The sequence below is a fragment of the Symsagittifera roscoffensis genome, chromosome 1 (genome assembly GCF_963678635.1).
Source record: "Symsagittifera roscoffensis chromosome 1, txSymRosc1.1, whole genome shotgun sequence".
Lineage (NCBI taxonomy): Eukaryota > Metazoa > Xenacoelomorpha > Acoela > Convolutidae > Symsagittifera > Symsagittifera roscoffensis.
The window spans coordinates 79461654-79533742 of record NC_087062.1 but is presented as its reverse complement, the minus strand read 5'-3'; the positions used below and the strand labels follow the sequence as shown (position 1 = coordinate 79533742).

General features: G+C 39.1%; 1 long non-coding RNA gene across 1 annotated transcript; it reads left to right on the top strand.

Annotated features, from left to right (window-relative positions):
* Nucleotides 1-38491: 38491 nt before the first annotated feature.
* LOC134857077 (uncharacterized) lies at nt 38492-47573 on the top strand. Its single transcript, XR_010164874.1, has 4 exons — nt 38492-38819; nt 39640-39740; nt 45249-45390; nt 47364-47573. It is a non-coding gene; the product is annotated as an uncharacterized LOC134857077 (long non-coding RNA).
* The last annotated feature ends 24516 nt before the right edge of the window (nt 47574-72089 follow it).

Here is a 72089-nt window from a genome sequence, read left to right as displayed (position 1 = left end):
TGGAAGCGCCGCATATTAAGAAACTGAGACCAGGGATCAACAAGCGGTACAATCTCAGGAGTATGGAGCAGCTAACACTTATTATATTTTCCAAAACATTTTTGGCTCAGAACATCAAACTAGTTAATCGAAAAAATTGTAAGATCGAAAAGTTAGTTTAGGTGAGATTTAAATCTCAGAACGTTAAAGAAAAAAAACTACAAAATTTTCACGTAATAATGCTTAATTTTGATTCGTGGAAACTTTTTTGTTTTGTTTAGAACAACTTAATGGTCTTTTTTCATGTTTTAACATCTGTAAAACATTTTATATCAAATAAGAATTTTAAAACGTTAAGTCAATCGTTTTCGCACGTTTTGTGGATCATTAGGATTAAACTTAATTTTTTACAATTTTAACCTATGATCAAATATCTGGAAAAATGAATAACCTGGCTAAATATCAAAAAAACTGACAGGTCACGACATGGTTAGAACTGTCAAGTGCAATACTGCGGTAGTCCTCGAGGCTGCCAATCATGTGCATCCAAACTTGCAGTTAACCATAGAATAACTTGAAAAAAAACGGTAATTTGGCCTTTAAATGTAAGCGTGGACTCAGGTAAAAAGGTCACAATTGGGTGGTACCAAAAACCACTCTTACCAGCACCATTCTAAATTTTGGAGGCTGTGCATCTTTGCAAAACAAAAGAAACGTTATTGAAGGGACGGTCCAATGGATTTTCAGAAGTACCTCAATCTGGGAAAAATTTTGACAAGATATTGGAAAAAAAATCTGAAACAATGGATTAAAAATCAATATCCGAAAATTACGTTGGGCAGGGTATTGTTTGAAATTCTCTATAAGATCATTGAGGGAAAGCAAAATTTAGAGGTGATGGCATCAGAAGAGAGAAATTATAAATGATTGAAAGACTCACCCCTTTTTTACAATGCAATATCGAGGCAATCCGTCTCAGCTAATTAAAAACATGCTTGCCATCCCTCAAAACTTCCTTTGCTCGTGAACTGAGATCCAAAATAGGATATAACTTTAAATGTAGTGGGTGTAACTCCACCTATGTCGGCCAGACAGTCCAAAGAGGAATACCGAGTAGGGCAACACTTGTAATAACGTAACACGGAGGTAGGCGGTACTGCTGAGCTGAAGTCAGAGATTATAGACCAAACAAACAACACTCAGAAGCTTTTCACACTAGAAGATACTCACACTATTCACGCTAAATGTCAAAAAAGTGACATATCAATACTTCCAAATCGACATTCTATATCAGTTTTATTAACTTGACGATGGACATAGTTCCGAAAACGTTCAAAATCACACCTCAATAAATGCTCTACTTGAATTGATTTGCAAGAGCGCATTTTATACAGTTATTTTGAGATAAGACGGGTTCTTGTTTTAGGTTGATCCATCTGAAATGGATCAAATGTCTACTGTCCAATGAAAGTTAAAAATATTTACTTGAGATTTCAACCCTATATTTAACGGCGTGCATGTCCCAGATATTCATAGACCTGGCCATGGGGGCGTATTAATTTCTATCTAGGTGGGGTGGGGGTATCTTGGTAGTGGACTTTGAGCACTAACGATTCTTATGTTACATGTCAAAAGCGAACCGCTAGTTGGCTTCGAACGATTGAGGTGCGAAAACACAAGAGATAGCGGTCCTGACCCTTGAGCCAAGGGTTATAAGGCTTATGCTTCTTAACCTCATTTGTGACGCGAGTAGTTCGAGTCCCGGCCGTACTGTTTTTTTTTTTCAGTTAGTTTGCAATTGATATGTTTTCTCAAAGAAGTTGAATTGTCGGACTTTTGCTTTGGTAGACCTAATTTTTTTCAACATTTTTGTTTGACTTATGTTTTATTTATCTCTGTGTTGTATCGGGAGTGATGTGAAGCACCGCTTTGCCTCTGTATCTATCTTGTTTTTGAGCTCGTTTAGTCTCAAGTAGCTTATTAAAAGAAATGATTTAAGATGTAGTCAATGTAGACCATGAACTTTTTCTAAAAGGTAAAATTTTGGAAAATCATTCGCTCTCATTCGAAGTTTTCGACGACAATTGTTTTCGATGATTTTCTTTGTTTTTGGCTCAATTGGCGTCTACCCATGTGTTGTCGTCGTCAGGGGTGTTCAAAAACTATTGGGGAACATTGATTGCAATTAATGGGATGCAATTAATTGACCGCGGTATTCTTGTAAGCCATTTATGATACTCTTCATGTAAGGTAACAAATGCAAAAAGTTGAGCGATAACCAAGTTTTGCAAGCAGTTCTCCCGGCAGCCAAAGGTAGCTTGGTTGTGTCTTTTGCTCGCCTACTATTTTTACCCGCCTTTTTAGCTTCAGCGAAAGCTACCTTAAGTGAGATTTTTGGTTTGGAGCACGAAGATGGAACATATAATGATGCATTAGAACGTCGATATGTCTCAGCAAAATGTGAAGTGGCTTCGGTAAATGACATCCAAAAAACTTGGATCGAGCCCATTTTGATAAAGAAATCTCTCTAATGACTTTGAAACTAGAACCTACTGATGTAAAAGTTTTTCAGGGTGCAGCTGGTTCTAACATTGCTTACCAGGATAAGTTCGGATCGCAATGGTCAATTGTCATAGAGTGTAAAAATCCAAGATTTAAATTGTGGAATCAGCAGCTTAGTATTGCAATTGGACTCCGCCTAGGTTCAAAAATTTGTAAAAAAACGTAGGTGCGTTAGCGGAAAAGATGTAACTGAAAACGGTTGGCATGTTCTATCTTGTCTCATAAGAGTAGGAAGATTCTCTAGGCTTTCGAATTTGAATGCCCTTATAGGCATTTCTCGCATCCAGGCACCTTCTTTCTGTATTAGAGCCACGACACCTCCACAGGACAGATCAGAGCGACCAGACGGTTTGACGGTTTGACGCTCGTCCCATAGGCTGTTGGTATGTAACGGTAGTTGACTCCCTAGCCCGTGGTAGAAAAGTTGCAGGCTCGCTTTATAACCCCGGAATGGCCGCGGCCGAGGCGGAAGATCGGAAATCTGTCAAATATAGAGATTTAATTAACGATGGATTCATTTTTCAATCAAATGCTTTTAAAGTTCAGGGTGCCGCTGGTTCTAACATTGAGATTTGTCTGAATAAGCTTTGTAAGAACTTAGTTTTTTTAAGCAGAGATTCTCCCTGGAAAAACAGATTGCGGATGCCGCTTGCTTACTCGGCATAATAAATGACAAAAACAACTTTCGACGATTTTTTTCATTTGTAAGATAATACATTAATATATGTTTTCGTGTCGAGTTGCGTGATCGTTTGAAAAAAAAAAACGTAACCCGTATCGAGTTTAATTTTAAAATTATCAAGACTAATCATCCACTTTTTACCATTATCATTTCCTTGTCTGAAAAATTCCGAATATTTTGACTGGATAAAGTGATGAAGGAACTCCTGACTGTAACTTCGGCTACTATGATGCTTCCAACTTTCTGATTATTTAAGGAAAAAAGTGATAGTAAGGCAAGCAATTAATTGGCAATAGTAAAACGTATTTATAACACATATTATAACAGCATTGTAAGCCTGATGTAGCCTGGAATATCGTTCAGTGTGTGAATGAAATCGACTTTTTCCGGAAAACTTGGAATGTCAGTTATTAGTCTTAGTAGTAGTATTATGAATTTTGTGGTTCACACAAGGGGTTTGGACTCCGTCAGTTTCTCGTTTCATATAACAGTTCTATTTCTGCAATTGTTCGTCGTACAATCGCACTCTAATTTCCAAGTGCACTTGTCGCTCTCATTTTATTGCTCAAATTTTAACCAGAACATTTTTAGAAGTCGTTGTTTCAAGCAAATCCCTTCTCTCAAATCGATTTTTAACTCATTCGCAAGTCAAAAAGTCTGTTGGTACATGAAGTTCTGTTGGCGTTTGGCTTTCCTTGGAAGTCTCAGCTGAAACAAATTGGCGCGCGAGAACTCTGTGTAATATGGTATGTCTAGATTACACGCCTCATAACGTCCAAAAATCAACTTTGAAAGCAACAGCAAGTTGTTTAGCTGAACATACATGGGCAAAGGAATAATCCCTAGTACTTTCAAGTTTTCTTGTTTTCTTTGTATGGGACACTATTAACGCAAATCCATTTTACTGCCCTTTGCTGAATCGTCTCCAATTCAGACATTATGTACTTATTTAAACTAAAACACGGACTTGCGTAAAGAAGCACGGGGATTATCATGGATTTGAATAATTTCAGTTTCGCTACTCGGTTTAAATTCGATATGTTTCTTTCGATCAAAAATTTGTTTGAACTCTTAGTAAACCTCACGTAGGTGCATTTATCAACCTTGAATGGCTTAATATTTTCGACTGTCCAGTTGTATTTTACATCAATTTCATTTTGAAATTCTTCTTTAGCTAATTCTAGGCTGATGAATTTGGGCGAAAAGTAAAAGTGTGACATTTTGGCAAAGAGAAGGCAAGTCATTGATAAAAATTAGGAAAAAACAATGGCCCGAGGATGCTGCCTTGGGACACTCCGCTTGTTACGGGCTTTCGATCTGAGATTTCGCAATTCACTTTGACAGATTGGGACCTGTTTGATAGAAATGTTTTGAAAAGCTTCATCAAGAGGATACCGTGGTCAAAACGGTCGAACGTTTTACAAAAGTACATGAAAACGGTCTCAGTATCACTCGCTTCATATCACTTTTGAAGGCTGTCTGTAAAAAATTTAATAGCTGTAAGACCGTGGATTTATTCTTCCGAAACCCATGTTGTGAACTATGAAAAGTGAATGATAGATGTGAAAACGCTCTAATATTTTTGAAACTATACAAAGAAGGTAGAATGGTCTATAACTTTCAATGTCACTTTTAACGCCTTTTTCATGAAGTGAGCTGATTATAGCTGCTGTCCAGTAGTCTGGAAAACGCCTAGTTTGGAACATTTTAGAAAATAATTGAAAGATAGAATGAGATAGAGATGCTTGAGTTTAAATGAACAGTACTGGCGGTAAATCGTCGGGGCCTTTACTTTTATTCGTGTTCAACGATTGACATATTTCACGTATCTCGAGCTCAGTAAAACAAATTTTGTCAAGGACTGTATTGGAATAGGTTCGGGTGGTTCTGAAAACTTACACGATTCAATGTAAAAAGAAGCGAAAAATTAAAATAATTCTGCCTTTAATGGATCGGTATCGGCGGTCTGATTTTTGGACTTCAGTAAACTTGGTGAGCTTGACTTATGAAAAGCTTTAAAGTTTTTGAAAAGTTTTTTCCGTTGATTGCTCTGACGCAAGAGACTGTTCATAATCGGCTTTCTCTATTTCGGCGTTTGTTTCTGTCAGTTCAATTAAGTGCAAAACTTTTGGATGAGATTTGGTATATTTCTTTCGAGCCGTATGTGAACGTTTAATAATAATCAAAACCGATTGACTTGTCCATGGCAGCGAGGAAGATTTATGTTTAGTGTGCTTTGGAATACATGTTTTATTAAGCGAGGATAACCAGTTATACCAATGATTTACTGTCACACTTAAATTTGACCAACAGTAAGTTCAAAAGGGTTTTCTAGTATTTCGCAATCATCGTTGCAATAACCAATTTTAGATTCTTTAATAAGCTTACGACGCATAAGATCCGATAACTCTGCATTGAAAAAGATTTCGGCCGGATAATGATTTGAAAGTTTTCTCAAAGTATCGTTACTATCTAAGGTATGAAAATCTGTTACATGGATTTTTTTTGCTGATAAAGATCAAATCGGAAGTACCAGTTGGGGCAGTAATAGACTTAATATTTTGATGATCTTCAAGATTCTCTATTTTTTCCAAAAATGACTATTCGGTTTCTTTAATTGATGACATGTTGCACCAAACTTTTGAGTGGTAATTGAAGTCATCATAAATAAACAAATCACAGTTCTTGCGCAATTTTTTTAATGTCTTTAAACAGGTTATTTATTTCATTTGGTTTCAGAGCATATTTTCTATTTAAAGGCGGTGGAAAACAAGAGACAACAAGCAATTTCCAGTCATCTAGCTTAAGGTAGCATGCTACTGCCGCTCCATTGGTATTAAAACTAAAAATTGCAGGTTCTGACATTAACGCCAATTAATGTTCCACCGTGAGATGTTGATTGCAGCGAAGATCTTCTGTTTGATGGAAAACAGTTTTAATTTCCAAGAAAGATCTCGGATTCGCGGATATCATTTAAAAGCTATGTTTCAGACAGGCAAATCATATCAAAGTTCTTCAAAATTATACTGTTTGAAAAAGTTTGTCTTCCTTCTTATTTGAGTAAACTTCTTATATTGTAACATAGTGCTCTTAATTCTTCGGTTTTGTTTGGTAGTCATTCTGTGTAACTTTCTGCGTTGTTTTTCAGGTTTAATATATTGTTTCTGATTTTTATATCCTTTGCTTCGTTTCCGCTTTCTCCGTCTTTTCTTTAACAAGTTTCGTACCCTTTCTTGGTCCTCTTTAGTTACTGATTTTGATTAAAAAACTGAAAATTTGTTTCCTTGGATGATTGATTCGTCATTTTTCAAGATGGTTGCACGCGCAAATAATCTATCTGCCGTAATAACATTTCGAAACTTCACCAAAATTTGTCAGGGTCTTCTATTAATTGCGTTAGATTTTCCGAGTCTGCGGAAAGAGGAAGTTTCTTCTGCAGTTGTTCCAAGAAATTTCTCTGTATCGCTTAATACTTTTTCATCGTGCTCAAAATTAATTGATTTACCAATTTTGCTGTCAGTGCCCATGCTTTTTTCCGGCATACCACTAAATCGCAATTATTGAGATATATCTGAACTAGATTTAAAGACACTAGAATACTAAGCTTCCAGTTGGGGAGGAGAAGGATTGCACATAGACCGAGATTTTATGATCTCCAGTGACTCTTTGATGTCTCAATGCCTTTTGACAGCTCGCCCACATCCACAGTAGACTTTGGACGAATATCAGCACTTAGGCACCCATTGCACAGAAACTTAACATTCGCGCTCCTCTCCATAAATTTGAAGTTATCATGAGAGTATCCCATACACGAGCTATGCGTCCACTTTCCGCAGCCCTCGCACTTCAGCCAGTTCTCCCCCACTGACTTGGAACACATGGTGCAACACTTGACTTTTAGAGGCCAATCTTGACCTCGTCGTAGCACCAGACATTTTATATGAAAAAGACTATCTATTTAATACGTTTTAATAAGTCCTCTAGTACAACAGTCGACTATAGGGAAAAAAGACTGATTGATAGAAAGTCCCCATTACAATTAATTGATTGTCTTTAAAAAACTCAAAAAAATTAATTGCAATTAATTTTTGAACATCCCTGGTCGGCGTAGTGGCCGCTCGTTAAATGCTAAAAGTGTATTTCTTGCTGATGGTTGCGTTTTTCGACTATGGATACGGTACTACTATGATAGAGTGGTCCCTTGAAAATAACCAGGTCCCTTGCGAATAAGACACCTAGAGCTCTCAAATCGTTTAATAATTATGATTACGCCTTTCAGAAAGATATGTCTGTGCCATTCGGTCATATCTGGAAGTTTATCTCGCGACAACTGAAAACATAAAATAAAAGAGGAGAACGACCGAATTAACAATTGCGGGAAAGTTGTCAAATATATACAGTGGGAAATTGCTATTCGCAATTTCCATCGTAGAAAACTAGAGTAGAGCTGTCCTATCTGATATAGGAGACCAAACAAATACGAGAGCAGAGCTAGAATCAACTGGACCAGTGTGAACCTTCAACGGAAAGGCGGACAAGTGAAGTCTCCCAATGGTCCAGATCCAAAACTACTTTCTTGAGTCAAAACGTATTTCCCTTGATTGGAACTCATCGTTAGAAGACTTCTTGAGTTATATTCGATTATATTTGTGCTAGAGTCATTAATTAGTTTAATTACTCTGTTTCTCAAGCGTGCTGCTATGTGAGTACCAAATTTAGTTTTCTCGAGTGTGTTTTATCATTGTTATGTTGAGGTAAGGCGAGTTTTAGGTTGATCCATCTGAAATGGATCAAAGTTCCACTGTCTAATAAAAAGTAACTTAACGGATTGCTCCGACCCTGTTTTTAACGGCGTTCGTGTTTTTTGGGTATCTCGAGACCTAAGTATGGGGACGTTCTTTTTTTCTAGAGTGGGGGGGGGTATTTTGGTAGTAGCCTTTAAGCTGTAATGGGTTCTAGTCTCATGTCGCAAGTGAACCAAATTGGCTCCGACCGTTTTGAGGTAGAAAAACACAAGAGATAGTGTCCCTGACTTTTGAGCCAATGGTTATAGGGCCTATTTTTCTTAAGCCTCATATGTGACCGAAGTAGGCGACTGTTACATAGTGTTTTTATGGCGCTCCTGGGTGTTTTTACGACATCATGACTACAGAGTCGAACCCACTTGACACAGCTCCGGGCTGCATGCCCACTCTAGAGTACCGGTGGTACGGTTCAGCGGGAACGTGTAAACCTTCCGGTTGTACCGTGATAGCTTTTTAAGAAAACTTGAGAAAACTTCCTGGTACGCTCTCCGAACGAGGCTTAGCTAACCGAGTAAGGGGGGGTACCTAGGGGGACAAAAACACGAGCAAAAATACAAAAAGCGAAACAAAAACAAGAAAAAAGTATAGAAAAGGAACAAAAACCATAAAACAAAAATGACAGTGACTTTGATACCAGATTAGTTGGATCAAACCTTTATATTAATTAAATAGCATACCCATACTGTTTTATAAGACCGATCGTTACGATCAATCTAGCAATCTAAACCAGTGACTTCAATAAGGTGCCCAAGTGGGGGGGCGTTGTTAAGGGTTTTCAGATAGCTTGCAACCTATACGGACCACTAGGAGACTTGACTGGAAGAGGTGACCAGCCGAGTGGGAAAGTGGTTTACAAGGACAGAGCCGGACCACTAGGAGACTTGACTGGAAGAGGTGACCAGCCGAGTGGGAAAGTGGTTCACAAGGACTGACCTGAACCGCTAGGAGAATTGACTGGAAGAAGTGACCAGCCAAGTGGGAAGGTGGTGCTGGTGTCAAAAGCAGTGCACGTCAAGGGGACAACCAGCACGGGATCGCTACAACAAGAAGAGGACGCACAGGGGTGTTCTCAAGTTGGGCAAACGGGTATCGTTAAAAACCACATTACATTATAGGAAATAAGTGTAAAATTGGATAAGCGGAGGCCCATTGTTTTGAGGGAGTTTTTGCACGAGCAGGCCTGGAAACAGGTCTACGGTTTTTTCTCGAGAGGTTTAGCACCCGGCGCTTAAGGGATTTTTCGACTTAAGAGGGGGCTAAAGAAGGGGAAGGTTAGAAGGAGGGCTGGTTAGGTTAGAGGTTGGCGGTTGTAAATTGTAAAAAGGGGACATATTAGAGTAACTAATTGTTCGGCATCGTCGATTTAGTTACATTAGATACTTACACGCGTTGGTTATAAGAAGCGGATATCCAAGGTTAACATCGAGGTAAGGTAGGTACCCTGGTCGAATCGGTAGGGGGGAATGGACATAGACAGGTTTTGTGATACCCCATAAGATCGCTAGCAGGGGGGAGAAAAACGCGTGGCAATCGGGTACCAGACATTTTTTCGTACAAAGGTTGATATTAGTCAGCTTTGAATTTTAGGTGGATTCATCTCTCTGTTCTTATAATTTTTCGTATTTGAAATTTTACGTTTTGGTGAAAATTTGTTGTTGGTATTTGAACGAACAGGTGATCACAAGATACCTGCGAAGAAGTTGTGGTTTCAAATAGCCTGAAACAACGAAAGGGAGATAAATACAGGGGGTTCAGTATTTGGATTTTGGCCATTAAGTTAGGGATTTTGGGAAAATTTTTACTAGAGCTCAAGTGGTGGTACACGGTACAGTGGTTCAAGACACCCACAACGAAGAAGAAGAGATCCTACTATCCAGACACTTAGTGACAAGTCTTGGGACAGTACCGAAGAAGTCTTGGGACATTGCAGTCTGGGGACGGTCTTGGAGCAGTACAGTCTTGGGACAGTCTTGGGACAGTGCAGTCTTGGGACAGTCTTGGGACGGTGCAGTCTTGGGACAGTCTTGGGCCAGAGCAGTCTTGGTACGACACGGTCTTGGGACAGTGGTCTTGGGACAGTGGTCTTGGGACAGTGGTCTTGGGACAGTGGTCTTGGGACAGTGGTCTTGGGACAGTGGTCTTGGGACAGTGGTCTTGGGACAGTGGTCTTGGGACATTGGTTTTGGGACACTGGTCTTGGGACAGTGGTCTTGGGACAGTGGTCTTGGGACAGTGGTCTTGGGACAGTGGTCTTGGGACAGTGGTTTTGGGACACTGGTCTTGGGACAGTGGTCTTGGGACAGTGGTTTTGGGACAGTGGTCTTGGGACAGTAGTCTTGGGACAGTAGTCTTGGGACACCAGTCTTGGGACACTAGTCTTGGGACAGTAGTCTTGGGACAGTAGTCTTGGGACAGTAGTCTTGGGACAGTAGTCTTGGGACAGTAGTCTTAGGGCAATGGTCTTGGGACAGTAGTCTTGGGACAGTGGTCTTGGGACACTAGTCTTGGGACAGTAGTCTTAGGGCAAGGGTCTTGGGACAGTAGACTTGGGACAGTGGTATTGGGGCACTAGTCTTGGGACAGTAGTCTTAGGGCAAGGGTCTTGGGACAGTAGTCTTGGGACAGGGGTCTTGGGACACTAGTCTTGGCACAGTAGTTTTGGGACAGTCGTCTCAGAGCAAGGGACTTGGGACAGTGGTCTTGGGACACTAACAAAAAGTACTGGGACATCACTGGATAGTCTTGGGACAGTAGAGAGAAAGCTTGGGAAAGCACGAAGAACTGGAGTGACAGTACTAAAGGGTCTTGTGACAGGTCGAATTATTTGAATCAAAAGCAATAGGACTAATTAGAACACGATAGTAGACTTTTAACAAAATCTTAGAAGGAACAGTAAAGTAGTTTTTCTTTTTATTTAGCAATTTTTTTTTAAAGTTTTTTTTAGAATAGGATTTTGTAAATACCAATATTGTACATACGATCAATTGTAAATTGAAATCATGAGACGGAGCAGGGTACCGGTGGCTGAAAAAAGATCTACTGAATCAAAGACAAAATATAACTCGTCGCTACGTAAAACGACATCAATGGGCCCAAAGATAACAAAGAAGAACTTTTCAGTTAGCATGGTCAACACGAGGAGTAATACAGAGAACAGAACAAAAGAGGGCATGGAAGGGAAACAAGCAGAACCCGCCATCGAGATTGACCTAGAGACACCGGACCAGAGTGTGGATGAGGTGGAAAAGAAGACGACAGTGTCAACACCGATGCCAAATGCAGAAGAACCAAATCCAAAGTCCATGGAGTTCTCACCGATAGACAATGTGGAAGACACAACAGGAAACACGCCAGAAACGGTGAAGGACGAGTCTCAAGCAAAAAGAACATCTTTTACTGAAAGATTGGCGATAATGGTTGGAATGAAGTCGAGAGACGCAGCAGCGGAAGAACCGAAAGCCGAGAAAGGCAAAACATTCGGAACAGTTTCCACGAAAACGACAGACACCGACCAAAACGAAGACCAGATCAGACAGGAACAGCAGCAAACAACAGGGCAGCAGCTGACCATGAAACAACTACTCTTGAGCTAGGCGATTTGATGGCAAAGCTAGATCTGAAACTAAGAAACTAAGCACAGCGAAGAGGATAGAGATGTGATAAGGAAGGAAATAAGAAACAACAAACATGAGTACCTGGACAGCTATTTCAATCTAGCGAGAGCGACAGAAGAAAGACTTCAGCAGATGTCGGAGAAGGTAGATACCACTGATGAAGAGCGAGACAAGAACATCAGAAAAGACATGCAAGAAATGAAGCACCGATATGACGCAGTGAATAGCTAGTTGGGGAGTTTGGAAACGAGAATGGATACGATGAGTAGTGACCAGGCTGAAAGTTCATGTGCAATACAGGCAAAATTAGTTGCCATCTTGAGGAACTCAACGTCACAGGACAGGCCAACGCGGGGGAGCCAAAGCGATTATGAAAAGTGGAACTGCAAACACAACGAGTGGTCCAGGGGACTCCACGACTCACAACAACGTGGGACCGGATGTCATGACATGGGCAAGCACCTGGGAAATGATGAACAGGACACTAGAAGCCTTCGCCACAAGGAACACAGACTCGAGTGACAGAGGAAGCAACAAATCCAGGAAAACTTTCAAAAAACCGAAAGAATTCAAGGATGATTCAGATGGATGCATTGACACTTGGGTAGAAGTCATGAGGTTGCACTTGGAACAAGACAACTTGAACGATGAGAGGCAAGCATGCACAGCGATACTCAGCAACTTGGAAGGCACATCATTGAAATGCGTAGTTGCAAAGAAGGAAGAGGAACGCGACACTGCGGATAAAATCTTCGAGATATTGTTAAATCGATTCGGGTCAGGCATGAAGGGTCATCAAGCGATGATGCGATTTGAAAAGAGAAGGCAAAGGGACGATGAATCGATAGACAGGTTCCTAGATGATCTTGAGAGCTTGAGACGAAGGAGTGACCCGGAAGAGTCCACCAATAGAAGGAACTTTAGCATCGCCTCAAAGTTCATTGATGGGGTAAAGAGTGATGACTTGAGAACAATGTTAGCAACATACTATACATTGTCGAAAGATAGTGCACCGACCCCAGAAGAAATGAGACAGAAGTCAAGAGAGTACATGCTAATGAAACCCAAAAAATACTCGTATTCAGATAACAGGAATACGCAAGGGGGAAGTCAACCACAAAGTTCGTCATGGTACAAGCCCAGAGATGACATGGACAAACGTAGATCATACGCAAACTGCGGGTCAGCTGATCATCACGTGGCGGATTGCACAACATACAAGCAGGGCATGAAGAGTTTGGGATATTCACCCGACGAGGAAGATATGAGCCAGATGGAGGAACACGAGTTCTATAGTGGCTTGATCATCAAAATAGGTGCAAGAAGCTTCTTCTGCAACCAAGAGGGGCACTTCAGGATGGACTGTCCGTTGTTCTGGGAGGCAGTCAAGAACCAGGGTCACCCCAAATACAATTTGGCACTAGCAGCGGTGCAGAACCAGAGAAATGGACAATGTGAATTTGAAACGAAAAACTTAGAAACACCAAGTGCGGAACTGCCAACGAAAACAGTGAAAGCTGTAACGCAAGTTAATAGCGCAATAGAAGCCACGGCCAGGAACGCCCTAGAGATAAATTACGAGAAAGCGGCGGCGGAAGCTATCAATAAAGTGAAACAGGACCTGGCGGCGAAAGAAATAGAACAACGACTAAAGCAAGAGATTGAAAGACAGAAATTGAACGAGGCAGTAGGTTGCTCGCAGACAATACCAGAGGCTGTAGCGGGGTCGACAAAAAGTGGAAACTGCAACACTGTAAAAATGGTGAAAGGGAAGCCATTTGGAATAACGAAGATCGTAGCCAGAATAATGTCGATAATCACCGTGGGCGGCCATGAGGTAACGAGAAACTTGAGCGAACCCAGCGACCAGACAATAATGCATATTGATGTGTACGCAGATTACTTGAGTGGTATAAGCCCACAAACGACTTCTAGAGCATTGAGGGCACTACTCACAAGAGGGGGTAGCAAGTCAGTCCGAGTTGATAACAGGTACACAGAAGCTTATGGTCCGCATGAGGTGATGCTAAATATAGATGGGATCAACATCTAAACGAAAACAATGATAACATGTGATGAAGATCTAGTAGGGCAGATCTACGTAGGAAAAGAAGAGTTGAAGGTGAGATCGATTGGACACTGCGCCATGCTTGAGGAGGATGCAATACACATCGGGACAGAGGCAGATGTATCAGCACATGTGCTCAACATAAGTGGCAAGAAGACTCAGTTACGTGGGTTACTTGATACGGGAGCGGTCTTGAGTGTTATACCAATCAAAACTTGGGAACGAATGGGCTCCAACAAAAATGATTTGATAGACTCAGACGGTTGTCGGCTGCAAGCAAAGGGGCGCTGCGGGTGCTGGGCAGAACGCCAATAATAGACCTAAATCTGGGGGAACGCAACCTGTGGATGAGCTTTCTTGTGGTAGAGAACCTAGATGAGTCTGACCAATTCATTTTAATCAGAGACTTCATCAGGATCTTCGATGTAACGATTGATCTAAACAACGCAATGTTCAGGATACGGAACCCGGATAGGAGGTACGCAATTAAACCGGTAAATTTAATAATAGCGAATGAGAACAAAGCCCTGGTATTCTTGAGTAGGAGGGTGAGGCTAAACGCGAACGAAGCGGCGATCGTAAGCTTGCGAATGAAAAATTACAATGAACTAAGTGACAACAAGCAAGTATGCATAGTCCCAAATCCAAATAGTCAGAGTGCTGCTGTTTTAGGAAGATCCTTCTCGATAACGAAGAGCGGTCTCTGCGTCAGTGTCTTGTTGAATACTCTTGACATACCAATCACGATACAGAGGGGGAGGAAGCTGGGACATGCTTTACCCGTAAAAACTCGATATGAAATGACTGAAAAACAAAAACAAAATGAAGTTGTTGATTTTCCCAATCATAGGGACAAAATTTGTATCATGAGACGATTGAAGAAAATAAAAGGTTCATCAGGTCTTGTGAAGTCACTTAAGTCAGAGACAGAATATGGGCTATCGAGCTGTTCGAATTTTCTGGAACGGCCCACACTAGATGAAATGCAGAGTGATAAACCGGTCCTACCGGAAATTGAACATTTAAGAGGCAAGATAACGGACGAACAGCTCGAAGCCATCAAGGACGTATTAGAGCGGAACGAGGAAGTTTTTTCGAGACATAAGGCAGACATCGGGTGTTGTAATTTTGTTGAGCATGAAATAAAACTTGAGGAGAATGCGGTACCGCACAGGGAGGGGGCGAGGCGCATGACCCCACAAAAATCGGCTGCGTGTAGAAAAGAGATCGAAACGCTACTAGAGTATGATATGATAGAACCATCCAAATCACCGTGGACGTGTGTAGTAGTGATGGCCAAATTGAAAGGCGACCAATTGAGGTTTTGTTGTGACTTTCGATACCTGAACTCCGTCACGGTGAAGGATGCCTATCCCATACCTAGGATTGATGAGAGCCTCTCGAAGTTAGGTGATGCAAAGTTTTTTACGAATCTTGATTTAGGTTCGGACTTCTGGCAGGTACCGCTCAGGAAGCAGGACAGGGACAAGACAGGGTTCGCCTGCGAGTTGGGTCTGTTTCAATGGAAACGGATGCCGTTTGGTCTTTGCAATGCCACCGCCACATTTCAGCGGTTGATGGCACACGAGCTGATAGGTGTGACGAAGAAGTAAGGCAATCTGGTAATGTGCTATGTGGATGACGTGGTAATAGCGACGCCCACACTAGAAGACCGCATTGAGAGACTTGACGAGGTGTTTGCGTGTATGAAGAGGTCGGGGCTAAAGTGTAAACCATCAAAGTGCAAGATACTCAAGGATTCGATAAAATACTTGGGCAGGATGGTGGACCGGCACGGCATCAGACCAGATCCAGATGCAGTAGAAGCAGTTCTAACTTGGAAATCGCCAAAAACGGAGACTTCATCAAAGGCTATGCAGACAAGGTATACCCGATGCAACAGTTAATGAGACACAAGGGCAAGAAGTTCACGTGGAACAATGCAGCAGAAGAGTCATTCCAGAGAATAAAGAAAGAGTTGTGCGAGGCACCAGTACTAGGGATGCCAACAGAGAAAGGGATGGACGTGCTGGACACGGATGCGTCGGTAGTAATGATTTCTGGAATTCTCCATCAGGAACAAGAATGGAACGGGAAAACAGTCTTGAGACCAATAGCGTATGGGAGCAAAGTCTTAAGTGACACGGAAATGAAGTACGGGGCACCGAAAGCAGAGATGTTCGCGGTGGTTACCTTTGTCGAGAAATATAGAGCATACCTAGGCAGCGAACCATTCAAGCTGCGAGTCGACAACAGGGCACTAAGCTGGCTGAAGACGTATTCAATGGACCAAAGTTACATTGGGAGTTGGATAGTTCACCTGGATGGGTACAACATGATAATTGAGCATAGAACACGAGACAAACATCAAAACGCTGACAGCTTGAGTAAGAAGACGGAGTTCTACGAGAGACAAGAACAGAGGTAGGCAGATAGAACTGAAATCAAGGATGGCTTCTCCTTCATGGATAAGGAAACGTACGACAGTCTTCCAACTCACGAGATGGCCAGACAAATCAGGCAAACCAATAGAATTTCACACCGAATTACCAAAAGAACCTCCGGAGAAAACAATCTTGAAGAAGAAACGAGGGATGCCGATAGGAATAATACTCAAGTCAAATATTGTGAGGGAGACGCTCAAGGCAAAAGGCTATGATCTCAACCAGGTAGAAACTGGAGATGCACAAATAGATGATGACTTAATGAGGTTACTCGAGAAACTAGCTGATGATAAACCTGTGATCCAAGAAAAGGGTAAGGAGGAACCGGAGGTCACAATACTGCGAAGGAGCGAGATAGTTAGAGATAAAAACACCTCAAAGGTGACTAACCCTGATGGGAAAGAAGTAGTGCAGTCACTGGTTGAAAAAATCCCTGACGACATACTTGAACAGACTCGGGTTAGGAAAAAGAAAGTGGCGTTCAAGGAAGAAGATGAATACCTGGGACTAGGTCAAGAATCCGGGGTAGGAAAAAGACTCGGGTTAGGAAAAAGAAAGTGGCGTTCAAGGAAGAAGATGAATACCTGGGACTAGGTCAAGACAATCAGGATAGTCTATGCATGATATTGACGGAAGAGAAGGTTAGACACCGTGACAGGTAATTACAAACAGATCCATCCTCAGGAACGTACAATTTGGACGTACAAGAAGTACGAGGGGTGAAGAACTTGAAAAAATTGCAGTTTCGAGAAAACCATTCAGGGAACTATCATGCAACTCAAATTTCAGAACAGATCTGGTGCCAGAAGATGATATGAAGATCGTGAAGAGGATAATATGTGTGAAGCTGAATGATGACATCCACAACCCTGGGGAGATGAATGGACAGATCATGGCACTAAAGGAACATGTCAATGCGATAACATAGGCTGTCGGACCTGATAAGAACCCAAAAGAATGACAAGCTGACAAGTAACCTCTCCAAATGGATCCGGACGGTGTCCAAGGAGAAAGGGGAACTCGAAGAAGACAGCTACAAGATCTTGAGCCAGTTCTACAAAGAAAAGAAAGATTTACTCTATCACACAGCTGACGGGGTGGTAGCGTGCAAGAGAAAAGATGAGGAGAAGATATTACACAAGCACAACCTCATCATATTACCACAATTGTATCAGACAGAGGTGTTATTCAGATCGCACGACCAGATGGGGCACCAGGGGATAGACATGGTGCAACAAAGAATACTTCACAGGTTTTTTTGGTCAGGATTGAAGAAAGCTTGCGAGAGATGGGTGAATGCATGCCTGGCATGCCTGCAAGTAAAAGACCCAAGGAAGATGAAATTCCTACTCAAGTCGGTTGAAAGCTCAGAATTTAATGAAGTGGTGCAGATAGACCATCAAAAGATCTGCATGACGGAGTCGGGGTATAACCAGATACTGGTTATAATAGGCCACTTCACAAAGTTGGCAGAAGCGGTGCCGTGCCAAACAGCCTCGGCAGAGGAGACTTGTGACCACCTGATAAATCATTGGATATCGAGGTATGGTTGTCCAATTACTTTTCAGTCAGACAACGGCAAGGCCTTTGTGGGGGATTTGTCCAAAAAATTAATGAAGAGGTCACACATTGCTCAAGCACACTCAACGAATTACCATCCTCAGACCAACGTGCTGGTAGAGAGATAGAATAGAACGTTGGTGAACATGCTGAGGGTATACTGCTCAAGATACATGACGGACTGGGATAAATATCTGCCGCAAGTCGTAAGGGCGTACAACAGTACGCAACACTCAACATCAGGCATCAGTCCTTTCATGATATTGACGGGCAGGGAGAGAGCAATGCCCCTGACATTCTTTTACCCGGAATACGAAGGAAAGAGGACGTCGCCTCAAGCTTACGTGAAAGAAGCGATCAGGAGACAGCAGGAACTAAACGAGCTATGCAGGAGGAACACTGCGCAAGCACAAATGAGACAGCGCAAGAAATATGATGAAACGATATTACAGGCGAAGCCATATGAGGTGGGCCAGTACGTGTGGGTCTTCCAGAATGTCATACCGCCCAAGGGGACAAAGAAGCTACTCAAGAAATGGAGAGAACCATTCATGATAACGGAAGTACATCAACAAGGACGGTTCTACCGCTTGACAACTGGGCGAGCAGCACATTATGAAAATCTGAAGCCTCATGTCCCATCCCCAGAGGACTGGTGTATACCAAAAGACATGGAGGGAATCGAGTACCTACTGGTGGAGCCAGCATGTGAAGTGAACGAAAGAGGCACCAGAGAGAAAAATGATGGCAATGAGAACTTGAGTTTGGATGACAATGAAAAAATAGAAGCGGACTCTGAAGCGGAATCTTTTGTGGAAGAAGACTGGAACGATCCGGAGCAAGGTGAGGTGCCGAATTGGACAGAACCAGACTTATCAATACCAGCGGGGACAAGGAGTGGCAATCGCAAACGGACAGGCATAAGGTACAACAGGTACGGGGACGATTTCCTGATTGATAGGAAACAGCCCGATGACCTAAGCAAAGAGCTACTAGGTGTGGGCGAACTGGCGGCTGATGATGAATGGCAAATCATCAATGATAAGGAACACTACCCACAGGAAGACTAATTGACACCAGAGCGGGAGACGGATTTGGAACAGAGCGAGATAGAGAGGAGGGAGAATACGAACCTGAGGATATTAGAATGGATGCGCGATGTCAAGAACGGAAGCGACGAAGGACAAAGCATACAACAAGTTGACACATCAGCGGGAAAGCACACGAAAACGGAAAATCCTCTCTTCGGCTGGACAGCAACAGACAGGCCGCTCGACATTCCGCCAGATAATTCAGACCCTGCATCATCGACGGGGACGTCGATAAATATTTTTGTCCGGGGAGTGGGGGTAGGAATTACCAACACCAAAAATTTAATGATAAAGAAGATCAGGGAAGTGAGAGAAACGAGCGGACTGGAACTGGATGGGGAGGAGGCTGAGCCTACCATAGGACGGAATTTCAAAACGAAGTTTGAAATACCAAACGAATACTCGGAAAACATCCTGATAACGGATAGTGACTTCGTTCTGTCAGACAGGACTAGCGCAATCTGTATCACGGCGGACATGAAATTCAAATCAAGACTGGAGGCCGACTTCAAGAGAGAGTACCAGAACGTGGAGTTTCTGCTTAGACAGAGACCGGGGCTGGGAGGAATGGCTGCGCTTCCACCATCAGTAGCACAAGTCCCAGGCAAATACCTTTGCTTCCTAGTGACTAGGGTCAATGACAGGAACACGATCGATCCTGAACACGTTATGTTGGCACTAACAAGACTACGAGACTTCATGATTGAAAGAAGGATATCGGAGGTCTCAATGCCGGTCTATGACCCAAACAGGGGCAAGTTGAGCCCAAGGGAATTATACGCTATCCTAGACGTGGTCTTCGCGGAAACGGAGATAATGGTACATCTGCACAAGAAATACTACTTGAGCATCGCCTGAGTCGGGTACATGTGGGTCTCGAGTTGGGTATGAAGGGATTTCAAGTTGGGTATTGGGGCACGGCACAGGTAAAAGGATCTTAAAGCTGATTGGCATGACAATTAAATTTTAAATGATTGATGGTGCTAAAGCATAAAATGAATCTGCATGTTTTTAGAAAAATTCCAATTGAACTATTTGAGTAGAACGAAAAGGAAAAGGTTTTAACTATAGTGGTAGTGGGGTTTTAGCTTAGGAACATAGCATGTTAGTCTAAAGATCAAGTGTTATTTTCAGATTGATTTGGTAAAGTCAAATTGACTACCCAACTACACTCAATTGAAAGAAAAGAAGTTCTTGAACGAACACACAAGTTGAACAACGCTTCAAGAATTTAATTCTAAAGTTCTCAAGTTGGTACGCTAATACTCAAGTTAGTAAGGTAGTTCTCAATTTGGTGAGGTAGTTCTCAAATTGCAAGGTAATTCACAAGTTGGTTAATACTCAAGATCATCTAGAAATTATAGAAATGGCAGATCAATTCTGGAAGTCCATGCCATCGGCTCTGAAAAGTCCCACGCTGGATGAGCTATACAGACGCCTGAGGGATCTGGATTACACCCAAGTGGATGAGAGAATGGCGGTGATGCTGAACGCCATCCTCCAATTGGAAGAGCAGGGCGAATGCCGGGAGTCTGCAACAGAAGCGGTTCTAATCGTCGGCTACACCACTGATGGAATATCCAACCAAGAGCAATCGAGATGCCTGTCCTGGAATGTGGATGGAGGAACAAGGGGATTCGACTTGGCAAGGAACCCTGGCTTGGGCAACAACACTACACCGAGTATGGCGCAGGGGAGTTCCCACTACCGATCAGACCATCAGCAAGATCTACGGGCCAGAGCACGAGTAAGATGCCATCGATGACGCTAGCGCAACAAACGGGGGAAGCGTCTCCGGACCTCAGTACTATGAAGAGAGAACTTGAGAGGAGTCAGCGGGAGAGGAACAAAGCGAACCTCGGCCGGGATCAAGCGAAGCTTGAGAGAGATCAGGCAAAACTGGAGAGAGATCAAGCGGTCATCGAAAAAGACCAAGCGCGGAGGGTACTTGATATGCTGAAAGCCGAGCATCTACAAGAACAAAGAGTGCGAGAGAATGCCGCGAATTGTGAGCAGCTGAAGTCGGAACTTGAGAGAATCCAGCAACGACAACGCGAGCTCGAGATGCAGAAGGGGGCCAGGCCCAAGAAGCGAATGGTTACCGGCTCAAGATCAGAGTCGCGTATGGAGGTGGACGAAGCTCCCAGATCGAAGGGAAGATTTAACCTTGACCGCGCGGCTCAGGAGCATATGAATGAGGGGTTGGAGGTATGGATACCAACTGAGTCAAAGTCCTCCCTGCGTGGCCTAGAGACACAAACGATACGTCCATTGATGGACGTCGCACTGCCTGGGTATACCCCAAGTTCAACCCCGAGTGGTAGTCAGGTGAGCGGAAGCTCGTCACGTCTGAAAGAATTGAACGAGAGGCTACAGCTAAGGAATCGTGAGAGTCTAGCAAGAGTGGAGCTACCCCCGACGTGGAGGGAGCAACCTATCAGGAGTGTGGTAATCTCAAGCTACAAGAAGAACACAGAAGGCAGATACCACAGGCACAATCGCATGGATTGGAACACGGCACAAAGAGTCACGAGGGATTGCTTCCATGACGCGGCTTGGGTGGAATACCTCACGCAGCCACGTGTGCCAGAGGGGGCGGTCCACCTGATCGTAGGGGACAGCCTGCTGCGGGTGCTGAACCGGATTCATTCACATTGGCAAACGGGGATCTTGATTTCGCTTGAGCTGCGACGCCACAGATGTTGACAACACTTGAGATGCTAGGGATGGCAAAGGTGTACACGGTGACTCTAATGATCGGGACGAATGACGTGTCCAGGGGGGAGTCCAGGAAGGTAATGAGGCTACATGACAAGATGAGCTCCATCCTTGAGGAATTGAGCAACGTCATCAACACCTCAGAGTTCGATAGTATCCTCGGTGGTAGTGGTGGAGAGCAAGAGGGTGGAGAGACCAGCGGAGACCAGTAGGTCGAGATATGTGGAGAAGGTAAAAGAGCTGGACTTGGAAGATCTGGAGTGCAGGCAAGAGTTGGCGGAAGCTTTGGGTCTTGAGCGAGTGTCACATGAAGACGCATTCCTCAAGAGCGAAAATAATGGAGACGGCGGATCTGACTGGGATTCCCATAAAATGGGTCTTGGGACCCATCAATTACAGGCCTCTCAAGTTGCTGGGAAGTCCGGGACTGATAGTGGAGCCCCCCAAACATCGAACGAGCATTGCCAGAATTAAGTTGGCAACTCCAGCACAGTTGAGGTTGGTGGACAAACTGTTGGACCCAAGGGAAATGGAACTGCCGGACGCCGCTTATGAAGGTACGAGGTTGGCAGACGATCCTAGATACGGAAAACCCTGTGGGAACACCCAATTTGCCAAGACCTTGGCAGTTTACGGCAGAGCAGATCCAGCCGCTACGAGGGTGGTCATCATAGCGGGATCGGACTTCGAGGGAACGTCTCCCAAGTTGTTCTGGCCGGAGACTTTGATATACTCACTGCCGGGAACGGAGCTGAACCGAATGTTAACCTTGGTGGTAGCAATAAAATCGGAGATGCCTTGCGAGCCCGAGCTACTACTATTTGCGGGAATGAATGACCACCTGCATGCGATGGGGTTTCTTGAGCAGCTCAAGGGTGATGAACCGGCGCCGAAGAGAATCTGGGAAGCTATCCAGACGTTAATTGCAGCGATGAATGAGGTACAGGAGAACGTTACCTCACGATTTGGTTCCAAGACAAGAGTGGTGTTCACGACGTCCCCGGGTACGCGAGCATGCCTCCCGCTCTGCAATTTGTATATGCGGTCTTGATGTTAGCAGCCGAGGGGAATGGGTGACGTATCCTGATGGCAGCTCCCAATCGAGAGTTGGAACCGACAAACTTGAGGCTTCGCAAGTCAGAACTGGCGGCGGCGTGGGCGGATGTGTCCCACGCGTTGAGGGGCTTCTACGAGTTGGCAGATATCCTCATTGTATTGGACGAGGTCCTCTTGCTGGAGATATCAAACTTCGCCAGGCAACTCAAGCTCAGTCCGGTTATAGGGGACGATCATCCAATAATAACTCACCTGACGGCCAGCCTGTGGTTTCGAAGCATGGGATTGACTATCACAAGCTCCACCAGTAAGTCTAGAGGACCGAGCAATGAAAGGAAGAACGTAGCCGCAACGGAGAAGCAACTGGAGTCGATGGTGTATCGACTGACACAAGAAAGAGGCAGGTGGCCATTCCTGACACCAAGGTTGGAAAACGCTACGGAGAAGACGAGGGAGAATGCTCCACCTCTTGTGAAGCAAATCTGGGATTTTCTTGAGGAGCAGCTGGAAGTGGCCGAGAAAAAAGAAATGACGGTGACCAGGTTTGTCAGAGCTGCCAACGAGGTCACAATTGGAGGATTCTGGAGGGAGCACGCAAAGGGTGAGCTGAAGACGAGGAGGGATCACGAGATTCTTGAGTTCTTGAGTCCTTGTTGGGGAAAGGAGTTCATGGCTGGAGTGTTTAGTTCAAAGGAGACTATCTTTGGAGCCTTTGTACAAAAAATCTTGAACATGCCCATCAGCTTGTTGTTGGCACTGTACCTGGTTTACCCGAGGTGTACCTGGTTTACCTGGTGTACTTGGTTTACCTATTCAATATGGGTCCAGTGTACATGTTCAGTCGGGGTGTGAAAACACTCCGGATTGACGGATATTTGGCACTGGTGCTCCTGACCCATGTGGAACTGGTGTCATTTAATCGACTAATGAAATATGGGGAGCCCCTGTCGATGGTAAAAACCCACTCGAGCATTGACACCTATTCATATAAGTGTGCTGCCGGGCTGAAGACGCTGCTAGTGCAGTACCTCCTGATGCAGAACCGACACCTGGCTGGTGAAGAGAAGAACCCAAAGACGCAAGATGAATGGAGGAAAGTGAATGAGGGCATGCCTCTCTTGACATACTTGTGCCTGGCAATGAGATCGGACCCCATGAGGATAATCCGGGGGCTGGAGGAGGTCGTGACCTGCATTTATGGACCAGCCGTGACATACGCGTTTCCAGATCCTCTGGTGACAGCTTATCGCTACTCCGTGACACACTTGAGCCTCATAAGTATACTGGATGGGACGACACTCAACTGGTGTCAGCAAGAGGTGCTGAGTGCACAAATGAGCAACACGGTGCTCTTCGGAAAAGTGAAGGATCCAGAGTTGATGGTGTACAGTTTCCGATGACAACTGCAGTGTATGATCGGAGGTAAACGCGAAGGCCCCATCGGAACTTACCCCAAGTTCTGGAACCTAAATCTACTGACGGCGAGTGGACAAGAGGTCTTGAGAATTCCCGCATGGAAGAAGAGCTTCGAGTTGGTGGAAAGGGAGCTAGAGGCAATACTGGAGAAGGAAGTCCTGCCAACAAGCATTCCAGAGTTCCCAACGGTAAGGAGGATGTCCCTGGGAATGAACAGTTCCCTGGTAGTCCCGTCCTTGTTCGCGAGAGCAGCGGTGGAAGGGCAGCAGAGGGAATTCACCGATGGCTGGGATCCCCTTTTCATCGGCTTCACTGCAGCAGTCTATTTTCACACTTGTGATATAAAAATAAACTCATGGACGACTCAAGCGAAGAAGATGAGAGGCTCGATGCCCCCGAAATTCGAGGTGCGAGAAGTCTTGAGAACACTTGAGCGGGCGGGTTTGGAGAACATGTTGCCGGTGTGGGACGATGGCAGGATGATCGTGGAAGAAGGACACATTGCACTAAAGGACGAGATGAAGTTTGCCACGAGAAGATACCGGGCACCTTACGGACTGGAGCAAGTGGAGATGAGACAGGAGGGGAAGGAGCTGGATGCAGTAGGCCCGTTCTATGTGGCTCCGACGGAATAATAGAAACCGGATCCGACGACACCATCACCCCTGTCGGTGGGCACCCCTGGAGATAAAAGAAGCGGCCCTGTAGAAGATCGGTTCAGGAAGATTCTTGAGAGAAGAAGAGTCGAATCAGGAGAGGAAAGTATGGTCGAGACTCTCAGCGAGACAGGAGAGGATATGGAAGTGGGAAACACGACGGAGCCAAAGCCATCAGAGGAGGAATTCACCACTCAAGAACTGTTGAAGGATCTGAGCGGAGAAAATTGGGCAGACACTGCCACGCCACCTCTGACCTCATCTCCCCGCAAGGATCTAGAGTTGCCTCTGACGAGCGAGACTTCTAATATGGGAATGATTTTACTGAGCGCAGAAGGAAGGGAGAAGAATACCTTCGAGAGAAACAGGGATATGTTCCTAGGCACTCTGGATGGGGACGCTTGGCGAGAATTCTTGAGCGATTTCAATCGAGAAGTGAATTGCGAGATCACACTGGATGATTTCAAAGAAGAACTGTGTGACACAGTGGTGAAGTTCGGAGAGCCTCTCCTGATGGGGACGGGTCTGGAGGAGAAAGCTAGAAGAGAACTGCTGAGCAAGATGGTCGAGTTGAGAAAGGCATCACGAAAGACCAAAGAAGACGAATGTAAAGACAGCTCTACTCTGAGACAAAAACTGTCAATAAAATAATTGAAAGTGAAGGGGGGATAAGGTCGAAACTAGTAATATAATTAAAAGTACTAATATCCTTAAGGCTCGAGCAGGGGGAGGCAAGAGTTGGAAGGGTTGGATGGAGACAAAGAAGTCGAATCAGTGATGATAACGGCAACGCGCCCAAGTAAAGACGTGAGGTCTCGCAAGAGGAAGAGAGAGGTAGAGGAATTGGGTAGTCCTTCGGCGGATGCGGTCTCGGAGAAAAACTTGAGAGAGACGGCCCCCATGGTTCTAGCACGATGGAAGACAGCGGCCTACAAGAGTAGCTACGAACCAAGGAAACTGCTCGAGGTAGAAAGAGAGATGGAGGTTCCCACCAACTCGACAACGGAAGAAGACTTCAAGCCTCAGAGGACAAAGATGAAACGAGATTCGACGAGCGGGCAGACATGGGAAGTGGACGTCGGCAAAGAATGGGTCTCAAATGAACATCAGGCCACTGGGAAGCAAGTGACTAGCGATCCTCTTGAGAAGAATAAAACGAGGAACACCTCCCGACCGTGGTGGGTGGCCCTGGAAACATTGAAGGAATTGGAAGACTGCCTAAAGAAGCTCGACAGTGGAGTGTCACGCAAACGACGCAACTGGGCTACCCAGCAGAAGGCTGATATTAACAAATTGGAATTGGGGAGCCAGCTGCGGAGAACTTGGCAGAACTTGTTGAGGGATTATTTTGAAGAAGCGATGAATACATCCTCATCGGCGTCGCCATTGATGGCAAATCCCTTTGTTAGAACAGCAGGACAATTGATGTTCGCGTGGAGCCTGGTGGGAATAGAGTTGGAAACGCTGACCTCGCACGACAAGTTGAAGTTGGGTGGAAAAAGTCTAGAAATATATCAGACATTGATGCAACACGTGGCTAGGGATAACTCAGGCTTGAGCCTGGCAAGTAGGAGAGACGCTACTTGTTTCTTGAGGTAGATAATGTCGGTGATGACTGACAGCACCATCCTAGCATGCCAGCAAAGAGCAACTGGGAGCAAAGCAATGGAAAGGAGAGTCTCAGCAGTCATCTTGAACGTATACCAGAGTACTGGGATAGAAAAGGAGGATGGTTCCAGGCAGTCTCTAGAGAGCCACAGGAAGTTAGACGAGATACGGAGACTCTACAACAAGAAATTCGAGGAGAAACACGACGTGCACCGTAACTTGGCCTCGTCAGGAGAGTACTTGAAACCCAATAAGAAGGGAGAGTACCAGTATGTGTCTAGAGTGATGGGGATGGCGTACAACCCTTTCCTGGACTCGGAAGCCGGAGGCGCTCACAGAAACTACGAGGTGGCGGAGCTGCTAAAGTTCTGGACAGAGAAGATAGTGGAGATAGACACTGTAGAGAGAGAGAGACCCAGCTTAGGTTTGATTCCCGAGAAGACACCAGAGGTGATAAGTGTGCCGCGCTCAAGTAAAATAGTCGAACTGAAGATGGGTAACGGGAATGGCATGTTGGTCACGAATCTGGGAGTGGTGTGGAAATTGCTGAGGCCCTCCTGGTGTCCACATCCCCATGCGAGCCTGATCGAGGAAGTCACGGAGCGAGTGAGATTAGCACCAGCGGAGGACGAAGATCTGGCGACATTGAGCATAGTGCACAGACTGATCCTGCCTCAGGTGAAGGAGTCAAGTGAAACGACGAGTAGACTAGGGTCGGTGAAAAAAATGGAGCCGGGCAGTTGTCTTGATTCGACGTGTGGAAATGGCGAGCACACCTGTGATGGACGGTCATGCGTCAGGATACAGTCCTTCCAGAAAGAAGATCTAGTCACCTGGTTTGAAGACATTACCAAAAGGGAGAAGAGTGAAATACAGATCATGGCTGAGTGTTACGCGAGTACCACGGTGAACCTAGCAACAGCTCTGGGATTCTTCTCGAGAATGTGCAGTCTCCAGTCACTGGAGAGGCTAGAGTCAGAACACCACTTGGAGTCATGGCCCGGAGTGTTGCAGGTAACCCAGAAACACATCAAGAGCTGGAAGGTTGGACTTGAAGCGGAAATGGGATTTCCCATGAGCGAAGCCTATGGTCTGCCTCTAAATGCGAAATCCTTAGTGGGGTCAGTGATGGCCAACCTATGTGGCAGCCACCATCCATTGCACATGGCGATGGTGGAGGTATCTAGCCACAGGGTATTGATAGACAAATCCTTCTCAGTGCCCAAGTGCGTAAGACTGGCTCGGATGTCGCATCACTCACACAGGCTGTTGAGGAAAAACCGAGGGACAGTGCCGAAAGAACAGAGGGACGACTTGAGTGAAATCTGGGGGGAAGACATTTTGGGTTTGGAAGGTGAAAACACAAGTGACCACGAGAGACAAAACGTGATCGGAAAACCTATGGGTGGTGCTCCAAACCTGGAAGAGAACGACGCGATACACGAGAAAATGATGGAACTTGAGCCTCTCCTAGAAGCCTCGGGAGAACGCAATCTTGAGAGCATCGACCTCACACATGGGGAATGTCCATGCCACTGTCTGGCACAAACAGTGTGGTACCCGGATCACGCGAATCTCTGCCTGATCTGGGATGTGGAGGAAATCAGGTCGTTGGGACTGCCCGATCATCAGCAGAAGGTGGCCATCTTGGTGGTGAGCACGATGCTGGCCCTACGATGGATTGAAGAAAATGTAACAAAGTTTCGGGAATCGAAGACGCCAACGGCGGAGTCGATTTACGCGATAGATTACAGCAGGAGACTTGAGTTGTTTGAGACTGCATGCAAGGTATTCGCCATACCAATGGAAGTCAGACACGTATGGAGCCGCTTAAGGCTCTTTCCTTGGTTTCGAGCGACGTTGACGTCCTGGTTTTACATGGTAACGAAGGATCATATGAGGAAATATCAAAAAGAATATCGACAGTTCCAGGCCGAAATAGGACCGGAGGCCTTCAGGAGACCTCTGCTGACCCATCGAAATACGATCACGACGGGGTGGAAAAGAGTTGGTAGAGTATCCAGAAACAACATCAAGGCGAGGGAGTCGATACTAGAGGAAGACTTGGCGAAGAACGTGAGCCTGAGTCTTCACAATTCCTTCTGTTTGAACCGATAGTCGAGGGTGAAGAGTTTGCCCATTCAAGCGAAGAGATTGCAAGAGCGAAGGGAATGGATGCGATCCTATGAACAGCTGAAGGCTTGGGAGGAGATCGTGATTAGCTCCGATGATGAAGAAGCACTGTTGAAGCAGATCACGGTGTCAAATACATGTACACTCGGGTTTCTGGGGATTCACTGACAGACGGCAGCACGCGATGAACGCATCGATTTTGAGTCCGGTGAGTATGTGCCAGTCGGTCCTATCTGGAAGTTTGACCTTGAGGAACACGAAAATACGTGATTTTGGAGTGAAGTTTTGTTTTTAAAAAATTCGAATGGAGCCTGTCATGCTCAGTTTTCTCGCGATAACTGAAAACATAAAATGAAAGAGGAGAACGACCGAATTAACAAATGCGGGAAAGTTGTCAAATATAAACAGTGGGAAATTGCTATTAGAGTAGAGCTGTCCTATCTGATTTAGGAGACCAAACAAATACGAGAGCAGAGCTAGAATCAACTGGACCAGTGTGAACTTTCAACGGAAAGGCGGAAAAGTGAAGTCTCCCAATGGTCCAGATCCAAAACTACTTTCTTGAGTCAAAACTTAATTTCCTTGATTGGAACTCATCGTTAGAAGACTTCTTGAGTTATATTCGATTATATTTATGCTAGAGTCATTAATTAGTTTAATTACTCTGTTTCTCAAGCGTGCTGCTATGTGAGTACCAAATTTAGTTTTCTCGAGTGTGTTTTATGATTGTTATGTTGAGGTAAGGCGAGTTTTAGGTTGATCCATCTGAAATGGATCAAAGTTCCACTGTCTAATAAAAAGTAACTTAACGGATTGTTCCGACCCTGTTTTTAACGGCGTTCGTGTATTTTGGGTATCTCGAGACCTAAGTATGGGGACGTTCTTATTTTCTAGAGTGGGGGGGTATTTTGGTAGTAGCCTTTAAGCTGTAACGGGTTGTAGTCTCATGTCGCAAGTAAACCGAATTGGCTCCGACCGTTTCGAGGTAGAAAAACACAAGAGATAGTGTCCCTGACTCTTGAGCCAATGGTTATAGGGCCTATTTTTCTTAAGCCTCATATGTGACCGAAGTAGGCGACTGTTACAGTCGCAGTTTGTTTTCAAACAAATTTCGTGTTTTGTTACCTCTTAAAACCTACCCCTCAACATTTTAAGGTTGAAAATTTAAAAAAAAAGCGCCAATAGTGGGTTTTGATGTCAAATAAGTGAAGCCAATTATATGGTTGTTGAACCGTAAAATAAAGTAAAGCGAGCAAATTTCAATATATTTGTTGTTGTTGTTGTTGTTGTTGTTGTTGTTGTTGTTGTGAATTTTCAGTAGGATACTGATAGGATGATATCCCCAAAGTTCTCAAAATTTTGTCCAGTTATTTCGGCACATGTTGCAGTCACAGAAGAGGACCCATGTGCACTTGTTTTGTTCTGAGAATTGATCGTCGAAAAACTTCCACATCATCTGTATCAATCTTCGCTTTAAGCCTCGCATTTCTCGAAATTCAATTTTCTGATTTAGTCGGTTTATTAGACGGCACGTCCTGAATGTAAACTCTCCTCTAGCTTTTTCAGTTCTGGTCTTGTTTAGGTTGAACATTTCTTTCGTTCTTCCTGGATTTTCAAATTTTGCTGGGAGCTTAATGTGATTGTTTTCTTCATGCATGAATTTCGCCATCATCAGTAACTCGTTCAGCTGGAGAAACAATGCCAGAGGCAGGATGTTTAACAATCTCAGCTGCTCTGTATAGTCAGAATCGTTTCCCGTGATCCATTTTAAGACTTTCTTTTGGAACTTTTCTAATCTCCCTAAGTCGCTTCTTGAGATATTGCAAATAATTAGACCATACGTTAGAACAGGAAGTATTAAGGATTTGTACGGACCACGTTTTATGCGCATTTTGACTTTGAATTCTAAGTTTCTGCGGATGCAATAGAACGTTTTATTCGCTTTCGACATTCTTGAGTCAAAATGGGATGTCCATGTTAAATGTTTGGACACATGTATTCCTAGATCCTTTATCACATTTGAGCTTTCCACTGCTGTTTCACAAAGAATGAATTCGTGTTGATTTCCTCTAAGTTCGACTTTAAAACATTTGTCCAGTGCCAGACTCATCTTGTTTTTGTCTACCCAGTTTTCAACGCTTTTTAGGTCCTGCTGGATGTCTTTTGTGTCTACATTCACTGCTTTTAGTTTTAGGTCGTCTGCAAAGATAAATGGGTCACTAAATTTCAATACTTCAGGAAGATCATTTATGAAGATACAGAAGAATAATGGACCAATCAACGAGCCTTGTGGTACGCCACTTGTAATTTCTAAAGTTTCTGATGAGAAATTGTCAGCACGAACAAATTGTTTCCTGTTGCTGAGATAGTCTGCGATTATTTTAAGGAAACAGCCTGCAACTCCAATGTTGCTCATTTTCTTTAGTAGTTCATTATGTGGGACTTTGTCGAATGCCTTAGAGAAGTTGGTATAGAATGCGATCACATGGTTTTCAGCGTTCTTGTCAATTGCTTTGTAGATTTCTTTCAAGAAAGATAAGATTAGGAGTGACATCGGCCGGTAGTTTTCCATTAGTCGTTTGTCACCTTTCTTGTAAATAAGCGACACAGCCGCAACTTTCCATTTACGTGGTATTTTCCTTACCCTCTTGATGTTTTTAAAAACGCAATGCAAAATTGTGGTCATTTCTCTGGCCGTTCGCTGGAAGAAAATTGGTGGGAATCCAACTGGGCCCCGCGATTTTGTTATGTCCATCTCTGTTATAATTTGGTTTAAATATGTTTTTGATATACTGAAGTTACTCAATATCGTGTTTTCGCACATCATGTCACTGAGGTTGAAGCTTGATTTGGGCAAAAAGACAGAGTGAAAATATTCATTCAAAAAGTTCACTTTTTCTTTGGCTTTAGAAACAGCTATTTCGTCCTTGATCATAGTCTTTGGGAGAGTTTCTGATTTTTTCAGACTCTTAAAGTGTTTGAAAATTAAATGTGTGTTACGAGTGGACATCAAATTTTCCTGATAGTTTACTCTATCTTCCTCTACTGCTTCTTCCACCATTTTGTCTAGAGATAGAATGAGATTTCTGCGGTTTCAATTTGTAGGTTTCAATTTGTATATTCTAGTTTGTGTTCGCAGTTTGTTCATGAGGTTTGAGGTACTTGGCGTAACCCATGGCGGAAGTGAAGTGATTGGCGACGTCTCGTTCTTCTAGGCACATGTTGGTTTACCAAATTTTCCAAATAGTCGTAAAATTCCTCGCACATTCTATTGATGTTTGTGTGACATACTGGTGAGAAAGGCTCACTTAGTATTGATTTCTTGATTTCGTTATAGTCCACGCTACCGAAGCTTCGAAAGTTATCAATAGCGACTTTAACCTCGTGGTGAGGACATTCAATTAGAATGCTGATTGCTTTTTGGTCGGAGCAATTGTAAATTTTTGAGAAATTTTCGTCAGGAGTCGCATGAATGTGACAGTTTTTGAAAAATGTAATGTCTAGGGTGTTTTTGCCACAAGTTGGAAAATCTTTTGCCTGCTCGAACTGATGTTGCTCGATTAGTTCAATTATTGAGTTTTCTTCATTTTCCGTGCTACTATAGTCAATCTAGTTTGCATTTGGAAAATTTACATCTCCGCAAATAATTGTTGCAGTTGATTGATTTGATTTCTCGATTTCCTTTAAAATTTGTGCGAAATTGCCTAGACAATAGCGATATTTGCTGCTCGAAGGTGGATTGTAAAAGCACTAGACAATAATTCGCTTATCGTTTATTTGGATGCTGCAAGTTAAACAACATTCAGGTTGCTTATTTGGCAATAATTTAGATGAAAATGTTTGTTTCACTGCCATTAGTACTCCACCGTGCAAATTTTCATCTTTGGCTGTTTGTCGTTCTGATCTATAAATACTGTATTCATTTAGCATTAATTCAGATGATGCAATGTTTTCATTTAACCAAGTCTCGCAGAGACATATTTTGTCATAGTTTGATGTTGCTATAGCATTTGCAAACTTCATTCGTCGTTCGAGATTTATGAGACTTCTTACATTCATTTGCAGGATGTTGAGAAAGCCTAGTCAAGCATCATCTGCTTGTTCTGCTTCTATCATCTCTTTTTTCCCATCATTGAACAGCTCGAAATTCCTGATTTTGATTTTCTCCTTTGGAACTCCTTCGTCTAGAAGTTCTCTTCGTCTTTTTAAGCATAGGTTTTCCTTCCTCGCATCTTCTTTCGATAATGCTGGCATAAGATAAATTTCCTCATCTCGCAGCTCATCTCTTTTTTCGAAGCTCTTTGCCAGCACCAATCGTGCTTCATGTTCCGTTGACAGAGTTATTAATAAGGTTCTTGACTTGATGCGCTCTTTGCTGAATTTCCCTAGCCTTTTTATTTCTTCAATTTGTGGTTTAACTCCTAACTTTTTTAGTACCTCATGTACTTTTTCGGTTGTGGGGACAAAGTTTTCGCCTTTTGATTTCTCGGGATCTTCTCTGATCCCCTGTATACGGAAGCTCTTATTGATATCATGATGTATTTCTTGTTTTACTTCTTTTACAGCTCCTGGTTGAGCTTTCATATCTTTAACAGGTTTCACACTGAGTACATCTGCATAGCTTTTTTCCAGTTTTTTGCATGTGGTTTTTGTAGCGTTTTCGACTTTTTCATCAACGAATGCCGTCAGCCTTTTTTCCATATTTTCAAGACGTGCTTGTATTCCCTCACTCTCTTTTTCAAATTTTCTCGTTCATTTGCATCATGGTCCTACACTTTATGAAGTTATCTCTTTCGTTATTAGTTACACATGTGTCGCATAGAAGCATTGCGTTTAAACCCAAGTCTTTTATGCCATTGATGGCGGTGTTAGTAAGACAAGTGCAGGTGCACTCAAGATGCATTTGAGCATTGCAAGATACACAACTGAAACATTTGGCCCTGGCATTTATGGGTTTTTTGCACGTTTTGCAATTTTTAGTCAAATTGGTGGATACAGAGAGAAGGAGAAAATGGGATAGAGAAAATTTATTTACAATTTGATCCAAGCCTGGACAATTAAGCCCAGTCCCGTCACGAATTGAAATTTAAACTCACAATTTATTTCTGTTCTCGTTTCCTTCGTGCTCCATTTCAAGTGCGGTTTCTTGATGCAGTTCTCTGTATCCTTCAAGTAGATCTTTGTCCTCTTGTTTAGAATTCGAAATTATGTCTGTTGTAACTTGAACAACTGGTATCGGAAGTTTCTTTAGATCTTCAAGAATATAGGGTGCAACCGTCTCTCTGACAATAGACAAGGCCTTCAATTCGAGGATGCGAGTTAATTAGGGGTTTGATTTCTGATACTAGTTGATTGGCAGTAAGGGGAGTCCTTGGATTGAATGGATGTTTTGAAATCGAATTGTTTATTACGTCGTGCCAGATAATTACAGACTCGTTTCTATTAATTTCGTCTCTCAAGATGTTTCGTACGATTTTAATCGATTGATACGATTTTATTCGATTGATTTTAGTCGATTGATTAGCCTAATTGTTGTGATAAACTTTTTAAATAGATTTCTTTGTTCAAATTTACCGCTTGTGTGTTTTCATATCATATGCGCGCTGGGCTTTCCTCTTCTGGTTATCTTACCAAATCTCGCCGTCCGAGCCGTAGGCGAGTGAAGTTTCCCTGGCGTAACTAGACGCAAGAAGGAGTGAGCTGGTGAATCGACCTCCAAATCTACGTCAGGTTGTACCACTCCTTTCTTTTTTTTTCTCTTTTTTTTTCTCTTTTTTTTCATCGCATTTGCCTCAGAAATTTTAAACCCTAAGTGAAAGTATTCATAAATTACCCCAAAGAGCTTCCTTTCTCGCCCCAGTTGTCTGTGTTTCAGGTTGATGCCGCGATTCCAGGCAAGACGCATCCCTGAGTTCTCACAGATACTAGTTATCGGGACTTGAATGACCAAATATATCAAACCAGCTCTAGTAAAATCAACAATTCACTCCTACCGCGGCGCAACGCTTCATGATCTGTTTGAAACAGTTTTACAATACAGACCAAAGCGCCTAAATACAGTAACAATAGTTGCTGGATACAATGACAACAGGCTGCATCCACAAGAATTAGAACAGCAGTGGAAAAACTTGATTAACCTCTTCACTAACAAGTTTCAGCCCAAGACACTGATCATCCCCAAAACAATTCAGAATTGTAAAAATTCCAAAGCAAACCGCAAAATTTATATTCATAATCATGTGCTGTTTAATTTGATAAACAGATTTGTACACCCCCATACACTTATTGTTTCGCCTAACCTCAACCTAAATCTAACCCCTCAAATGTTCTGCCGTGATGGCATCCATTTCTCGTTCTACGGTAATGATTTCTTTACAAATTTTCTAGCAAATTTAATCTATAAATTCTCTCGCTTACTTGACACCGCCGTCCTTCCTAAAATGGCTACTCAAACACACTGCCTTATTTGTAAAAGCAGCCTGCGAGGCGGAGGTGTTTGACGCTTCACATGCCCAGGCTACATGCATGTAAAATGCAGCGGCCTAGCCCGCAGCAGTGATCACTATGACGATTTCAGTTGTCATTGCTGCACCTCCCAATTTCATTCAGCTAACGACAAGCATGAATGCAATCCCCCAACCCTAGCTACAACATCGCCCCCCCAAATGCACCCTCACCCTTCACCTGCCCCACACTCACAAAACTCAGGAGAATCTTCCACTATAGAACCCAAAACAATACAAGACCCATGGTCAAACCCCTGTCCAGAACTCATAGAAACCACTAGGAAAATATACACCGAAGTGGTCCACTGGAAACCGGTCTTTATGATCTTGTCAAAAAATAAACGTGATATAACTTCATTGAAACCCCAAATAGAACTTTGAACAGCCTAATAGAAAACAACGAAAATACCATCGCAATGCACGCAGCAATGATTTTTCCACACTTATTACTGTGCAAAAAAAAGTCCGAAATTGACAATAGCAAAGCGACTTAAGCAATGGCAAGATGGAGACCTGGATGGACTATATAACGAAGGAAAGGCGCTGCAAATGCGCTTGTTGAAAGGAAGTAGAAGAAAAACTGAAACTGAAGCGCAACAGTTCAACAAACTAATGAATACTGGAAAAATATCAAGCGCTATTGCAAAACTAACAGACACATCTAAAGGCGTTCTTTCGCTCGACGAGATTGTCAAAGGTAAGACAGTTGAACAGACTCTCGTAGAGAAACACCCACCATCTGAACCAATTAATGAGAACTATATTACACCAGTCTCAAACAAAACAATTCCTTTCCTTCCATCGATATTTGATCAGATAAACGATCAACATATCAAGAAGGCAGCCATGAGAACTCACGGATCGCATGGACCATCTGGCCTCGATGCGAATGAATGGAGACGTATTCTAACACACTTCGGGCAACAATCAGTTGAAATTTCGAAATCAATTGCTAAAATTGCCAAAAAATTGGCCACAGAAGAACTAAATCCAGAACTAATGGAACCATATAACACATGCAGATTAATACCCTTAGATAAGAATCCAGGGGTAAGACCCATAGGCATAGGAGAATTTATGCGTAGGATAATGGGGCGAACAATAAATAAATGCTTAAAAAACGCTCGGTTCAAACTACCAACTCTGCCTAGGACAAAAATGTGGCATTGAATATGCGATCCACACGCTAAGAGATCAATACAGCAAAACTTCCGCCGATGCTGTTTTACTGATAGATGCCGAAAACGCTTTCAACTCGCTGAACCGAAAGCTGGCATTAAAAAACATCGAAAATACCTGCCCTTCCCTTTTAACAGCGATTAAGAACTCCTACTCCAATCCATCTAAACTATTCGTTAACAAAAAAAAACAATCTACTCTCAAGAAGGGACAACCCAGGGGGATCCACTAGCAATGGCCATGTACGTTCTAGCCATAATACCCCTCATAAAACTTTTATCAGTAGACGATATAACCCAGAAATGGTACGCAGACGACGGAAACGCAGTCGGTAAATTAAGCAATCTACGAACCGTCCTCGACAAAATTGTATCACTGGGTAAATTTTTTGGCTACCACGTGAAAGCATCCAAATGCCAACTAATTGTCAAAGATGAAAAAATCGGTGAAGCTCAGAAAATCTTGGCAAATACAGGAATCACTATAAAAGCAGGAGCCCGAGTGCTTGGTTCAGTTATAGGAACAGAATCTGAATGTAAAAAGTTCCTCGAATTTCAAAAGAATGTGCAATTCAAAATTTTGAATAAACTAACGAAAATTGCTAAAACCTCCCCTCAAAACATTTATGCCTGCTATACTAAAGGAGTTCAAGAAAAGCTTTCATTTCTTGCCAGGACAACGCCTAACACCATGGAAAACTTAGAAATTTGTGAAAATATTATCAAAGAACAATTATTACCTAACCTAGTCGGTAAAAACACTTTAAACCCCCAGTTCCGTGAGATATCTTCCTTACCCCGTAAATTGGGCGGACTTAACATCAAGCTGCCATCCGATCATGAAAGCTACCTAGAATGGTCTAAGGAAACATTACTGGTACTGGAATCTCAAGATCCTATTACAGCAGTAACACAGCAAGAAAAAATATGTTCAAAAATCAAAAAATTGAAAACTGATAGAACAAATCAAAAAAAAGCAAACCTCATTAACTCCTTAAATGAAACAGATAAATACGCAATCGACCTGGCCTCTGAAAAGGGAGCCTCTAACTGGCTCAATGCTCTACCACTGAGCAGATACAACTTCAACCTGAATAAATCAGAGTTCAGAGATGGTATTTGCTTAAGATACGGATGGGAACCAACCAAAACCCCACTCACATGTGCATGTGGTGGTGATTTTAACTTGACACATGCGCTTCACTGTGCAAAGGGTGGTTACACACACATAAGACACAATGAAATCAGAGACACATTCGCCAACCTCATGAACGAGGTTTGCCATGACGTCGAGATTGAGCCGAAACTTCAGCCGTTGCAAGGCGAAAGCTTTGTCAACAATTCAACTACAACTGAAGATGAGGCACGACTTGACATTAAGGAAACGGACTCTGGGGTTCACGATTCAGCCGCGCTTTCTTTGATGTGAAAATTTTCAACCCCCATGCCAAAACATCGCGAAAACTGCATAAGGATGCATACAAATACCACGAAACGCTGAAGAACTCCAAATATCAGCAAAGAATTTTAAACGTAGAGCAGAGTAGCTTCTGCCCGCTAATTTTTGGATGCACCAGTGGCGCTGCTCCAACAGCCACGCGGACGATGCAGCAATTGGCCGAAAAACTAAGTGAAAGAAGACAAGAAAGCTATCCAGAATCTAAAAACTACATAAGAACCAAAATAAGCTTCGCGCTCCTGAGGAGCTCTATACTTTGTATAAGGGGGTGCAGATCGCTACGCAAAGTTCAATTTATCGACAACTCCATAAGCGCTATTGTAGAGGAAGGACGGCTAAGATAAATTAACATTATGACGATGCATTTTATGCTGATTTATGACTTCATTGCTGATATATATGCATTTTTATGTCGCTGGTATGGCCCTATCCAGCTTGTGCACTTACCGTAACTAAACGGAAGGGACACTTTGAAATTTAGTGTTTTTATAAAAAAAATTTTATTCGATTTCGATTTGGGATGAAACGTTACTCCCTTGTAATGGATGACGTCTTCTTGCAGTTCCTCGTTTCCTCCTACTGATGCCCAATCTTCAAGTGCCAGATGCAATGAGCTCGCTCCAATAATCACAACCATGAAAAAGGGGTCACCACGGCTACCCCGCAAATCATTTAACCTGAAACTATTTAATAAAACAATAGTGAATATTTAGTGAATAGTGAATATTTAATATAAACAATAGTGATTACAATTTTCAATCTGAAAAGTTTCTGGCTGAACATATTTTGCAAGATTTTTGAAATGAATAATTTATACACAAATTAGTTTTAAAATTATAACATGCGAAATGCATGCGGGACCTGTCTATCATAGTTGCTTTTTCGAGGGACCACTCTATCATAGTAGTACCTTGATCCTTTTTTCCAAATTTATTTTTAAGTTAATTCTCTCTCATTTTCTAATCGCAATTCAACAGAACGAAATTTCCACTGTGCCGCTTAATTTCAGTCAATTTATGTCTCGCGTATATGGCGATCCAAAGCTAATCCAGAAACGTTTTTTACCTCAAATTTTTTGCCAGCTTCACGAAGTAGATTCTCTGTACCCTCAAATAATGGTTGATAGCACGTTAGCTGAACTTACGAGTTTTACTTTGTGGAATGAACATATTCACGACGATTTGGATTCGCATGCAAGATGTTTTAGTGCGGAGCTGTTCCTTTCACTAAGCTTCTCAGGGGTTCTATCGATGGATAATCTTGATAACGAACTTAACACACCAGGTATTGAAATTTGAAGCGTTTGGTTGTGTGAAATAAATTGGTTTTAGATTTTTTATCAGGCTTGGGTTAATTTATTTTTTTTTGCATTGAGCTACTGTCCTTCATCGATATTGAAAATAAGATACCCCAAGTTGTTGTTCCCGGTTATAGAGCCATCATAGGCACAACATGAATATCTGAAGTTTGCTGAAACGCATGTTTGAGATTAACTGACAGTTATCTTTGCAAATAGGTTGCAGATCTACTAAAAGAAGACGGAAAAAGGAGAACCCACCGTTTTTCAAAATTGTCGTATTGATATTGCTTGCTCAGCTTGCCCTCAAAATGTTCAAAAGTGAAAGTTATGCTCTAAAGAGTCTAGTTACTATAATCAAAAGACTTAGCGATGATTCGGAAAAAGTTGATGAAGATTATCTCAAGAAGCGAGAATACAGTTTAGTCAAGATGATTTATAAATGGGTAAAGTGAAGTAATTTCCGGTCCTTTTTTTTTAATGGTATTTATTGGTGTCCTAAATATGTATTATTCTGAAAGTTAGTTCTGTATAAATTATGCGTTTCACTCAAACCATGCGAAATGTAATTATTTTGAAATTTTTCATTCAACTTGATGGGCTACGCATTTTTTTTAAACCGACGTTTTAATTACGTTTCGATTAGTAAATTTCTTATTTAGGTTATATGACATTCTCTTCAAAGTTATCTTGTACAAAAATGCGTATTTTCTCCCCTTAAATCGAGTATTTATGGGGCGAGGGATGGTGCAGTTGATCCTAAATCTGTATTAGAGAACAAAGATAACAATCAATGAATGTTTACAGCTCGACCGCCCTTGCAGCTTGGACTTCGCTGAATTGTATCTTCTGGCAATACTGAAGAAGTACAAAATTGCTACGAAGACAAACTATGCGACGTATTTCAGGCAAGTAATAATTGCATTTGGCCCTTAAATTATCGTTAAATATAGTAATCATTTTAAAACAACAGAACAGATGCTATTAGATACTGAAGAATCTTCGATGCTCTTTTTGTTATTCAAGACTCTTTGTTCATATGTCTTGAATTATCTTTGTTTACTTGTCAATTGTTATATCATCCAAAAATTGTATCTTTACACTCCAATAACTTATTAATTATGATTGGAATTTACCGCATTTTTCAGTAAATCACGTGAAAGATTATTCACATCATGAATAAGTGTGATGCAGCAAAATTTAAACTGTGTGAAGCTAGTGTAAAGATTGCATGAATAATTAACACAAGGGCGTAAAGATTTTTTGCTATTTTATGTCGAATGTTATCTTTTTCAGTGAGTCGTGAAATTTTCCTTTTAACAGAGCCAAGAATGTTCTATACGAGATAACTTTTTCCAAATCTCAAATTTCCGTATGTAGTATCGGAGGGCAATTTTCAGGATTTTAAAAGCAAATCTTATATCCGCGTAATTAACGTGCGTCACGCTGCCCGTATTTTTTGGTCCGACCAACCACTTCACGAAGGAATTATGGCTTAGTGTTTTTTTTTCGACGAATTTCGATTACCTGAACGTAAGCTTGTAAACAATTAATTGTAGTTAAATATGAAGCCAAACCCTATTGGTTGTGATTCGGATTTCCAAAATATTTCAAAAAATTAGTCGGACTGTCAAGAAAAACTGGTCGGCATTTTTGGCTGTTCCAACTGATTTAGAGCAACATTGGCCTGAAAATTAGTTTTCAGACTAATTTTGATTTTCAGGCCGATTTCCCTTTTGTCATTTTATGACCGGGTTTTTTTTATAGCGCCTCCTCTCATCTCCCCATCTCACCCCCTCCAAATTCAAAAAATACATTTATTTTTGCAAAGATAACTATGGTTCAGAAAATTTCGTGCCACTTGCACAGCAACCAGCTATTCTTGTTTACTCTTACGATTAGCAAGCGTTATCAAATCGGAATGTATACTTTTATCGGGCTAGCAACTAGTTGAAGAAAATTGGTTGAATCACTCGACATGCTCAATGCTCTTTGTTAACGGGCTAAAAACAGCAACAAGAACAATTACAAAAGGGGCCCTTCCGTTTAGTTACGGTAAGTGCACAAGCTGGATAGGGCCATACCAGCGATATAAAAATGCATATATATCAGCAATGAAGTCATAAATCAGCATTAAATGCATCGTCGTAATGTTAATTTATCTTAGCCGTCCTTCCTCTACAATAGCGCTTATGGAGTTGTCGATAAATTGAACTTTGCGTAGCGATCTGCACCCCCTTATACAAAGTATAGAGCTCCTCAGGAGCGCGAAGCTTATTTTAGTTCTTATGTAGTTTATAGATTCTGGGTAGCTTTCTTGTCTTTTTTCACTTAGTTTTTCGGCCAATCGCTGCATCGTCCGTGTGGCTATTGGAGCAGCGCCACCGGTGCATCCAAAAATTAGCGGACAGAAGCTACTCTGCTCTACGTTTAAAATTCTTTGCTGATATTTGGAGTTCTTCAGCGTTTCGTGGTATTTGTATGCATCCTTATGCAGTTTTCGCGATGTTTTGGCGTGGGGGTTGAAAATTTTCACATCAAAGAAAGCGCGGCTAAATCGTGAACCCCAGAGTCCGTTTGCCTTAATGTCAAGTCGTGCCTCATCTTCAGTTGTAGTTGAATTGTTGACAAAGCTTTCGCCTTGCAACGGCTGAAGTTTCGGCTCAATCTCGACGTCATGGCAAACCTCGTTCATGAGGTTGGCGAATGTGTCTCTAATTTCATTGTGTCTTATGTGTGTGTAACCACCCTTTGCACAGTGAAGCGCATGTGTCAAGTTAAAATCAGCACCACATGCACATGTGAGTGGGGTTTTGGTTGGTTCCCATCCGTATCTTAAGTAAATACCATCTCTGAACTCTGATTTATTCAGGTTGAAGTTGTATCTGCTCAGTGGTACAGCATTGAGCCAGTTAGAGGCTCCCTTTTCAGAGGCCAGGTCGATTGCGTATTTATCTGTTTCATTTAAGGAGTTAATGAGGTTTGTTTTTTTTTCGATTCGTTCTATCAGTTTTCAATTTTTTGATTTTCGTACATATTTTTTCTTGCTGTGTTACTGCTGTAATAGGGTCTTGAGATTCCAGTACTATTGATGTTTCCCTAGACCATTCTAGGTAGCTTTCATGATCGGATGGCAGCTTGATGTTAAGTCCGCCCATTTTAAGGGGTAAGGAAGATATCTCACGGAACTGGGGGTTTAAAGTGTCTTTACCGACTAGGTTAGGTAATAATTGTTCTTTGATAATATTTTCACATATTTCTAAGTTTTCCATAGTGTTAGGCGTTGTCCTGGCAAGAAATGAAAGCTTTTCTTGAACTCCCTTAATATAGCAGGCATAAACGTTTTTCGAGGGGAGGTTTTAGCGATTTTCGTTAGTTTTTTCAAAATTTTGATTTGCTCATTCTGTTGAAATTCGAGGAACTTTTTACATCAGATTCTGTTCCTATAACAACCAAGCACTCGGGCTCCTGCCTTTGTAGTGATTCCTGCGTTTGCGAAGATTTTCTGAGCTTCACCGAGTTTTTCATCCTTGACAATGAGTTGGCATTTGGATGCTTTCACGTGGTAGCCGAAAAATTTACCCAGTGATACAATTTTATCGAGGACGGAACAATGCTGTTGTTGGCAACGCAAATGGGGCAACAAGAACAATGCTGTTTATTGACATGCTCTCCAGATGACATGCTCAATTTCTTGAAAATTCAAATTTAACTTTTGGGTGGGTACTAGCTACTATAGGGTATTTTCAGGGGGACTTCAAATTTTTAAAAGTGTTTTTACGAAATCAGTTTTTTTTTCGGTTCAACTGGTGTCTGTTCAAAGATTGTCTGCCTTGTTTCCACTTCGTAAGTTTTGTTCAGTTGCTAATTTGAATTTCAAATGTCTTGCTTGGCATGTTTGTCTAGAATTCCTGTTTGATAAAAAAAGATATTATGAAAGTGTATGTGTTTGAGTTTTGTCATTGTAATTTTTTGAAAGGATTTGGAAAATTTTTTGGAGAACTTTTTGCAAAAAGTATAGTTTCAAAAATCCTTCTACCGATTTTCAAAAAAGTTGTCTTTATAGAAAGACCGCCTACTGCGTTATGTGCCTGCATACTCCCCTGGTCTCTTTCTGCTTTACCCTTTTGTCCACAGCCTTCGAAAAAGTCCGTGGGCGGAATATTTGACCGATGCTTTTAATTTTTTTTCATTTTCTTAAACTAACTTAACAAAACTGAGATTTTGATTTAAATGAATAGAACGGATTTAGAGAGCTCCACATCATAAGCGGTTATGCTCAAACGTTTTTACAGATAAAAATACGGCCCTCGTAATAGTCAAATTTTTGATTTTTCTGACAGTTTTTATCTTTTAAATTTTCTCGGAAACTTACCACTCAAATCTGAGTTTATGGCTTCAATGGAGATAATGGATAATGGGAAAAGGTTATCGTCATCGCAAAATCACTTTTCTGATTTGTTAAGCGTTTTTTTTCTATATTTCAAGAAATTTAAATACCCTCTCGTATCTATGATTTTAGGTTCAGTTTAAAAAAATGGGGCATAGGAAGCTCCTTTGCATACTCGACTCGGCTTTTGTATGAGAAATTTTATGTCTTCTAAAAAATTCCAAAATCTCAAAAATTTTCTTTCTCACTTTAGAGAAACAACCAAGGGTTTGTGCAAAGTCCAATTTTTGAAATGATGCATTTCGTCCCGCATCAGATCAACGAATTCAAAAAATGTCAAACACGTTCCTCTAATTTAAGCTGAGCCCTATATGTCCTTCATCAAGACATATGAAAATTTTGGTTCACCTAATTTTTTCAACATTTTTCATTTTTTTTCGACTTGTTTTTTTTTAAATAATTGTGTTGTACTGCTAGTGGCGCGAAGCTACGCTTCGTCTCTGTGTACTACTATGTTATTATTATCACGGTTTTTTCAAGGCTACTCTATACGGTGGCGAAGACAGTTATTCTTAACCTGGAGGCCTGTGTTCAAGCTGTAAGAGGTGTAACTGGGTTCTAGGATTTTTTCAAAGATTGGTAGTTTTGTTCATAGGTGTGACCTCGTGAAGTCTGCGTTGCGTCTTTGTGAACAGTGGGCAGATTTATGTAGTTTAATGTCCCAATTATTTCAAAATGCTAGATTTGCAGTTTTGTCCTCTTTCACGAAAGAACATGATCATTGAAAAATTGGTTAAACTAATTTCGGTTTAAGTGGGTCGGCCTAATTGAGTCTAATCTAATAGAAAAGAGTTTTGTCAATGTGCGGTTAGCAAGCGTTATCTAACTGTAATATACACTTTTTTCGGGTTAACAACTTGTTTAACAGAATCACTTGTATCTTGGTTTATTGAATTCAAACTTCTATGCGTTCCCGGCCAACTTGGCCTGGTGGCAACGAATATGCCTGGAACGGAAAAGGTCTTGGGTTCGGCTCTGACCAGGACTTGATTTTTTTTCAAATGGGATATATTCTGTTTCAAATAAAATTGTCGGCCAATTATTTGTCTGCTTATCTGTGTCGGCTTAGTTGTCACGTCTTGAAAACGCATTTTTTTGCTGCGCGCATTTTTTTTGATGTTGCGTTTAGGTTTGATTTACACCTAAAGGTTGTACTTTTAGTTGACTTGACTTCGTAATCCCTTCTTTGTTTTTGTTGCGCAGCTTCAAAAAAAATTCCTCGGCCCAAATTATTTCAGCCTGTTTTGTATCGGCTCAATGCCCTACTGGCTATGCCCACTTCGTTTAAGAAAAAAATAATGGCTTTCAAACAAATTGAACCTATTACCTGTGACCGTTTTTTGCAAGCTTCACGCAAAAGTTACCGTGCCAATGATCTGAGATGAAAAATTCAACTGAAAGAGCCGGTTGCGACAATGGTTCCTGCAGAAGCGGCGGCCCCTTAATTTTTTGTACGAGACATGTTATCTCCTTGGGAAAATTGATATCTTAAATTGTTTGACTTTTCTGTGTCGAGAAAAGCCGGTTTTAAATTCTTGTAATTTAGTCTAATTTCCAGCGAATACAGAGAGCTAGTAGTGCTTTTCTCGCTCAAAATTAGACAATAATTTTTGTTCAAGTTGCGAAAAAAAATTATTTTTTCTTCGGGAAAACTAGTTTTGCAAGCTTCATTTATGCTTCCTTGGCAATGAAAAATTTCTGATTTTTTTCACCTGTGTTATATTCATTTATCAAAGAAAACTGCGTCGATTGTGTCCAATATAATAAAATTCTAAGCGTTCTTATATATGTCTCATTGTTCCTCGTATATAAGTGACACTAATTTGGAAAAAAAAACTTTTGTATTTAGTTTTTTAAATGTGGTCGGAACATTCTTTGCTACTTGCACTGTAACCGGTAACCTGTAGCAATTGATTAGAATAGTCTATATAGTCTATAGGTGAGTTTCATTTACTTCGTTGTTTAGATATTTGGAACAGCTGTGTGATTTGTACATGAGCAACTTGGAGACACTGGCAAGTGAAAGTAAAAGGAACCAAAAGCGACTAGGATGCGTTCTTTTGAAACCATCGCTGGTTGGGGCAGTGTTGACTCTTCTAGTTCTGAGAGTAAGCGTTATAGTCACCTAAATTGTCCCTGGGGACATTTCACGATCGTTAGAGCAACAACTGCAATTTTTCTCCATAAAGGGATTTGGTACCGATAGCTGTTATTTTGAGGTGAGACGTGCCAAAAAACTCATTATTGTTTGCTGAAAACCTCGCATAAGGTGCACTTTTGTCAGATTTTTTTCCGAAAGCGTGCATGTGACGCAGAAATGCTTCAAAACTCATCTCGCGACCTCGTCAATATATTGACTGTTTTTCTGTTGAGTTTTTAAGTAAAGAACAAAATTTTGTCCATTTAAATAGGTCTTGATGATTTTTTGTTTGATTGTTTGTTTGGTTTTTAGAAAAAAGTCTTAAAATTTGTTCACGTTATGTTTTGGTTTTTCGCGGTTTTTTAAGTCCACCTAATTTCGTTTGTGAAGGCAATCTCAATAGTTGACTTTAATTTTCTGAATTCTCGGCGGAATAAAACATTACCTATTGATCCTGTTTTGTCTAAATGGGAAAACGCAATGAAACAAGTTCCAGTCATAGGGTATTTGAAATTCAATGAGCTTCATCGAGATTTAATTGTTCTTCTAATTTCGATATTTGAAAAATATTCATAACTTCTGAATAAATTTTTTTTTGGTTCCATTTATGTTTTAAACGGTCTGTTGGCTATGCTTATGTAATGAATTCGAGTTTCGAAGAAAGTAACGTAGTCTTAGTGCTCGGATGTTTTTTTTTCGTCAGAATAATTTCATTTTTCCAACTAATCATTTTCGTCGTGAATTTTTAAAAATCATCCGAAAAGTTCTGATGTATCAAGCTCAAATTCACCTGCGTTGGCCAATTTGGGATAATTTAAACGCCATATAATGCGCAAGCGACTATTTATTTTCGCCGAGAAATTGTTTCTGCATTAATTTTGTTAACTTAATGCCGTTTAATAAATCTTTCGGACTTTGCTTAGTGTTGGGAAGATTTCCAAAAAAAATTAAGAAAAAAGTATTTAAAAATTGTCATTTTTTGTGAAAGTTTTTTGTTGATTTTTTTTTAAAACATAGACGTTAAGTGGCAGTATAATTTTTCAAGGCCTACATCATATGAGCAGTGTTTTGGCTTACTTTTGGATGCGTTTTTTATTTCATTCTCATTGAATTAGTTTTATGTTAGATTTGAAATAAGTTCTCTTAAGTTAACTTTTGGCTTTTTGGTTTTAAACTTCTTTTGAATTTCAATACGAATTTTTTTGCTAAACTCGCCAATGACGAAAGTACAAATTGCGTGAAAGTACCAAAAACGGGATTGAGTTGTAGGTTTGAAAGTGAATTGTAATTTGTAAGAGTCGATGAGCGTAGTTCAATTTCTTTTGTAAGTGCTGATTATTTTTTTAAAGAAAAGTTTTATAATTTGTTCTGGGTCAGTCACTTTTTCGCTTTATGATTTTTTGTTCCTAAGTTCTTGTTCTTTTTACGCGTTAAAAAGAAGGCTAACTCCACTATCGAACAGCAAAAGTGTAGAGGCCACAAAAAACATGATCAACTTCTTGTGTCAAAAGTATAATTTAATTTTCAGATTTCCCAGCGGAATATAAAATTTACCTATTTCCTATCAGAAAGGTGTCAATCACAAAATTATTTTAGAAATTCAAAGAGCTTCATGGTCATCTGTTTTTTTAATTTCTAAAGTTTCGTATTTTTTCAAAAAACAAGTCAGTTTTTTACTGTTTAATTGCATTCATTAACTATTCTCCAACTGTCTGTTGGCTGTTTAGATAGCCCAGCAGATAGTTGTTCATCTTTTAAGAGCACCAAGTTGATATGTATATTTTTTCAAAGATCAAAAGTTTTTTGGTTTCCTTGAATGGATTTTTCTAACTTTATGTGGATTCTGTCTTTACTTCAAAAAACAGATTCGGTTTTCTCCACTGGATTATGTCAAAAATATGTTAAACATAAAGCTTTTCATTTATTGAACATATGTTTTAGGAATTCTTCATGGACACATCAATAGACATGGACGAGATGTACAGATGTCTAAAAGAGGTGTCTGATTGCTCTTTAACAGAAATAGCTAAACTTGCCAAACATTTCATCAATACTTGTTTTGTTGACATTGAAAGTGATGATGGTTCGAGTTAATGGTTTACAGAATTAATTTTTTTTACTTGAACTCAGAAATTATATATTTGGAATTTAGTGTTTTCAGCTATGAAAAAATTGAGGTAAAGGTTAGATTTTTCTAGCGTTGCGAACTAAGACACTTATTTGAGATACTTGGTTTGCTTATCTACCTTAGCAAGTTTCTTGTAATCGGGATCTAGACTTTTTCCTGTAAACAACATTTCTTACGCAACACTAAGATATTGTGAAGTTGCATTGTTTTCAGCACTAGCAACTTCGAGATTTTTGTCCAATTGGTCTAGAGGTAATGTCAGCAACTTTCATCGTAGATGCAAGTGTTTTTGGTTTACTTTTGTATTATGTAAATTTAATACCCCTTCGTTGTTTATTTTCCTTGTTTTCTTATTTTTACCTAAAAGCTTTGTTCGGCCTAAATAGTTTCGGCTTACTATTGGCTTAGTTACCCTACTTTATTGCTATTAAAAAGCAAGAAATGATAGTTGTTTTTTGAAAATTTCAGGTTGTTTTTGTTGTAAGAACGAAATTTGCTCTAACTTCTTACATCTTTTTTTTCCGGCTCAATGGCTTCTACCCACCTGATGTCTGCTTAGGTGTTGTTCGGTAAATAGTAGAAGCCTATTTATTATTGGGTGTGTTAGACAGTTTTTTCCAAAAAATCGGTTTTGTTTTTTCCGTCTCAATTTCTATTCGCTAGCTATCAATGCTTCTCTTGCGTTTTATCACAAATGATGGGAAGCTCCGCAAGTTATTGCAAATTAATTGGTGTTCTTAGCTTGATCGAACAGAGACTGTTTCTATAGGAAAAATTGATATGGAAGTTTTATAAGCAGTCCTTGAGTTTTATGTAAATTTTGTTTTTCCAGAACTAACCGGAATAAAATAAAAAGTGATTGTCAGTTTAATAGTTTCGAAAACGGACTTAAATTTTCTGAATTCTTGACGGATTAAAAAGTTAAGTAATGATCCAGTTTTTTATACGTTGGATATTTTTTTTAAATGCCGCTCATGTACAGTTTTAGAAATTCAAAAAGCTGTAATTTGATATATTTTCGTTCTTTGAATCTTTCAATCTACTGTTTTGGCGTTTTTGCCCAGCATATGATGTTATATTTATCGTTTTCTCTGCAACTATTGAAAATACAAGTTGAAATGTTGACAACTTCAGCCAGTCAATTATAATTTATTACGGCTCTTCTTGTTTTTGAAACGTTGCCATACACAGCATGAGGACCCCAAGTTGTTCTGTAGAAAGCCAGTGATATTTTACTGTTTCGCTAAGCAGAGATTCTCGGTTTAGCGCAAAAAGATAAAAACAAACATTTTACTTGACCGGGTTGACCTAACTTTTCTTTTTAAGTGCTGTTCAAATTTATTTTCTGAAGGGCTTATCGGGCTCAGCAAAAAATCGAAGAACGTAAAAAACATCGATGTCTTTCCGTTTCAAAATTTCGGAAACGGAGTTTTTAGCGGAATAAAAGAATATCCTACAAACTAATTTTTCTCAATAGGGTAAGTTTTCTAAAAAAAAATACTATCTTCAAATTGATTTAAGGCAATAATTTTTCTCTAAAACCAGGTCGTTAAAAATTTTTCGTTTTTTTCCCGGTTTTCTTGGGTTCAATGACAACCATCCCCTGGTTGATGGTCATGTTTGTTTCTCGCTTTACGAGAATGAAATAGATACTAATTCAATGCCTGAGTAATACTGATCTACATTTATTGTATTTTTTTTTCAGTAATGATTTTGACAAATTCTTTTAGACAGATTTTAAAAACTCAATGTGTTTCAAATCACTGCATGTGAATTAAATATTCTTGTAGCCTCAGTTTATCATTTTAAATGGGGTTTATTGCCTGGAAAGACTAAACATCGGCAAAAAAAACAATACATAACAATTTTACTAATTTTTTTGATAGTGATAGAAGCTATACAAGAATTGCAGCTGGATTTCGAATTGAACAAAATATGTTCTTTGGAGGCCTTTTTGTTGGCTTGGAGCTATTTACAATGTGAAGTGATGCAATTAGCGTCTAGCACCGTATTGACAAGTTCAAATAGCGTGCCTGAATTTCATTTTGACCGGTTTTGGAGTTTGAATAAATCACCGCTAAGGATTTAAACAAACAAAACTTATCGAGCGTTAATTGTCCCAAATGAGTCATTTTGGCCATTTTCAAACTCAGACAAAATAACCACAGGTTTAAACATTCTGATTTTGATCGCAAAGTTTCAATAGTTTTCAGACGCGAAAAAAAACTTTTTTCTGCTTTCCGCCCTTATTTGAAACTACGCAACAATATGCTTCAGAATTTAGGATCAAAAATACAGAGCAGCAAAAAAAAGTTCATACGCTTTTACACTAGTGAATTTTTATGAGCATTAGTATTATAGTACGGCAATTCTTTTCTCTTCTAACCTAAATCGCAAATAATGTTGCCATTTTTGGTGGCACCTTTACGGCTTTTTGATATCATGAGTTTTGACATTCGAATACTAATAAGTTGGCACAGTTGATCCATTTTTACCTTTGCGATCAGCTTAGTGTATTATTAGGAACCTTCTTTTGTTTCAAACCTAACTCGCAAATAAAAGTGTTCAGTAAAAGTGTTCACTTGTATGGCAATTTCATTGTAGCATTGGAAATTACATAGCATCTGTTCTCTGCTTTGTTTGTGGCTGCTTCGGTGCGTCTGTGACTGAGCATAGGTTTTTGGCGCGTCTATTGCTGAGTGGTTATTTTGTGGGACTTAATTTCTAGGTCGCAGAATCGAATCTCAGAGGTAGCCGATTTTTTTTTCTAATTTTTATTATAAACCTTTATAAAGCTGCTTTTTGTGGTGTTCTAGCAAGGGCTTACAAAATGAAACTTTTTTTTGTGATTAGTGTATGCCGATTGTTAAGCGATCTTGGCCAAGAGGCCAGGGAGTGAGACTCCGATTTTCTGGTTGCAGGTTCGTAGCCAACACATAGCAAACATTTAATAATTCGAGGTTTTTTTTTTTTAATTTTCTTATTAATTTTTATAAAACTGTTTTTTGTTGTTTTCTTGCTAGTGTTTGCAAAGCGCAGCTTCGCATCTGGATAAATAGTTGCAGCCGATACTTTTCTGATGAAGATGTCTTATATTTTGTCATTTGTAGGGTGCTATTGATTTTTATAGGTTTGACTTCGAGGCGATTTAAAAGCCTTTGATGTTCAAAGCTTTCTAGCGCATTAATTTGCGACATTATTGTTGTTTTCTGCTCATTGGTTGACTAAGTTTTTCGGCTGAAATACTAACAAATTTTGGCAGTTTGATGATTGTTTGGAGCTCAATAAAGATTATCATTAACAAAAGTAAAGATAGCGCAAAACTTTTCTGCCGACTTCCGGTTTCACAAGGTGATGTGTTTTTGGAAGAAAAAACGCAACTCAGGTTGATTTTATCAAAAACTTATTCAAAATTGTCTTGAGTTTACGCAGTTTAAACATGATTACTCGTGAGGAATATAGATTGGGTCAACAAGTTCTTGACGCGGGTTTTTTCGGTTCAAAAACTTGTGTGGCATATTAAACGATTCAATTTCTCATCAATTCTTTGAGTCTGCATTTTCCACTTTTGTCCCAAACGAACCTAGTTCGAGCAAGTCTGCATTTTAAATGATCGATATTCGAAATTTGTTTTTAACTTTCATATGATATTTGCTGTTTTTTTCTATGTTTTAGTTTTCTTCTTCTATTTTTTGGCGTATGTAATATCGGCTTAGGCTTTATAATCCTGCGATAATTGAAAAAGAGTTAATTTGTATCTGTGTGTTTTGATGAAGGTATTTGAATGTTTGGTTTTGAATTCTTGAATTTTTTTGATGATATATATATACTTATTCAGATCAAGTTGTGCTGGCATTGTTAGATCTTTTTGAAGTTTCGTTTAAATTTGTTTGTCGGTCTATTATGTTGCAGCCTAGTTTTTTTTGGCTTTTTTTGCACAGAAGAATTTTCCTTCAGAGTCAAGTTGTTTTTGCAAAAAAAAAGTAAGTCGATTCAAGTTCTTTCCGTAACTTCTAAATTAAATGGATCAAATTTTTTGTAACATCCAGTTAAATTTTTTGGTCGCTTAAAACGTTTGCTTGTCTTTACACTCGCGAGCTTGCGAGCGTTAGTGTATTTATACAAACCTTCTTTGTTTTCTAAGCTAACTTGCAATTTAAAGTATTAAATAAAAGTGTACACTTATTTGATGGCATTTTTGCTATTAATCACGGTATTTTGCGCTGGAGATTTCATAGCATCGGTTCCCTGCGTTATATGCGGCTAGTGTTTGTGATTTTGTAAGCGTCCGTTGCTGAGTGGTTAGTGTGTGAGACTCATTTTATTTAGTTTGCAGATCGAGAGCGTAGCTTCGCTTCTGTAATAAAAGTTGCAGCCAATGCGTTGTCGGCAAAAGCGCTTTATATTTTGTCATTTGTAGGTTAAAGATAGACTTTTATGCGTTTGTCCTCGGGTTGAGGCAATGGAAAAACTCAAGGTTCGAAGCTTTCTGGCGCATACATTTGTGACAAAAATTTTGTTTCCTGCTGAGCAGGCTTCTTTCTAAGTTGAAAGACGCATGCTCTCTACGCTCCTATTTGAAATTGAAAAGATGCTTTTTAAAATTGAAATGCAATCGTTAATAAACTTTAAAAAATTTTGGTGGAGGCTTTTTTGTTTCAGTTTTTATTGTTCGTGTATTTATTTGTTTCGTTCTGTTGAAACTTATTTTTTTTCTCTCTGATAGCTTGCTATGTTATGTTTGTGATGAACCGCAGGAGTTGCAAAGCTTTTTTTTTTCTCGGACTAAAAATAATTGTAAGTTTTATATACACTAAGAGTTTTTTGCTAAAAAATGGATAATTTTTCCAAAATCAAATAGCACAATCTATGCAAAAAACCCTTAAAGAAAAATTTAGATGTTATTGTTCTCTAAATAGAGTTTTTTCTGATGCATGTTTGTTGTTCAAATATTATTGTTCAATATGATGCATATTGTTGATTATCTGTACAGCATGTTTCATCAATATTACAATTTTTAAAAAATTTGTAGTGCTTCATAGCTTTCTTCCAATGAGATTTTTGAAAATGATTACTTCTCTTTTCTAGGGTTTTTCAGAAAAACACCTGAAACTTAAATTGCTTTGGTTAAGTTGTTTACATTTTGAAAGTTTTTTAAGCTTGTAATTTGAGAGTCTTTCAACAGATTTTTGGTAGTTATTATAAGCCTCGGTGGTTATTATAAAACAAAAAAAATGTCACCAAAAATGTTTCAGAAGAAACAAAAATGTTTCAAAAATGTTTCAAAATCTGATCACATAATTCCATGCAATTTTGTGCTCCAAACGGAACTATTTTTTTTTATTTAGTCAGTTTTTGGGAAAACTGAAATTTAAGTTGCTAAATCCTAAATTTCTAATATAAGACGTAACAGTTTTGAGAAAAAAGTTTAATTGTTGGTTCTTTGTTGAAAATGAAGCCTCGGTAGTTATTATTTTCTCCGAATAATTAGAAAGACGATAATTTCAAACCATGAAACAGTTGTCAAAATTCGACAATCTATTTTGTTGAAAAACCATTCCTAAAACCCATTTAATCTTTTTTGGCGATACTGCGTAAGAAAATAATTCTTGCCAGTTTTTGTTTGTTGAATTCACTTTAAAGTGATCGAAATATAATTTTTCTTCCAATTTGCTTGTAATGGTTTCAATTTACGGTAAAAAAAAAAATTTCTGTTTCTGCTGTTAGTTTTTCCTGAATCCTGAAAAAAACTTGATGTCGCCTGATTTTTTGATACTCTCAAGTTTCGTTTTTTTTTTTAGTTTTGGCAATTTGACAAAATAGGGTATCAATAACAAAAGGAAAGCTAGCGCAAAAAAATCTGCGGTTTCAAAAATTGCGTTTTGGAAAGTTGATGTATTTTTGGAATCACTAAAAGAATCAAAAAACGCAAGCTTAGGTTTGTCTTATTAAAAAAGTTATTCAATATTTTCTTTGGTTCTAAGCAGATTTAAAATGAAGTATAAAGACTGTGTCAAGAAAACTTTTACCCGTTTTTTTTCGGGTCAAAAGCTTTTCTAGCAAAATCAACTATTCATTTTATTTATCATCAAATTTTTCTGAGTCTCCTTTTGTCCCAAACTAACATAGCTCGAGCATGTCTGCATTTTAATTGACCGACATTCGAAATTTGTTTCAACTTGCAACCTAAAATTTGTTTTCTTAAATTTTTTTCTTAATTATTTTAATTTATGTAATATCGGTTTAGTCTTCATAATGCATCTTTTGATGATCGAGAAAACGTTTTTAGGCGTGTGTTTTGAGAAAGGGTTTTGAATTTTTTTTGAAATCTTGAGTTTTTGACAATTTTTTAGCTCAAATATAGATGGCTTTTTCAGATCTTCCAAAGTTTTGTTACACTCCTTATTATTCCAACCATTGATTGAAGATGGGGAGGAAATTTGTATTCTTGTTTTTATAGTGTTTTTTTTTGTTTTCCAGGCAAAAACAGGTACCAAAATTAATCGTCAAAATGGTTTGATTGATATAGCTCATTAAAGTTTTTTCAGTCTTGTTTTGAACTGCATTAAAAAATTTTTAAGAAATTGTTCCAGTGCCGAGCGAGCAGTGTCAATTGAGCAGGTTATTATGGAAAGATAAGGCATAAAACTCTTGTTTATTTTCCAGTAAAAATAAGTTTTGAAGTGTTTTAGTGTAATTTTTGTACTGAAAATTTCAAAATTTTCAAAAATTTCTGCAAAACGAAAATGAAAAAAAATTATTGGATATTTTTTGTATTTGTTTTTTAATCATTTTTTTGATAAAAATTGTTGCCCGATTCGCCTGTTTTACTGTGACTGTCAAATATGCCTATTTTTTAGTTTTTCATTATATCATTTCATCACACCGAGCCCAAAATAACACAAATTTGAAAAAAAAACGCCTGAAAAATTTTACGTTTTGTTTTTCAGAACATGATGGGAAGAAATATGAAGAGCTTTCAGGGAGAAAAAAAATTTCCAAAAAAAGTTTTAAAAATTGTGCAAGAGAGTTGGAACAAAGTTTAGAAAACTTTTAAATTTTTTTTATTTATTGTGGTCGGAACATTCTCTACTAGTTGCACAGCCACCCGCTATCCTTGTTTAACATAATAATATTTTTTTCGGCATGTTCATCTCAAAATCAAAATTATACAAGACAAATCGAGAAACATATTCTCAAAATTTGGTAGATCTAGTTTTTTGATTTTCTTTACGGTTTCTTTATACTTAGCAACTTCTGTCTGCTTTTGTGTCGGCTGTATTGTATTGATATGCTTCACTTGTGTTGTTTCCCTTCGCGCTGCCTCTGTGCATGAGTTTTGCTTTTAATATTGAAACATTTCTGGAAATTATAAATTTTCGCTTTGTTACAGGAAACCAGTACCGCTTGATTATATTGCGGCCAGGTTCAAGCAACTCTGGCTCCAACAGATTCAATTGAACCGTGGCTAATTTAATTTGCACTTTGATTTTGATGTCCAAATCAAAAAGTTCGGAAGTTCACTCGCACACATACACTTGGTAGCAATCTAACCAATTAAATTGTTATGCGGGTAGTCTTCCGTTAGACCAGATTGAGAGCAATTAAAACCATTGAACCCACTCTTTATTCTCAAATACAACTAGGCATCCCATTATAACCAGATATCCCATTCATAAATAGGACATCCTTTTCAGAAGTGATACTCATTTGCAAAGTGGGATGCAAGGAAGCTTCACGATAGATGCACTTTGAGTCTCCAGCTGAGCATCCAAAATCGATCCGGAACTGCTACTTTGATAACTTCCTCTGAAAAAGTGACTTGCCGATAGCTTTTTTGTGATTGCTGTAAAGATAGATTGTGAACTTGTGATTTTTCATAGTGAGGGTATGAAAGTGACACTAATGTGTTTTTTGAAGCAGCTAATAGCTTTTCCAGCTTTTTGTTTTCGACCCTCGTCTAATCGCTTTTGCGCCACTTAGATCGATAATTCCTCTCCAAATGGCCCACAAACTCCCCGCCACCCATCGGAACAAGAGGCCTATCTGTGCAACAGCTTAAGTGAAAGATTTATATCCTATCAGAACAATAAGAGCCGGAACTTCTTTTATTGCTTTTCTCTCTTCTCCTCTCCCATTCTATCGCCTCAACTCTACTTTTGAAATACATCTACAAGCAAAGTTCAACCTTGCCCTAAATTGCTAATGCTTTATGAACACACTCTAGACTTAAAGCTAGATAGATTGAACACACTCAACTTTAATCAAATGTAACTATCACCATCAAATCATAAAAGTTTTAACGAGGGGAAAATATATCTGTGCACTAACACAAAAAACTTAAGTTAATTTTTATAACACTCCAAAAAATGGCAAACAAATTTCGGCCTAAGAGACAAAGTTGCGAATTTAAGCAAAATTTTTGATTTTTTTTGTTTCTGAGGGGAGTTTATAATTGCATCATTTCAACAGGCTGACGTAAACTTGTTCAATTTCAGTTTTCTATTTTGATGTCAAAGCCGTAAATTTTAATCAGCTGGGTCAAATTTGCGCTCTGTGTCCGTTTCCATTACCTGTAAATTGAAAATGGTGACCAGTTTACAACATAAGTGACAAAAATGGACCCTACCTCAACACACCAACAGACCGACAGGCAAACTAGCATAACAAGAATCTCTTTAAATTTCGCCGTCAAGTAAACCCGAGATCTGTAATTCATGAGTTGCGAGAATTGAGCGCTAGGATCCTCTGATCGCTTGGTGATTTTTTTCGGCTAATTGGGAATGGGTGAGTGTTGAATGGAGTGCATGTGTCTTTGTTTATTGTTTATTGTTTTTGTTGACTGTTGGGCGGAGATGGGGCGATGGAGCGCGCAGTCTCTGCTCGGCTCAGGTGTCGATTCGATTGAAAGTTTGATTAAGATTTAAGACAAAATGACAGAAAATTCCCGCCAACAACAATACCTCGGGCACTATCTTCAATCAGTTTGCCACATAAATCAACATTTTCAACATCAATATCAATTTGGAGCCTGTGAAATTGCCTGCCATATCACACGTGGGACTTTTCACTCCGCCTTCCCCTGCTCAGTCCCCCGAACACCCCTCCCCCTTTGATGACCGGTCAAGTTTTTTTTCATCAGGAAACTGTTTGTTTTACGAAACAAAATTGCTAGCTGTTTCAGTCAAATTTTTTCACTCTACGAGATGACTGATAATGAAAAATAATTATTATACAGAATATAATGAGTGCTGAAAAGCGTTTTTCTTGAATTGAATTAAATTAAAACAAACTATGATGAAAACAGAGTTCCGAAGGGGAAGGTACCAAAAAACTGATAGCTCTAACTGCTCAAAAACGGCTTTTTTTTAAATTAAATCACCTGCAGTGATTAAAGGTTTGCTTTATATGTATGTTTAATTTGGGTTTTTGAGCACGAAATTTTCAAAATGACTGACCTTAAATATGCCCCTTGACTATATTTTTAATGTGACGGTAGTATCTTACAGTGCTGATTTGAATTATCCGGACAAAACCGCTCGAATTGGGTTCAGATTAGACAAAAAGTGAACAGAACAAAAGTTGCTTAGAGTTTACCCCAAATTAATTTGGTGCATTATTTCTCCCGAATTCTCAAACAAATTTTCACCCCAAAAATGGGTCATACGCTGAAGCTATCAAGTAAACTGATGAGAAATTTATACCAAAAGAAGCCTCCTTCACAACCCAACAGTCTTATATCTCCAAAACTCTGTTTAAGAGAATATATTCTTGGTTGATAGCAAAAAAAGCCCACTCTTACAATATAAACCCCAAAATCTTCGCATGAGAACAAATTTTAAACAATTTGCGCAACTTTTTGGAGATTTAACTATTTCAGTACTTTGTTTGGGCTGTGTAAGAGGCTTTTTTTATATAAATTTTTCATCAATTAACTTGGTAGTTTCAGCGTACTTTATGATCAATTAAAAAAACCTAAAGCATCAATTTTTACGGTCAAATTTTTTGTTAAAAATTTTGGAGAAAAATCTAAACCATAATAGTTCTGGTGAAATTTTAAGCATTTTTTGTACTGAGTACTTTTTGTCGAATCTTAACCTAATTTCAAATGTTTTTCGTGGTGTCGGTTTTATTTAAATCAGCACCATACAAAGCTGATTTGAGTTATCAAAACGAACTAAATTGGAATAACTAAATGCGTTAGTGTCAAATTGGCTTGCCTTTAGACAAAAAAGACGTGGAATTGATCGAGCTACTTTTTAACCTGATGAGTTTTTCACTCAGTCTTTCATGTAATTTTTAGTTAAAAATTCACCCAATTTGAGAAAAATTAGTGAAAAATTTGATAATGCATGAAACCTGTAAAGATTTTTCTTTCAATAGTTTAAATCAGCACTTTAGTTGCAGTAGTAACGCAACACAGCTTTAAGATTTTATTTTTTGAGTTTTACAGCTGAATTTCTACTGATTGGACAATAGCGTAACTTCAGCTGTGTAATCCTCTTGACATATTGTTTCACTTGTCTGTGGATATTTTAGTTTTTTTGTCGCAAAATCAAGTGTCATAAAAAATTCATTGGTCGAGTGATATATCACCTTGAAGTTTTTTCAGTCATATTTTCAAAAAAAATAGTAGAGCAAAATTGGCATGAGTTTTCATATTTATGGTCTAATTTCGAGCAAGTAATGCGAAAAATTATTTTTATTTTAAGCATAGGAAAAGTTTAGTTTTTGAAGCTTTGTTCAAGTTTTAATTGGCAGCGATAATTTTACAATAAAATTTAAAAAATTAATTTTTGATTATTGTAGTCTTAGGAAATTTTCTAAGTTGTTTAAGTTTTAATTTAAACTTTTTTGTGGAGTGTTTCATTATTCACCGCAAATTGTTTCTGAAATCTTGCAAGAACGCGGGCACAAGAAAGCATAGCTAACTGACAATTGGAACAGTGAACGCAAACAGTTCAATGAACGCAAGCAAACAGAAAAAAACTGACCTGTTTTTTTTTCTTGAAAAGCTTGAACTTTTGGTTTACTTACAAAAAACATATACGGCCTGAAAATTTTTTGATTTCCACAAACATATTATGAATCGTTCTGTTAGAAAAAAGTAACTCATTTTAAGAGAACTGGATTTTTAGGAAATTTTTTTATTTCGCTCGGAAATCTAAAATCTAAATTCCATTTTCGAAACAAATCGATCACGTTTTTTTGCGTCATATCAGCTTTCATAATTGGAGAGTGCATTTTGCCTCCTTCTTGCAAGTGAAATCGAATTGAATTCAAGAACTGCAAACATAACTAAGAGCATTTATAAGGGTGAAAGCTATTTATAGGTGCAATATAAGAATTTTTCTGAATAAAGAAAGGATATCCGGGTATTGTGCAAGTAGCTCACAATGTTTCGACCATAGTTTTCAAAAATTGTTAAAATTTTGTTCCATTTTTTAAAGTTTTTTCTGCGTGGTATGATAAAGAATCTGACGTAAAAATATACATTAGGCATATTCGACAGTCATAGAAAAACAGGCAGTGGGACAACACTTTTTGAAGAAAAATGACTAGAAAACAAATCGAAATTGCAGAAAATGTTTTGATTTTTATAGATTTTGATTCTAAAAATGGCATTAAAAATCTTGAAAAACTATTTTACTCAAGTACAGTTAAAATTAAGCATAATTAAGTTATTGTAAACGGCCTAAATGAAGCATAAATAATCGTGCTTCACTCGCTCGAAATTAGACGAAAAATCTAAAATTTCATAGCAGTTTTTCTTAACACTGGGAAAACGTTTTCAAAATTAATCAATGTCGTTTGAATCATGACTGAACAGGCTTTAGTGTTATATATCATTCCACTCTCTGCGATGATTGTTTTTGGTAGCTAATTTTGCGCAAAAACAAAAAAAATAATAAGAAAAATTGTCGGATCAAAAAATGAAAAAAAAGCCACCAAATCTTGTATAAGAGTCAGAACTATGTTCATGGACTGTTACAAGTTTGATAGTTTAAATTGTGTTGAGGACCAGATTGAGCGGCCACTTAGAAATTTAAGGTTATCCCGACTCTCATAAGCGCTGCAAGTATAGATGTTCAATTTCAGTTTCGACAGATCTAGTTTGAATAAATTCAAGTCTCTGGCAAACAATTGAGTCTTTTCTGAAACACATAAACCATTGGTAAATCATTTTTTAGTAAATCATCAAATTTCCTTTGAGTATGAAAGGTATTATTTAATAGTTGTTGATTGAATTGGGTAGTAAGCTTAAAAAAAGTATTTTTTTAGCTGAGGATTAATTAGATTAGAAATGCAGTCTGAAGTTTTTCTTCAAATTTTTTTTTCAATTTTTTGCACTAAACTGTTAAATACTTTGAAACTTTTTTTGCCAGACAAGAGCTAAATGAAGCTTACAAAAATTGTTTTTTTTTGTAAATCAAGTTTTTTTATCTTAAATTGCTAATTTTCATATATATAACAAATGTTACCTGATTGCTTTACTTGCTTAAAAATAGACGAGAAATCAAAAATTTCATACCGTTTTTTCTCGACTCTAGGGAAATTTTTTAATGTCATTCGAATCACGTCTTACAGGGCTTTAATAGGATATATCATTCGACCCTATCCGATAACTATTTGTGGTATCTGATTTTGCGTCGAAAACACAAAACAAATTGAAAAAAAAAAGAAAAACAAAACAAGGATAGCCGGTTACTGTGCAAGTAGCGCAGAATGTTCCGACCACCGTCCTAAAAAATACAAAATTTTTTTTTCAAAATAAAATTAGGGTAGTGTTTTCATCGTGGTGTGATAAATTGATTTTAACTAGAGCTTGAGCATTTTCGACAGTTTTAGTAAAATATGCAAATTGGAAAACAATTTTTGTAGAAAAATGACTAGAAAAACAAAAAAATAAACATAAAAACTTTCAAAGTTTGTTCAGTTTTTAGCAGTTTTCTGAACTTTTGAAGATTTTGATTCCAAAAAAGCGCTAAAATACTGAAAAAAAATTAACTTTTCTCGAGCAAAATTAATTTGTTACGGCTTAAATTCAGCTATTGTAGGCTTTTAAGCCATTAAATTAAGCTATTGCAAGCTTATTTATTCGCTCGAAGTAGGACAAAAAACTCCAACATTTCAGACTCGTTCTTCACGACACTAGAAAAAAAATTGGAAATTTTTTAGAGTGGTTCAAATTACGAATTAACAAAATACAACAGCGCAGATTTCAGGTAAGGCAAACAGAGCCAATCGAAGATTGGAAAAGAATCATGAACGCAAGTAAACATTAAGAAACACTGACTTCATTGAAAAATCTTAACTTTCGAATTTCAAAGAAAAAACACGCCTTTTAAGCTCTTTGAATATCTGGAACAATTTAATATCGGCGCTTTTTTGATAAAATGAACGCAACTAGAGAAAACTGGATCAATCGGTAAAAAAATTTTTCCGCTGGAAATCTAAAAATTAAATTCCACATTCGAAACTAGAAATCGTTCGCGTTTCTTTCGCGCCAGATTCTTTGATTAGGGGATGTCCTTCTTTGATTAGAGGATATATTGGCTCTTTTTCCTTTTCTCTCCCCCCCCCACCTGCAAAATTTTACATGTAAATTTGTTGACCACATTGTCCGATTGTTATGAAAATTTACATATAGATTAATAAGGCCACGACAAACATATTTGGTCTTCATATTCAACCTCGTAAAACCACTCGTTACACTAATATATTGAAGCTCGTGTGAGGTGGGGGGGGGGGGGGGAAGGAAAAAGAGCCGATATCTTATAGTGATTTGTTTTCGAAGCAAGCTGTCGTATTACTTTTGAACCATGTGCTATAAAAATTAGAACCAATAAACCCAGGAGCCAATTTTGTGGAGATAATTCAAGAAAAACTTTTTTTAATTCAGTGATTTGAGGTTCTCTGCAACCTGATTTGCTGATTACGCACGTTTATGGCAACAAAAAGTTTCCGAATAAGAAAGTTTGCTTTGAAATGGTCTATTGAAAACAATTTAATTTTTGTGGAATAATTTGTTAATATATCTGAAGTTTTTATTGTTTCGACCAAGCTTCCTGTTACAACAATTATGTCATAAATTTTGTAAAAGTAGATGTTTTGATAGATTATGGACCATTTTGCAGTCATCTTTCTCGCTGTCTTGTTTAAAAAGAACCTATAAACCTTTTTGTACAATAATCAAACTTAACTGACCATTTTAGGGCTCTGATTTATGCGCGCATTTTAGGCTAGGCGATTCCGATTCACTTCATGATTTTCAATTGAAAAGCATCAATAAAAACAGCTATTTTCTAGCGTGACGAGAAGCTCAACGCGCCGTCATATAAATTTGGAATCAATTGATAGGCTTTCATAGCAATATTTGTTATGATTTAGGAGTTGTAATTGTAATAAAAAATCCATGAAAAGGGGGGTAGGTGTTTATTTTGTATTATTACAGCAGCAGGGCAGGGGCAGTATAGTGTGGATATGGGGGTTTGTCGTTTCAGTAGTCTGAGATTGTGTTCCGAGTGGATGGGGCTGAAATTGTGGCTCTTTTGTGGAAGACCAGGTACCGTGCAAGTGGCTACTGGCCAATTTGAATGGGACGACGCCTTGGCGCCTTCTTATTCGCCTCGCTAATTCTAACTGGACTTCAAAACTGCAATGACACTTGTTCCACTGAGCCGCCATCACATATGTTAAAATGGACCTTTCACTCTCTAATAACACACATTTATCATTGAAATTTAAAAACTCAACTTTAGGTTTCAAAAATTGAGAGAATTCGAAGTGAATTGCTCACATGGATAAAGACATAGGTGGATTGAGTGGCAAGGTTGAAAGAGTGAAATTCACCTCCTTCGTCGGAAATTCAAACCCATCGCCTCAACCTTCATACGGCTTCCATTTTTGACAAACCAGCCTAGAAGTCTTTTGACGCGGCCTTGGTGCAAATAAATACCAAACTTGAGGGGGAGAAGGAGCGTGCGCCAAAAAGAAACGAAGATTATTGGTGTGAACTTTTTTAATGTGTGAACTTTTTACTGGGTCAAAATCAGGGGCGGATCTAGGATTTTCTCGAGGGGGGGGGGGGCGGATTTTCAAAAAATTTTCCAAAAAATTTTGACGACCTTTTTTTTTAGGTCGACCAAATTGATTTTTCGAGCTCTCCCAAAGCAGTTTTGCCCCTATATTGGCAAAATTTTCTGCGCCGCAGGCAAATTTTTGAAAAACAGTCAAAAAAGCCGTTTTTGGGCACTTTTTGAAAAATTTTGACAAAAAAATTGCGTTTTTTTTGGCGCGCGCTCCCCCTCAAAGTTAGTATATATTGGCGCCAAAGGCGCCTTTAGAAAAATTTTAGGGTCGGTCCGCCAAAAATGGATTTCTGAAAAAGTATCAAAGGGGGGACCCTTTGGGTCGGCAGGGGGTCGAATCCTGAGGAAGGGGCGTCCGCCCCCCCCCCCCCCTAAATCCGCCCCTGGTCAAAATTAATGCCAAATACCATTATTTTTGTCTTTTTGAGTAATTTTGGAGAGCTCGGGAAATATATCTTCAAAAATAATTATGATTACATAAATTGTAAACAAGTTAAATTTACGAAAATGAATAGCAGAGTTAATAATTTTAGTTCTAGGAATCGAAAAACTTAAATGACAAAAGACTACTGTATCAGAAGGCGATTTATATAAAAACTCATGGTTTTAATTAACATCACCGTTATTGAGTCGGCTCTTGAATTATGTTCCCGATCCCTTAATCAAAACATATTAGTATCTTATTTCCCTGTAATTTCAACTCAATTGCGACAAAAGGGGTCTTATCATCCGTTGAGTCTAACACGCTAACAAAAGTGAGATTAGCATTAAATATGTATTTGGTCGGGAATGTATTTGACTACTTTATCCACCTTAAATGTCAAATATTGCGCATTAGTATTGATTAAACATTTATCAGACGCATCTGGGTCAAAAGTAATGCCGAATAACTTAATCCCCATTCTATTTTGTAGACCCTAGGGAGCTCTTAAGATCAAAAATAAAATTCCAGAAGAAGGAATTTTCAAAAAGTTCTGTGGATTTTGTAAAAACAGAAGCTTTCAAAGCTGTGAATGGCTCAAAAGCAAATAAGCCTCAGAAAAATGCTGAAATCTGATAAACACTTAGTTCTAGGAGTTTTATGCGCAGAAATTTTTCTAGATGGCATTTTGAAAAAGTTTTTCGAAATTTTGTCAATTTTTTGGGTCAATTTCAAAGGCCTAACTTAGTAAAAAAAAGTTTTGCGCCGCTGTCGAAGTTTGAAAAAAAAACCGCCACAATGACCTTGTTGGTCAAGTTATAGAAGATTTTGCCTCAAAAAAAACGTGCTTTTCCGGCGCGTACTCCCTTCAAATTTAGTTTATAGTAGCGCCATGGCGCCTTTAGGACATTTTTAGGGTTCCAAAATGGGGAAGTTTTGAAGCCATCGGCACGCTCGCACGCTACTGATTCTGAATTGGATACATACGCCTTGAATTTAACCCAAAGTCAATTCCACCTTCTTGTTTGCTACAAATTTTTTCAGCATATGACAGTTTCACTTTACCGTCAGCTCAATGGGAATGAATTTGTCTTCCGAATCTATAGAGTTTAGGATTCTGCCCACAAATTGATTTAGGATGAGGGTGAATTTGACACTTTCAGCCAACCAGAATATCAGCATCGAGTGCCTGATACACGTAGTGCTTACCAATTTATCTAAATAGAGGTAGAAGATCGTAACTTGGTCTATTGGGATGGGTGGTTTGGATTGTTGGGGCGTTATAACTTCACCCGAGCTTTCAATAGAGAAATGGTTTGGATAGCTTTTTTTCTGTTTTTTTTTGGTTTCCAGTCATGACCAGTCATGTAAAATGGAAATGGCGCTTAATCCTGTCAAACTACTTCACGCACATGTTCACGTGTGTTCCGCGTGACTTCATTCCACAATTGGTTCGGGCCAGTTGTGTTCTTTCAGTACTTTGAACCTCTTTACTGCACGCGCCAGTGCATCCGAAGTAGGAGTCTTCTTGGCGCCTAAAGTGTCGCTCGGTCACACTTGGCTACCTATTTTAGTACCCCCACTGAAAAAGAAACAAAGTATAAATAGATGCCAACTGTCATCCCCAACTGAACAATTAGCAGCCCACTTCAGAAGTGCTGAAGGCCAATTTATTAAAACTCATGGGACGGGATTTTAATAAACTCCGTAGATTAAAAAAAATCAACCTCACAAAAAAGTTTAATAAACCAAGCTTTAAAATGTTTGATTATATTAATGTAAAACGTCTAGTCAGAGTGGCTTGTGACAGATTTTCTTGACCTTTTTTTATGCTCGACTAGTTTGATTTTCCTTAAAAATCTATTTTGGCAAGAAGTTTCGCACCGCAAACAGTGTTTTGGGCACTGTTGTGCCCAAGAATTGAGGGAGAAGGTAAGCGACCGCCTTGCTACTGCCCTCGTAAAATAAATAGATAATAGTCAAAAAAGTTGAAAAATTGAAATAACTGAGCATTTCTTCCTGTTCTCACAATTTTCGCTAATTTTGAAAAACTCTTCAAACAAAATTTTTTTTAGTGCATCCAACAGCATTTGATTTCTGTTTCGCTTCTACTTTTCAATATAATTTTTTCTTGAGATGTCAAATGGAATGTGTGTACAGCTAATTTTCACGCTTTGACTTGAGGCCATGTGCCTGTTTGCATGGGAGTACCGCAACGGGATCCGAGGAGCTAGCATGATTCTAACTGTTTCTCAGATGGCGGGATCCCGACTCATAGGCGCCAGAGGAGCTGTGCTAGAGGTTTAATTAACACCATGCTCAAAACATATTTACTATCATCATTTATTTCAAACAACAAAATGAAATTTTGTTTAAATGCAAGAAAGTTTTGAAATGCATTGTTTCTGTTTATGTCGTATACTTAACGATGCAGAAATCATATTTCGTAAACTATGGCTAAGCCTCCGAAAAGCTCGATTGCTTAAAGCTATATCCATGTTTTTCAGTTTTCCAATATTATCCCTCACTGTTGTTTTTTTTCATAGACAATGAAAGTTTTGTAAAACAATTTTATTCTTCAGCCGAAACAGCAAATAAACTTGCTAGTTTTGATTTTCTATCAAAATTTCTACTTTCTTGATCAATAAAACTTCAATTTTTAGCAGTATTTCAGCAAAATGACGATATTTTTGAGTTACCATTTTAAAATTAATTGCAGAGGGATGGGTCGGTCACATGTGACGCGTATATTGAATAGTCCCAAGTTGATTTGATTGTAAGGATTAATGATCATAAATGAGGGCGTGGGAAATGCCCAATTGAGAGCATAAGTTCTGATCTCTAAATGAAATTTATGTAATTCTGGGTCAAAAAAGTAGACTTTCGTGCAACTTTTGATGGTTTAAAAGTCCCCATGCGATTTGCAACTGGGTTGGCGACAGGGAAAATGGCTTCAATTAAAGTACCTAGCCCAGATTTGGTCAATTAGCCGAAGGGGAACAGAGCGGAGAGAAGTGAAAAAGTGGGCTGAAAAACTGTGCTTTTCTCATCAGCCGACCAGTTGATATTTAATCTCAATTAGCAGCTCTGTTTCCGTATTGAGTAGACCCTTTTAAAAATAACAGCTATATGTGCGGTGATACCATTTATATATACTTGAAACATCAGAACTAATATATTGTTAAAATACAGAATAAGAAGTTACAGTTTAGCGTTTTTTTCAATTGAACCAGTACTGTTGGTTGGAAATAAGGAAAACGCTTTAAATTACGCAAAAAATTTTCAAAAAGGTGATTTTTTGATGATGTAATTTTTGACAAAATCTAATCAATTTTACTCCAATCTGCGTTAAATGGTTCACTTAAAGCTTTAGCGTTAGCCCGTTTTTATTTTTGTTTCTGCAAATTAAAGTACAAATGAGTGTTATGCTACGGACAATCTTAGTGTTTTTGATTATAATTTTGCATCCTGTTTGCTAGGAAAATTGCTTTTTCTTATTCTTAGGCTGCGCTGATGAGATGATAAAGCTGATTAAAATCATCGGCGTTTCCTAAATGTCAAATTATGCAATTGATCAGCTAACTTGTAAATTGTTTCGGGAAAAGTGTCCATCGAATCAGCCTCGCATCTAATTGCACGAGCTAACTGATCCACGTCATCTGCGAACAGCAATTAGATACCTGAAAGGATTATTCTGTTTTCCCCAAATTAAAATTAAACTTTTTCGCAATAAATTCCATAACTTATTGTTCGGCATTTGTGCCGCGGGATTAGAAGTTCCGCTTAGAATGATGCAAATTAGCCGGGCATAAAAAGAAGAGGCGCCGATTGTCTTGACCACTGCTATGCTTTCACACTGAGCGGAACAAAATGGCTCAACTTAATGTCTTTTCTTGTCAAATTGGCTATAAAATTTCACTACATTTTTCATATTTCATTGAATGGATGAATGATTTTGCATTCAAAGTGATGAAAAGTTATTTGTAGAAAAAAAAATGATTGAAACCATCAAAGTCGGAAACAACTCACGAGACTGCTCGTATCAGAGCGAATCCCTTAAAAAACCAACTGCCAATCAACTTCTATCAAATCAGTATTTTTGTTCATGCTTTCGAAGATTTATTTGTTCTCGAAGGAATATTTGTGGTCGTATGATTTGTTCTCAAAACAAATTTCGACTTTTTAATTATTCATTTTTGACTGAAGTGACTGGAGTTTTTTGTCGGAAAATTATTGGGATCAACCGTACAATCTTTTTCCCTCTCTTATCCCCCCTCCCCCTAAGTTACCTACTGTAAAAAGTCCTCCCCAAGCATGTTTTATTTCTGAATCTTAATTCTGTTTTCATTCAAACGTACATGTAATTTTTTTGAAATGTTTCATCCAATTTTTATTTTAATGGGCTACAAAATTAAGTCAATCGCAGTTTTGATTATGCTTAATAATTAAATCTGCTATATAGGCGCGGATCTAGGAATTTCTCGAGGGGGAGGGGGGGGGGGGTGGCGGCGGATTTTCAACAGTACAATCTTTTTCCCTCTCTGAACCCCCCCCCCCTCCCCCTAAGTTACCTACTGTAAAATGTCCTCCCCAAGCATGTTTTATTTCTGAATCTTAATTCTGTTTTCATTCAAACGTACAACATGTAATAATTTTGTACTGTTTCATCCAATTTTTATTTTGATGGGCTACGAAATTAAGTCAATCGCAGTTTTGATTATGCTTAATAAATAAATCTGCTATATAGGCGCGGATCTCGAGGGGGGGGCGGATTTTCAAAAAAAAAATTGAAAATTTTCTCGACCGTTGTTTTAGGTCGACCAAATTGATTTTGTGAGCTCTCCGAAACCACTATAAAGACCTAAATTTGACTAAATTTTCTGCTGTGAAGGCAAATTGGTGAAAAAAGGCCAAAAAAAGGCGTTTTTAGGCACTTTTTGGAAAACTTTGACCAAAAAAATTGCGCTTTTTCGGCGCGCGCTCCCCCCTCAAAATTAGTATGGATTGGCGCTGTTTTAAAGTTCTGAAAGTTTTAAAGTCCGTCAGCTAAAAGTGGATATCTCAAAATAGTACAAAGTGGGGACCCTTTGAGTCGGCTGGGGGTCGAATCCCTGAAGAAAGAGGCGTCCGCCCCCCTCCCGCCCCCCTTAATCCGCTACCGTAGGTGATACAAGGTTTTCTTCAATATTCTCTTTAAAAAATCCATTTTCTTCTAACCACCTCAAGCAAGTATATTCCTTATTTTATTCAATTTGTATTTAACATAGCGTACGAGAGTTGATTACCAAAAAAATCTTTAAAAAAAAGTGTTTTAAATTGATTTTTTATCATCTTTCTTTTTTTTCAGAGCGAACACTACTGCATAGACTTTAAAAAGCAGCCGAAAAGAGCAAAACTTTGCCCTGATATGAGCAATCTTGTTTATATTCTGAGCCCACGTTTGAAAAGTTTACCTGTGAACATTTTTTGTAAAGTTACGAAGGCTTGAAAATTACCAATTTCACAATTTTGAGATATCATTTTGGATTTTTTTTGTTTTAACAAAGCGTAAGCGACAGAATAAATTGTTTAAATTGAATGGAAGAGGTAAATTAGCTTCGAAAATAAGTTACGGGACGCAATATTTATCCTTCTGTGCTTCACATAGCTTGTTGAGAAATTGAATGGAGATTCTAAAAAATTGGAAAAACGTATATTAAATTTCCATTTACATATTTGAAAATTAAAACTTTTTTAGTGGGTCACTAAAGGGGCAGTCAGACCACTCAAGGCTGTGCTGTGTCTTTGCACCAGCAGTTTATATATATATTTTTAGAAAAATGGTAGATTTTTGATTTTCTAACGTTTTTTACAAGTCTTTCTTCACTGCTATGCAAAGTAGAAAGGAATAACTTTAGCGTTTAGTATTAAATTAAAAGGATCAAATAGTGTGTCTTCATTCAGTTTCGAACCGATTTGCATACAATTGAATTACTGCTTACGCGTTAACAGCTCGAAACTCGCAGTTTAATCACAACAAATTGGCCGACTTTAACAAAAATCACAAGGCTAATAATTTTTCAAAAATGACCTCAAGACCTTAGGTTTTTTTTTGTGGTGATACATCATTTTTTTTCAATTTAATAGTTATGAAATTTGACAAAAGTCAAAAATGGTCAAAAAGAGCACAAATATTCCATCACTTTCTTCGAAAATCGGATCAAGAAGTTAATTGAATTTTATCATCTACTCTTCGACTTGTTCCGTTTTTCGAAGAAAGTGAGAAATCTATATCCCTTGGGTCGATTTTTTTATGCGTGGCAAATTATTTACACTCATAATTGTTCCAAATAGAACTGAGGCTAACTAAGATGTCTTATTAATTCTAACAGATGATAGCACTTGCATTGAACAATTTTCAGCACAAAATTATAGTTTTTTAAAAATTTTTGAGCAAAACTTTTTCGAGACCAGTTAAGGGGGAGTCGTAACATTGAGTGATGGGTAACAATAAAAACGTTTTAAAAAATAAAAGCAAAAAATTTCAATTGGTACTCAGATGTCTATCGCTTTTTTTCATATGTGGATGAAGGTTAGAACTTTGATATTAAAAAACTTTCGTTGCTCATATAATTCATTTTTTTCTCAAAAACGAGGATTACAAACAGTTGATGTTGAAAAACTTTTTTAAATTTTGAGCTAGGGAGCTAATTTTTTTGAAAGCAGTGGAAAATATTACCACCAAAGTAAACCTGCAGAACTTTGAAAAAATAAACAATATAGTTTTACGTCGGTAATCTGAATTAATTTTTTGCAGTTTTCCTATATCCTTGGAGTGTTTCTTTTTTTTTGGATTTAAATACCAATTTTAAAAGTGAGTCATAAACGTCGCTAACATTAGATTAGGTTGCGCTAGCTGAGCATTGTCTGAAATCAGATTCTTAAAACTTTTCCGACATTGCCAAATATTGTTGTCCAGCGAATAAGACAACAGCTGTTAAGACGACAAAGCGATTATCATTGCAATATGCAATGCTTTTGCTCGCTCATTTAACTTAAAATTGCACTATGTGAAAATATTCAAAAATTTATCGGGATAACATCAGTAAATTAAAAATATGGCAAGTTACAGCTAACTTGAGACTTGGGAAAAACGTTTCTGAGTGTCTTCTGCCTATCTTGAAAAAAATTGGTTCGGGTGAAAGGTTCCAAATAAATTTTTTTATTTCCTTCTTTTGTATTTTTGATTTCACGACTGCAGGGCTTTTTCTCGACCTTTTTTTTTAGGTCGACTAAATTGATTTTCCGAGCTCTCCCCGCTCCCTAAAAAGTCCCTATTTTGGCCAAAATTTCTGCGCCGCAGGCAAAATTTCGATAAAACCGGCCAGAAAGGCGTTTTTAGGCACTTTTTGGAATTTTTTTACAAAAAAAATTGCGTTTTTTCGGCGCGCGCTCCCTTTTCAAAATTGGTATATACTGGCACCGAGGGCGCCTTTAGAAAAACTTTGGGGTCCGTCGGCCGAAAATGGATATCTCAAAATAGTTCAAAGGGGGGACCCTTTGGGTCGGCGGGGCTCGAATCCCTGAGGAGGGGGGAATAAGCGTTTGCCCCCCCCCCCTAAATACGCGCCTGCACGACTGTCTTGTATCGCATGATTTCATTGAAAAGCTGTTCGTTTGGATGTTTTCGATATTTTCATGATGATTATATTTTTGGCCAATCGGTCTGACAAGATTGTTTGCAATTACCGTCTAATTACAAAATGGCTAATCAACAGAAATCTGCGATGCACCTGATAAACTGCTCCGAAGGTGCTACTGCAAAAGCTGTTTAAAACAACAAACGGATTTATCTGGTGTTTTTTGTACACGCAAATATTCGTCTCAAAGCAGCTTAAGTGTGGCTTCTAGATCAACAAACTTCAGCCAAGTTGATTTGCACGTTTGAAAATTGAGTATTTATGGCCCATCACTCAGAAGCCGCGAGAAAATCACTGGCTCCTCGGCTCCTCGGCTCCGGCGTTTGACAGAAGAGCGGCGATGGTTCGGACAGTTTATTCTTCAGCTGATAATTACCGGAGGCGTCCGGATGGTGACTGGCTACAGAGTCTACTAGTCTGATGTTTTACACGAGCCAGATGACTAAATGACCAACCACCAAAGATTACACTTTCATCGCCGTCGCAAATAAAAGTACCTGAGGCAATAATCATGAGGTATATAATGCCAATAGATGAAGTTTGCTGAAAGTTTGTATGTTTAGTGTGAGTTTATTAATGACACTTTATGGCTGTTCAGCTGATGGCTTTGGTGTCTAACAATCTCGAATTGTTCGCACATTTTGATTCATATTCTAACCTGTCGTGCTGTGAAAATGAAGATTTTGAAAACATGAAAACAAAAAGACACCTGATTTATACATCGAGTAACAAGGAGCAATAAGTTTTCTTTAGCGTTTTCTTGGGGCATACGATTGAGAACCACCATGGATTCTTCTATTTTGGCCCAGATCGTATTAAATTTTTGCCCCTAAGCGTAATTGTGCCGTTTTTTTTCCATTTCGTGCTGTGAATTGATAAAAAAATATATTCCTCACATGAAATTAAGCTAATATATTTACATATATCAATCAGTACCCTGCCTAAAACCACTAAAAATCATAAAAACCACTTATGATTGAACTGCTTTCGGAAACGCTTGAGCGAGTAAAATACCAACCGCCCTGTAATAGGAATTTAATTGTTATCAGTTATCTACCTGGTTTATAACTGATAAATGAGCTTAACTAGCTAAGCCATGTGCATTAGACTTATCAACCGGATTTTAAATCACCTCGTGCGGTTGACCCTTCATTGTGTATTTCTAACGGGTGATAATTTAAGTATGCTCTAATTGAGTTATGCCAAATTTCATGTTTCACACAGATTGGCAAATTAGCCCGAAGTACAGCTCCGGCTGGTTATCACTGGTTGGTTAGATAGTGCTAGTTATAATAATGATATGACTAGTGCTGTTTGTTATTACAGAGTGTACTCCAATCAAAGGAT